The 72,089-nt window shown below is 39.5% G+C and overlaps 4 protein-coding genes across 6 annotated transcripts in view; 1 reads left to right on the top strand and 3 right to left on the bottom strand.

The window, feature by feature from the left end:
• Positions 1–6,365, bottom strand: part of ark2n (arkadia (rnf111) N-terminal like PKA signaling regulator 2n) — a 14,275-nt gene extending 7,910 nt beyond the window's left edge. For 2 of the 3 annotated variants that reach the window (XM_061733716.1, XM_061733718.1), the window contains exons 1-2: positions 6,148–6,365; positions 3,348–4,183 (exon numbers count right to left, since the gene is read on the bottom strand). In XM_061733716.1, the coding sequence (XP_061589700.1) occupies positions 3,348–4,182 (835 nt within the window). In that variant the 5' untranslated portion in view covers position 4,183; positions 6,148–6,365. Of the gene's footprint in view, positions 1,016–3,347; positions 4,184–6,147 lie in introns of all 3 variants that reach the window. The other variant, XM_061733717.1, reaches the window with a different exon arrangement.
• Positions 6,366–20,625: 14,260 nt separating this feature from the next.
• Positions 20,626–29,081, top strand: atp5fa1 (ATP synthase F1 subunit alpha). The gene is made up of 11 exons (XM_061733714.1): positions 20,626–20,747; positions 22,070–22,145; positions 22,280–22,449; positions 23,346–23,519; positions 24,552–24,718; positions 26,143–26,443; positions 27,513–27,737; positions 27,816–27,923; positions 28,002–28,146; positions 28,642–28,792; positions 28,875–29,081. Exons 1-11 carry the CDS (start codon positions 20,688–20,690, stop codon positions 28,951–28,953), a joined length of 1,656 nt encoding a protein of 551 aa, XP_061589698.1. The 5' UTR covers positions 20,626–20,687; the 3' UTR covers positions 28,954–29,081.
• A 15,970-nt stretch (positions 29,082–45,051) lies between these two features.
• Positions 45,052–51,643, bottom strand: hwa (huluwa). Its single transcript, XM_061733293.1, has 3 exons — positions 51,056–51,643; positions 46,335–46,533; positions 45,052–45,221 (listed from the first exon to the last, which is right to left on the bottom strand). The coding sequence occupies exons 1-3, from the start codon at positions 51,641–51,643 to the stop codon at positions 45,052–45,054; spliced, it is 957 nt and encodes a 318-aa protein (XP_061589277.1).
• A 4,573-nt stretch (positions 51,644–56,216) lies between these two features.
• zgc:122979 (uncharacterized protein LOC641576 homolog) lies at positions 56,217–62,529 on the bottom strand. Its single transcript, XM_061733292.1, has 4 exons — positions 62,298–62,529; positions 61,134–61,392; positions 59,630–60,165; positions 56,217–57,162 (listed from the first exon to the last, which is right to left on the bottom strand). The coding sequence occupies exons 1-4, from the start codon at positions 62,403–62,405 to the stop codon at positions 56,929–56,931; spliced, it is 1,137 nt and encodes a 378-aa protein (XP_061589276.1). The 5' UTR covers positions 62,406–62,529; the 3' UTR covers positions 56,217–56,928.
• Positions 62,530–72,089: the final 9,560 nt, after the last annotated feature.

The following is a 72,089-nucleotide window of genomic DNA, read 5'->3' as shown; positions in this document are numbered from 1 at the left end:
TGTAAACCATTCTGGAAAAAGCATAATGAGTGCCGACTCTGATTCCTAGAAAAAATAGCATTAAAATGCTTTATCTTTCATTCCAGCATCAGTTCGGAACACCAAGGCACAAGCCACTTACAGTAGCACCCCGCCTCGTACTGTAATGACTGCCACGGTGCTCTAATGCACACTTTATATGGACAACGTGTATGTGTATGTGTGTACAGCAGGTAAAAACTTCTTCCTTAAACTTTCTTCCTTTAAATCCAGCAAAGACGTCATATGATAAGCATTACAGTAAGAGCCGTGACTCGTCGTATTGGGACATTTGCCCTGTGTCCATGCCACACATCCTGCAGGGGATCAAACAGGAGAGTTAAATAACTCTGAATGTCAAATCTCACAGTGATTCAGTGTCAGATGACATGCCGAGACCCCGGCCTCCTCAGAGTCAAGTTCAAACAACCAGCTTCAGCCAAGCTGCAGTTAATAATGCTTCTTTATAGACCTCACATTTACCTATAATAACCTATATTGCCATGCTTTCTGATTCAAGTTCTAGGATTCTTCTATGAAACTGCAAGAAGCAGAATCAGCATCTAAACATTTAAGAGACCGGGATCAGGTACACTTATATTTCCATTCTGAGCAACAACTTCAGGGAGGATGTTGTTGTTGTTGTTTATTGGGGTGGGGGTGAGACTGTTGTTCTCCCGTGCCAGCATGTAGGCTGCCATAGTCTCTGAAGACTCGGAGGATGGCAAATATGAACCTGGCGGGGAATGCCTCGCCCCTTGCTGCCCGTCTGGGGCGTCACTTGAACGTTTGGAAGAATCGTTGTCTGAGTCGAGGTGTGCAAGCTTTTCCATCCAGACGCGGAAGCGCTCCTCAGTCTGACGCTGCATCACGGCAAAGCGTGTCATGGCCTCCTCCAGAACACTGCCGATCCCGTTCCTGTCCCACGAACTGGTGTCCAACAGCCCATGAATCTGGGCTCCCACTCTGGATCTCTCCGATGCACGTCTGAAGCCAGCTTTAAAGACATTGAGGCCAAGCCATAAGAAAATACAGTAGCACTTTCATGCTTCTGAGGTGGACGTTGCATTAAAGAGAAAAATGACAGTTTGTTTTTGTTACGTGCAGATCGACTCTCTCATGCTGATGGGCTACATCATGCAGTTGTAGGACTCAAATCTGTGTGCAGGATGTAAAAATGGTTGAAAGTATTCCATCTACAAAATACCCCTAAAGGAAGAGAATTTGATGTCTGGATGACTGATTTCTACGGCTTCAATTAGGAAAACTGTTCCAATTAGTGAGTCTTTGAAGTACACACACCCATTTACAAGATATGAAGTGCAACTCTATGGAACAAGAGAAACAGCTTTGCTACGTTTGTAGGTAAAACTTAAATTATATTTGTAAAAAACTGAGCAGTTTAAGTATCAGCCATGATGCTCTTAACCGAAACCCTAGGTAAGGGATTTCCAGTGTGGAAACCTTAACAATAATTAATTAAACAATAAACTTAACCCACAACAATTAAAATGAAATAAAATATCTAAAAAAATAAATAAATTAAAAATTGAAAGAAATCTTAAAGTTAACACAAAACCCTCCCTTCCAACAGGAGTGTGAGACCCTAAAGTTCTACCCTGGCAGTATACTCGTCAAAGGTTTTTCTACATCAAATGAGGAAACGAACACAGTTCCAATGCGTATGCTAGGGCTGGGCGATATATCGAGATTTTAATATATATCGATATATTTTCAAACGCGATATGGTACGATCAATATCGTTTATATCGATTTAAAAAAAAAAATAAAACATTTTTTTTTTTTTTTTACATTTTTTTTTTTTATGATTTTGATATAGCTTATTTTGTGACAAATTGACTTGAATGTTTTATTGGAGATTTGCACAAATGTTTTGTTATTTGCACAACTGTCAACCTCAGTGGAAAAGTCTGCCTGTTACTGTCTACATTGTATTAATTGCACAGTGTATTTTAATTTAATTGTTATGCAGGAAAGGGATATTTGTTTTATTTTATTCAAGAAGCATTTTTATTCTATATATGCAGGCAGTTTATTTTTATTTCATTTGTTTTATACATTTTGATATTGTGCAGACCTCTGTTAATAAAGGTACCTGTGTGACATTTGGCACGAGGCTTTGTATTAAAACTGACTGTTTTTTTAAGGGTTTGCCTCAGAAAAAAATGAAGCTAACAGAGATGCTATGCTATAATGCTTTGGGGGAAACCCCAATTATGGCACAGAAAAAATATCGAGATATATATCGAGTATCGCCATTTAGCTAGAAAATATCGAGATATGACTTTTGGTCCATATCGCCCAGCCCTAGCGTATGCTAACAGTATGTTATTACTCTGATGTTTGTTCACACTGGACACTTCTGTACCTCAGTTTACCTCAAAAGCCTCCTCAGTCAGAAATGTGCATGCATTAACATTTTCCAGCAACTGACACAAGAGCTACCAGACTTTTCAAAGTTACTACCGAGTCCATCAAGGGGAAAAACAAAAAGCAAAACTATCTAAACTTGTCATCTGAGTAGACAGAGAGAAGACGTGGACTCAAATCAAATGCTGCAGGCACATTTGATTAGGACAAACAAAAGAAAGAAATGGATGTACTAAATTCCTAGTAGTTTTTTTCCCCCTCCCCATCATACACACACTCCATAATAAAAGAAATAGTATAAATATTTGCATTTGAACACTGCAATTTAATAGAATGATGTATAGAAACTCAGACTGACACAGCAGGACTGTAGACTGCACATCAGTCTAGAGCAGAGGATGAAGATACACGCTGACTCAAACTGCAGAGCAAACAGTATGTGTTAGATGGCCATCAGTCCATGAGTAGAACAATGTTGACTAGACTTTGAAAACATGCAAATAATGAGACAAAGTTCCAACAAGACATGTCAAGTAAAACGGCAGGTGACTAGACGGACCCTCTACACAGTTTATGCATTTCATGACAGGGTGAATGACTATAGATGATAAATGAGGAAATAAGAAGGAAAAAGAAAACGAGAAAGTGGTTGATGAAGCAAAGACGAAGCAGGCCTCGTAAAGATCTCACATGATAAAAATCTTGTAAATTGGATTTTTAGATTACTAATATATTTAATTACATTAACAATTTGAAGTCATGCAGAAAGCCTATCAATGTTCAGATTCTCTTATGTTGCTTTTCTGTTGTCTCACTGTGTATTCTATTGATTGTATACTATAAAAAAGTATTTTTTATGATAAATCAATGTGACTGTTACTGTTTTACTCAGGTGTACTTTTGTGTTATAATCATGTGATGGGATAATCAGATGATACCTGGAATATCTGTCTTGATTGTCTTGCTGCCCCCAGAAGTGTCATCATCCTCATCATCAGAAGAGCTGGTGCTGGAGTCACACGTGAGCTCACTATCACTGGTACTGCTGTCCTGCAGCAGGTTATATTTCTTCCGTGCTGCTGCCTCTCTTTTCTGCCTCAGCAGGCGCATACGCTCCTTGTGTTTCTGGCTCCGGTGACCTTTCACTTTTGCCAACTTGCCATTGGTTTGCTTTTCCTGCCCTGCGGCGGCTACCGCTGTTGGCTGGCAGCGATTCTTCTTTGCAGCCATTGCATTGGGAGGCATTTCACTCTCTGAACGTGACCGCCGAGACTTCCTTCCACCTGAAGCTGTGGCAGAAGTTTGTTGTCTTGATTCTTGACCAGGATCTTTAGCAGCTTCCATGCTGCCCTCTTCCTCTCCTTCTATAGGAGCAGCAGCACATTCCTCTCCCGAGGAAAGGGTGTCTGAGTCAGCTAGGTTGCCGCTGGATGAAGGGGAGAGCATGCATGGATTCGAGGAGTCACTCTCATAAATATGACATGACTTTGGCTTGTCGCTCCCTGCCAATGCTTGCTGGGACTCTGGGGAGTCTCTGTGGAGCTCTTTCATCAAGCATGGCATGGAGAGGAGACTCTGCTCCCCCTCAGTATTGATAGGGCTATCTCCTTCCTTTTCTCTCGGAGGGGAACTGGTACTGGTGGACTCCGTTTTCAGATGCTCATCTCCCTCTCCTTGAACAGAAGCTGTGGCTGATTGAGGTTCATCAAGGCACTCTGTGGGACATTCAGCATCCAGAAATTCCTCTGCCTTCTCTGAATCAGCCATCTTCATGCTGGTTAAGCCCAGAGCCCAAAGGTCCAGAAAACATGCAGGAAGAAATTACAATTAAAATCAAGGTCTGCTGCAAGATGTCAGATGTATGAGAGCAAAATCAACAATTACAACATTGTTTATATATATATATATATATATATATATATATATATATATATATATATATATATAAAAACGCTTTGCATTGACACTTTATATTTTTACTTATACCACTACAGTCACTCTGCTGTAAATTTTTTTGACATTCGTATATTTATATATTTCTTTGTACATAAGGGGACTTGCCCTGTTCATTTTTATTCTACTTTATTTCTTGTTCTATTTGAGTTTTTCAACGTCTTGCTGCTCAGTTGTCCTGCAATTGCCCCTCGGGGATGAATAAAGTTTTCTGAATCTGAATATAACAGTATATATATATATATATATATATATATATATATATATATATATATATATATATATATATGATATGTAGATATATAAGATATGTATAGATGTCAGATGCAAAATCAACAATTACAATGTATATATATATATATATATATATATATATATATATATATATATATATATATATATATATATATATATATATATACACATTGTAATTGTTGATTTTTTTTACTCCCAGATCTCCTTTTTTCAAGTATTTCAAATGTATACACACATAATGAGTTGGCTTACATTATAAAATATTTACATTTCATGTATAATTAATAAAATAGGGTATGTATTAAAATATAAAAAAAGTCACAATGGCGATATTAAAGACGGTGTGCATCTTAACACACAATCCTAAGAAAAAATAAGTTAAAGTATTCCACATTTTCACATAGATTAGATCCACTTCCACCCTGATAATCGAGGTTCGGCTACCGCGGTTGAATTGGTTTGATATTGGATATTGGACATTAAAATTTAACTTGTTTAACACCCATAAAACTTGTGATACATAACACCGATTGTTTCCAAACCACTTGTGATGTGTTCATGGTCATCCAGACTATATATCACAAGACTGTAATTATTATAAAATCATATTATGGGCTGATTTAATGAAATTTAATGAATTCAACACCCATAAAACGTGTGATACATAACACCAATTGTTTATTATGGGTGTTGAATTCATTAAACCACATTAAATCAGCCCTTAGTATGATTTTTTTTAATAATTAATGTTTTGTGATATATAGTCTGGATGACCATGAACACATCACAAGCAATATGACCAAAATCAGTGGTATGTATCACAAGTTAAATGGATGTTAAACAAGTTAAATTTGAATGTCGAATATCCAATATCAAACCAATTCAACCGCGGTAGCTGAATTATGTCGATTATCAGGGTGGAAGTGGATCTAATTTATGAGAAAATATGGAATACTTTAACTTATTTTTTCTTAGGATTGTGTGTTAAGATGCACACCGTCTTTAATATTGCTATTGTGACTTTTTTTATATTTTAATACATACCCTACTTTATTAATTATACATGAAATGTAAATATTTTATAATGTAAGCCAACTCATTATGTGTGTATACATTTGAAATACTTGAAAAAAACCTCATTAAATCAGCCCATAATATGATTTTATAATAATTACTCTCTTGTGATATATAGTCTAGATGACCATGAACACATCACAAGCAATATGACCAAAATCAGTGGTATGTATCACAAGTTAAATGGATGTCTTTGAATATCCAATATCAAACCAATTCAACCGCTGAGGTTCGGCTGCAGCAGAGACGTGTGCGCACTAGTAAATGTGTTTCTGTGTCTGGGGGCATCTCTGCTCACACGATCTCAGCGTCTCCTTGAAGGTAATCTTAGACGTAATCACACCCATTATTGGCCAGAAAAGGTAAACGGCGGGGGTTGCAGCAGGACAGCTGCAGCGAGAAAGCCCTATAAATGGCAGCATGTCAACAGTTAGCGGCTAAGCCGCACAGACTCACCGCAGCCTCAATGTTCCTGTCCCACCGTCGCACTTTCCCACATCTTCCGTAGTTTCTAAAATCTCTAAAATCTCTAAAATCTGCTTTATACGACACAATATAACTGTAAAACCTCCTTTGACTGCTTTAAAAACTGGAATAATGTCAGTGCGTGTCTGGGCGCAGCCAGCTCGCTGTTAGCTCGTAGCTCTCTGTTTGTTTTAAAATGTCTCCATCGACTGTCATTCACAAAGCTACCTGCGTCACTTCCGGCCGCGTCTTTTGACTAACGCCCCCACCAGGCGGATGTTAGTACTGCAGACCATATTAGGCAAGGCAAGTTTATTTGTATATAGCACAATTCTCTGGAACGTACGGAGGCGTATTGCATTCACTTGAGAAAAAACAATCTGCTCTGTTTTGCTCTGAATAACAAGATAATTTTTTCAGAATTCTGAGAAAAGTTTTAATGAAAAACATTTTTTTTTTCTGAAATAAAGGAGCATGAGGCAGGATTGAGGCAGGATTTATGAAAATAAAAAAATGCGTATACGTTTTAAGTTTTCTAGTAATAATGTCAGATGAAGCATTCCAAACCAAAACAAATGAGCCCTCTAGTGCAATGGTTCTCAAATGGGGGTACGTGTACCCCTGGGGGTACATGAAGGCACTACAGGGGGTACGTGAGATTTTAAAATATACATATATTTAAAAAGTAGCATCCATGCAAAGATCCTTTAAAAATAAATATTTCATAAATAATTGAGGAAAATATAAATCTAAATTCATAAAATGAATTTAATCTTCAGGAGTAGGCTATTCAACTTATTATCCTAAAACCCCAGAGTATCCCCCACACCAGGATGGTTCCACCTAACCTGCCACCTGGCTTCACCTGTCAATCACTTGGACCAACGATGGAGTCGTGGTTGAAGCGTAGCAGCAATATTTTTATGTTTAATACATCAGTTACTGATGGCACAGTGCTCTGTTTTAGGTCTTTTTTTTACAACCAAAAGTGCTTTGCGCTGGTCAGGGGGTACTTGGCTGAAAAAATATTTCACAGGGGGTACATCACTGAAAAAAGCTTGAGGACCACTGCTCTACCGTATCTCTCTGTTGCCTTGAACAGGCTGTGTGCTGCAAAATGTGCTGCAATACCGGGCCGGAATTTCCCGCGCTGTCCTGCGGATGTGACGTCAAATGACGCTGCATGCGCGTTCTCCCTGTTCTCCCGTGCCGGCTTCGCTGTTGGCTGCAGTACCCCCAACGGTCGTCATAGCGCTAATGAGTCTCATTTCTTATTCTTGCCTCAAGCTCCTTTAACGAGATAATTATCTCAGAATTCCGGTAATAATAACCCTGCTAAGAACAGGGTTAATACAGGTATGGTATCTAACCCCGTTCTTGAAATCTTATAGCACTGTTGGAGGGTTATTTTTATTAAAAATGTTCTCGGAATTCTGAGATAATTATCTCGTTAATTCAGAAAAACAGCAGATTTTTTTTTCTCAAGTGAATGCAATATGCTTCCTTAGGAAAGCTGAAACAGTCAAAATAAATAAATAATTAAAAGCCAAGCTGAGGACAATTTTTTGATTCTTCCATCAACATTTTTTATATATGAAGAAGAACAAAAAAAACAACAAAAAAAACAAAAAGAAAGGCTTAAATCAGTGTGTATGTCTTAGAAGTATATTACCCTGCTCATGATGTACAGCAATGCAAAGTTAGCACAGTCTGTTTGAACTCCTCACCTCTGGATGGCGCTACAGAGCTCTGTACGCCAAAACCTTCAGACACAGAGACAGTTTGTTCCCCCAAGCTGCTGCTCTGATGAACTCTCATCACTCAGAGTAATCAATCACTGTGCAATAATAATAATAATAATAATAATAATAATAATAAGAAGAAGAAGAAGAAGAAGAAGAAGAAGAAGAAGAAGAAGAAGAAGAAGAAGAAGAAGAAAATAGAGTCAAATTCCCTGTCTGGCATGTTCAAACTTGGACAATAAACCTGATTCTGATTCTGATTTAATATACAATTAAATAATTAACTGTGTCATTAAATAATTAAATTTTGAATATTTCATTGGACATATTTCATTATTTCATTACATATTTCATTATTTCATGGTTCCTGCATTGGTTGTAGCACATCATGAATTTATTTAAACTGTCAGTTCGACTCTGCAACACGCCATAACATCTGATTGGTTAAACTGCTCAGCAAGTAAGAAAGAGCAGAAATAACACCAAGAACTTCCATTAAGGTCTCTATTTTACCCATCACGATGTCCACAGAAGAAACCTCTGCTTCTCGGCCAGTTGTACAATATCTCTGACCAACTCACGAGAAGATCTTCCATGCTGTTCGCAGCCGCCTTTTAATTATTTAATGATACATTTAATTATATATTAAATACATTATATATTTACCTATTTCCAATTTAATTTATCTCATTATACATTTATTCAATGATTTAATTAATTAATTAATTAATTATTTAATTTTGACTGTTTCAGTGTTCTATACAATTAACGCAAGGTAATTCAAAGTGCTTTACATCATCATTAAAAGCGGCAAGACACAATTAAACAGTAAGTAACAAATAAAATGAAATAATATAATAACAGGTAAAATAATAAAAAGCACAAGTTGTTAAAAAGTAAGGGCAGTAGAGTACAGCAGGTAAGTATTTAATTTAAGAGTACGCTTCAGTAAACAGTAATGTTTTTAGGCCTGATTTAAAGGATCTACAGTTGGAGCAGACCTCAGGTCTACAGGAAGTTTGTTCCACCGGTGAGGAGCAGAATAACTGAACGCTGCCTCACCTTGCTTGGTTCTGGTTCTTGGGACACACAACAAACCAGATCCAGATGAACCTCAGGGGTCTGGGAGCTTCATAGGGAACTAACAGATCCAGCATGTATTTTGGTCCAAGACCATTCAGTGCTTTGTAGACCAGCAGTAAGATTTTAAACTCTATCCTTTGACTCACTGGAAGCCAGTGTAGTGATTTCATGACCGGTGTAATATGGTCCAGTTTCCTGGTGTTTGTAAGGATATTAATATTAAGTAAAGTCTTCTTCTTCTCTTTTTGGCTTTTCCCTTCAGGGGTCGCCACAGTGAATCAGTTGCCTCCATCTGAGCCTGTCTTCTGCATCCTCTTCTCTTACCCCAACTACCTTCATGTCCTTTTTCACTAAATCTACAAACCTCCTCTTTGGTCTTCCTCTGGGCCTCCTGCCTGGCAGTTCAAAACTCAGCATCCTTCTACCAATACATTCACTATCTCTCCTCTGGACATGTCTGAACATCTCAGTCTGGCCTCCCTGACTTTATCTCCAAAGCTTCTAACACAGGGGTCTCAACCCTGGTCCTGGAGAGCACCTATCCAGCATGTTTTAGGTGTCTCCCTGCATGAACACACCTGATTCCAATCAATGGTCGTCATTAACTTGTCATCAAGGTCCGGACAGTTCTGTGGTCCAGGGAGAATGTAAACAAAACAGGGGGCGGAGGAAAAGGAACCATGTGGGACTGCGAGAAGAAAGTTCACCTGTAAATATAAATACATATCCCACTGGTGATTTAAATTCCGAAACTGTTGTCCCGTGATGATTTTTCAACGGCCCTATTATTTCCTTTACAAACAAGGAGCGACCAACAAACATATTATTTAACTATTGTTCTTTGGTTTAAATATATATATATATATATATATATATATATATATATATATATATATATATATATATATATATATATATATATAAATATATATATTTCTCTTTTCTTTTTTTTGAGCATGTTCGAAATAAAGTTTTTCATTCACTCATTCATTCATTCAAACGGAGGGAAGAAAACCAAAAAAAAGGACAAATGACGTTTTGGACTTTCTTCAACACTAAAGACAGGAAAAGAGGCTGAGGGAGCTGGATGAAAAGGAGGAGGAGAGGGAAAAGAAGAGGGATGACCAGTTATCTAAGTTAATTGACATTTGTGGGAAGATGGAGGACAAAATGTTGTTTTCTTCATCATTTTTTCATTCATAATTTGAGGTTCAATTTCATTTGTTTTCATTTTAATCTAGTCTGCTTTTAAATCTCATCTTTCGCTGACGTTTTGGTGCGAGATGCATTCTGGGATACACTGTAGCACACTGCTGTGTGAACGGTCTGCTGGAGCAGCGTACTGAATCGTTCATTTAGTAGGCAGTATTCAGTGCATACTTTGCAGTATGTAGCGTGTAGTGCGGTAGTGTCCGAATTCGGAAACGGCCACTGTCTCTAGAGTCTAGAGTCTAGAGACCATTTATTGTAACTTAAGTAGGAACATAGCTATCTGTTGATTAGTATTCTCACCTGTTGTCAACGGCTACTATTGACTCTAGTTACTTTAAGATAATTAGATCCATGCATGCATCCTTTATCTTTCAGTATTTACAATATTTACAAAAGGTGCCTTGAATCTCCTATATTACTCATACAATAACTATTTTCACTATATTTTGAACTACAAAAGCTATATTTTAACAATTTAGGTCAGTTAACCTTACCTGCTCTTCAATCACATACATTTTAGAGTACTCAAATCGCAGAGATTTGATTCTTAAGCAACAGGATTTTGCTTACCGTTTCTGAGGCGACTTGTCAGTGCTGAGGGGTTCGGGAAACTGACGCTGGAGTCAACAGGATTCTTCTTCGTGTGAACTGGAGTCCAATCAGCAATGTCTGGCACTCAAGGACATGTTGAGTAAACATGTAATGTTCTTCTCACATCACGTCTGGGTCACCAAATTGTTAAGTATTTGAAACCTGCGTGCTCGTTGATATGAGAAAGAAGACACTTAGAAATAAAGACAAAAAACTTTTTTCAATTCAAGTTTTTCTTATTGGAGATTCAAAGTAAATTTACACATGGACCTTGAAACTGAAAAAAGCTGTTCCAGTTTTTGGATAGATAGCTGATGCACAGATAAATGGATTGATCGGACCCAGAACCCCACTAGGTTTTAAGGACAGGGGAGGCTTAGACCTCAAGAGATGAACAGGATATGAGTGAACGTATCACAAACAGATACAGTATGTATTGCAAAGGAAAGAAAGAGAAAAAAAATAAAGAATAGAAAAATAAACATGGTGTGACAGACTTCACAAAAAATATTCTATAACAAGACCTGTAATTGTGACAACGTATTGGTTGAAAACTTCTAAATGAATATCAAATCTTGATGTACATTTTTGTTTGTGATTAATTTAAGAGACTTAAAAAAATAATCAATTTCAATCAAAAACAGCTTGAATAATGTGGTTGAATTTCAAAATGTACTTTTATGAATATGGAATTTACTTAATAAAATATAGAGTTTGACAATAGTGCAATGGTTTTTCTCTTTGAATTCAAAATAAGTAATTACATTTTTCCCTTCCATGTAAATTTTATATATTGTTTTGCAGAGTATGTAGTTCTCAAGTTCTTTCCAATTGTAGGCGACTACTATATGAGCAACCATAGAACAGGTGAGTTACACTTTCAGGTTCAGTTTTGCAAAACATACACTTGTTATCAATATCACAAAATCTTGAAATGTATGCGTTAGATGGATATATGTTATGTAGTATTTTTAAGTGTAGTTTAATTGTAATGTAATGTAATTACTGATTTTATTTGTGATACAAAATCTAAAAGGAACAAGCCAAGCCTTATGCCAATTAATATTTACAAAAAGAGCATTCCAGAAAAACTTTCCTCGTGGTGTTATTTTTCTTGCATTATAAAAACATTCTCCAATATGTCTATTATGTTTTACTCGAGATGTCAATACCATTTATATAAAGGGTGTTAACAGCTGTATGTTGCACATTCTGTCTTTTGTGGCTTTTTATTCCATTTCTGCTGCTGCTCTCTGCCTGGCTCATGACGTGAACGTCTAGCTGTGACTGCAGGGAGCTTGTAGGTGCAGCTGTTGGCTGCAGTGAAAACGTTGACTGGACTTTCAGTAATGTGGATGTTCTCCATATCAACGAGTGGAACGGACTGGTTAACTCCACCTTACACAGTGAAGTCAGCGGAAACCACGTGATCTGTGATCATATTTAAAGGAGCATGAGGCAGGATTGAGGCAGGATTTGTGATAAAAAATCGTATACGTTTTAAGTTTTCTAGTAATAATGTCAGATGAAGCGTTCCAAACCAAAAAGAATGAGCCCTCTAGTCTAGTGTATCTCTCCGTTGCCTTGAACAGGCTGTGTGCTGCAAAATGTGCTGCAATTCGGAGTCCGAATTTCCCGCGCTGTCCTGCGGATGTGACGTCACATGACGCTGCATGTGCGTTCTCCCGGTTCTCCCGTGCCGGCTTCGCTGGTGGCTGCAGTACCCCCGACGGCCGTCGTGACAGGTTACAGGTGACAGGTTATATTATTATTTATTTAAACACAAATTTCTGCGTCTTTGTATTGAATTTGTCTGCACTTTTATGTTTAAAAAAATAGAAATACCGGTATATATATATAAAAGAAACAAAAACTAAATTATTTATGGGGGCTTAACGCCCTAAATAAGCCTAACGACGTCATTGATCGGACCACTGATAAAAGATGGATGACATTCATTATTTTATTAGAACATACAGGAAATATCAACATGTAAAAAATATAGACACATAAAGACAAAGGTAAATACAATTGCACAGGAGCATTGCATTAGGGTGTTGGTGATGCTTGTACAAAATGTAAAATAATCTCTATAAGATTGTAGTTAAATTAAATGAACAACTGTACCTGTATGGAGGACCACAACTGACATAGTTACATATAAAAGCAGAAATATATATATTTTGTTTTTCCTTTTCCTTCTATATGGAGCTATAACAGTCTTAATAGTCACAAATGCACAGGACAATTCACACGTGCGTAGGACAAGATACACAAATGTATTTCTGATGCACACACAAATATAACCTGATTTACTAACGGTTGGTGGTCTGTGAACTTTGCTGCATTTGTGTACTAATTTTGAGACTCCCCTGATTAGCCTTAATCCACAAATGTCTTTTTTTAAACACGGAATGATCTGCAACTAATGAGATATCTTCCTTGTTTCAGCCAATCATAAGAAAATACATCACGTGGACGTCGTGGAGGAAGATTTACTCATCAATCACCGATTACCAATTACCAATTACACGCCAATCACATGAAGCCATTCAAACCACTCTATGATGTGAATTTCAGTCAGATCAAAATGGCTTCCAGCTAGGACAGCAGAACGATAAGTGAACCATGTAATTTAATATGTTTGGCTACTTAATCCCCTTGTTTACTATGACAAGTGTTTAGTTATTGATCTCAGTCGCTTTAATTGTGTAACTACAAACCACAATTGTAGTGGCAGCTGTCCATGCTGAAGCTCTGTCAGGTGGGACTCATGGGAGGCCATTTTAGTTTGGAGGTTTCCTTCACTAACTGTGGTTTTGTGTGTTTTATATGTGTAGTTTTGCCGTTTTTAAAATGTTTAATGTTGTTTGGTCTTCCAGTTTCAATAGTTTTCACAGGTGATTTCTGTTGCACCATGAGTGAGAAGAGTGTAGCAGCTAAAGATATCTCTCTGTGTTGTTGTTGCTTCAATTGTCAATAAAAAAACTTGTGGAATGTAAATAAAGTTTTGAGTTGATAGGTGGGGCCTTTCAACTCAAAGCAGTCAGGTGACTCGGTCTGAATGAAGCGGTGGAGTGCTTCACACGTCATCAGTGATGTCACATGAAGCAAGCTCCACCCCACTGCTTCACTATAACAACCCTGTCTTGGTTCGTCCTTCGAGGCATCGAGACAGCTCCAGGACATTAACTGCACAAAGAACCGAGCTGCTACCTGGACTCAGGGAAACAGTCTCTCTCCATTGACAAGAAATTCAGCTTTACAGATAATGTAACACCAGCAGAGCTTAATGTAAATAACTTAATAAACTTAATTTTAAATCAGTTTACAAGCCCCGCCTATCAACTCAAAACTTTATTTAAATTCTACAAGACAAACTTTATTGACAATTGAAGCAACAACAACAACAACACAGAGAGATATCTTTTGCTGCTACACTCTTCTCATTCATGGTGCACCAGAAATCACCTGTGAAAACTATCGCAAATGGAAAACCAAACAACATAACACATATAAAACACACAAAACCAGTTAGTGAAGGAAACCTCCAAACTAAAATGGCATCCCATGAGTCCCACCTGACACCTGACATTGTATAAGTAGTTACACAATTAAAGCGATTGGGATTAATAACTAAACACTTCTCATAGTAAACAAGGGGATTAAGTAGCCAAACATATTAAATTAGATGGTTCACTTATCGTTCTGCTGTCCTAGCTGGAAGCCATTTTGATCTGACGGAAATTCACATCATAGAGTGGTTTGAATGGTTTCATGTGATTAGCTGATGAGTACATTTCCCCCCCCATTTTCCCCCACGTGATGTATTTTCTTATGATTGGCTGAAACAAGGAAGATATCTGATTGGTTGCAGATCATTCCGTGTTAAAAAAAGACATTTGTGGATTGAGGCTAATCAGGGGAGTCTCAAAATTGGTACACAAATGCAGCGAAGTCCACAGACCACCAGCGATAAGCAACTCAGGTTATATTTGTGTGTTCATCAGAAATACATTTGTGTATCTTGTCCTACACATGTGTGAATTGTCCTGTGCATTGATGACTATTGAGACTGCTCTAGCTCCATAACACACTGGTATAAACATAGCCTAAAAAAACCCTCACATTTGTTGAAGTATATGTAATGCTGCTCTCACTACCTTTTTCTTTACACAATCACCCCTCACCAAAGACTGGATATTCTCTAATGGGTGAATTTCTAAAATGATAAAGAAGCTAGTTAGTTTTAGGCCCTGTCCCAATACTCCCCCTACCCCTACTTTTCAGCCCTACCCCTAAATTTTGCACGTTCCCGTGAGGTTAGTGGTGTCCCAATTCCTCTTTTCACCTAGGGGTAGTGGAGAAAACGAGGGTAGGGGCTATGAATCTGGCCCTACGGATCGAGGGTTTTCGGATGCTCACTAGCTGAACTAGGGCCAGAAAAACTTCCCAGAATGCTTTTCGTCGTCATTTGTTGACTGAATCAAAAACAAAAACATGGCGGACATTTCTTATTTTTTAGTGAATAAAATCAATATTTTGAGTTAGTTTCTGCATAAAAATGCGTTTTGATTACATTTCTAGCAAGAAATATATATTTTACTTTCATAATATTCACTCAGTGAATGTACATAATCACTCGTTTGCCCGTTGTTGCAAAGTCTTTTTCAAACCTCGCCAGAATAAAGGCTGATTTATGGTTCTGCGTTACACCAACGCAGAGCCTACAGCGTAGGTTACACGGCGACGCGCGCCGTATGCCGTACCCTACGCCCTAGGCGCTCTGCGTCGATTTAACGCGGACCCATAAATCAGCTCCCGAGCCGGCAAGCAGGCAGAAATCCCGAAGTTTTCGGAGCAAATTTCTTAACAGGCGTAGCTACAACTGTTAGATTTCATCTATTAAACCAACATTTATCTTCCTAAATGATTTATTTCAGCCAGCGGTAATTCTCCACAGAGCTGCAGGTTTCTCCCCGGGACGACGGCGCAGGTTGACCTGGCGATCACGTCTGTACGTGAGCTGCTGCTGTGCCCCGGACCGGCTCTTATCATCGCCGAAAACATCAGATCAAATTTCTTAACTTCTTATTTGGATAAACTGAGCCCAGGTTGGGGATCGTAACGGTTACCCACGACCTCTCACCACTTTTTTCCGTGGCACCAACACGGAAATGGTATAATTCTGTGAGCACCACGGATATTGTACCATGTGAAGTCAATAGGATCCGTTGTCGTGATATATACACGGATTATTACATTATTATTATGTATATATTATTCTTTATTATAGTGGCTAAGTTATGAGTTTTTGACGCGCAAGTTACTGTCAGTTTGTAAAAGCATGTTTTTAACGCTGTTTTAACAGTGTTTTATTTGGTGTTTTGATGATTTTTAACAGTATTTTGACGGCGAGTATTTAACCGCGTTTTCTAGTATTTAACGTAAATTCGAGTATTTAACCATGTTGTTTGCTGTCGCCATGACGACGGTTTCAGTGTGGACAGAGAGCGTCCGATGTCACGCAGCTCGACGTGATAGTCGGACGCTCGCATGCAGTTATGACACGGTGTAAACGACTCCCTGGGATCTTAAGCCTGAATTACGGTTCTGCGCTAAATCGACGCGTACCCTACGCCGTAGGCTCTGCGTTGGTGTAACACGGAACCATAAATAAGCCTTTGGTTACCTGAAGAGGGATCCGGACTATTTATTACAACAACTATTTATTGGTTATTTCTATTTTACATTTTTTGTATAAAGCGTGTGTGTGTTTTGGCTGCTGCACGACTGAATTTCTCCTCTGGGAGATCAATAAAGTCTGCTATTCTATTCTATTAAAACAAGAAAAAACGTGTTTTTCATAATAGGTCCCCTTTAAATAAACAGTCCCTCTCTCCGGGCCCGTCACCGGTCTCCCCCACTGCCCGTGCGGCGGGGCGCTCCTTTGGTTCTGGAGGGCCGCTTTCGTAGGGGTGGGTGCACCTGCCCGCGTCGGCGGTCGGGGTGGCCCCGTCTCTCCGGGCAGCCTGGCCTCTCACCGGGTGGGGGTCGTTGGCCTGGGGGGTGTGGGCCTCCTGGACCATGTCCGGCACCCATGCCTGGTGGTCGGGCTCGCCTGGGTCTGCCGCCGTGGGTTCCCTGGCTGCCTCTTCCTGTGGTCGTGGAGGCCCCGCCCGCGGGTCCTCTCGGCTGCCACTGGGAGGGGGGGGGCCTCGCTGGCGGTGGGTTTCCTCCTGCCCTCTTCTCGCCCTCTGTGGGGTTGCTGGTGGCCTGGGTTCCGGGTTCTTTCTTGTCGGCCTCTGGTCTCTCGGGTGGTGGGGTTGCGCCCTCTCTCCTCCACTATAGTTACAGTTCAGGTGGAGCATCGATTGGATTGTTACACACACACACACACACACCTGCTCACCCACCTAGATACTCACTCCGCAGTTTTGGGGGTTAGGTCACGGTAGCCTAGCTTAGCTTTGATTGGGTCCCGTGGATCTGGGATAGTTGCTGCTTGTGTCTCTGCCTGTTCTGTTTGTTTTTTCTCGCAGATTTCCAGGGCTCGTGTGCTCGTTGTGCATTTCCATTTGTTTTTTGCGTCTTGGACTAGCAGCGGATGTTGTATTATTTGTATAATCTAATGGCCCTTTTCCACTAGTATCTACTCAGCTCGCTTCTACCCGCCACGCCCCCGTCTTGTGCTTTTCCACTACGGGCCAAGGTGGGTGGAGCCGTGCCAAGCAGATTTTTCTGTAACCATTCTACCGAGGTTCTAACCGGGCTGAGCCGAGACTATATCTGACGTCACCACCCTCCACACCACTGATTGGTTGGGGGGCGGGGCAGTGGGAGTCAGCGCGAGAGCGACTCGCAGCGATTTTATTATACAGCGCAAACGTCTGTTTGGTGATCCAACTCTGATGTTCATAAACCTGGTGGCTGAGGAGAGAATTAAAAAAGGGATGTAGACGGGCGATAAGGAACGATCAGATCCACAGGCGCTCTGTTTTACTCTCAGCCGCTCGCGGCTCCAGCTGATTTCTGATCTGCGCCGACACGAACAAAGGGGTTGCGCAATCGAGTACGTCACAGCAGCTTCACCCCAACCCGCCAACTTCTCACCTGGCTTTGGAAAAACAAACTGGCACAAAGCGGGTGGAGGCGAGACGAGGCGTGACGAGCCGAGTCGGGCTGAGTAGATAATAATAATAATAATAATAAACTTTTATTAAGGACACAAGGTCCATAGCACAACAGACAACAGACAAAGGGTACAAAAATAAAGGTAAAATCCAGAGTAATCACATATCACATATCACATGACATTTACATATACGGTAGGCTTATACGCCAATGATTCCAGATTCTGGAGAAGAACCTGACTGAGCTCTGTGCAGGGTTAGTCAGTGTGAGAATTATATTGTTCCCAGAGTCCGACAACCTGCACATACATCTGTGCATAAGGTTACGCAGTACAGCAGATACTAGTGGAAAGCGCCATAATGCCCCTTTTGCACTAGTCCTTACTCGGCCCGACTCGGCTCGTCACGCCTCTACCCGTTTTGTCCCCGTTTGTTTTTCCACAGCCAGGTGAGAAGTGGTCAGGTTGGGGTGAAGCTGCTGTGACGTACTCGATTGCGCAACCGCTTTGTTCATGTCGGCGCTGATCAGAAATCAGATGGAGCCGCGAGCGGCTGAGAGTAAAACAGCCCGTCTACATTCCTTTTTTAATTCTCTCCTCAGCCACCAGGTTTATGAACATCTGCACCTCAGAGTTGGATCACCAAACAGACGTTTTGCGCTTTATAATAAAATCGCAGCGAGCCGCGCTCGCGCTGACTCCCGCTTCCTGATTCAAACGTCTGACGGCCCCGCCCCCCAACCAATCAGTGGCGCGGAGGGTGGTGACATCAGAAATAGTCCCGGTGTCGGTGCTTTTTTTCCCACCTGCTTTTTTTTACCGGCTCCCCGTACGTGATGACGTTCCGTCTTGTGATTGGCTTTTGACCGTACGTGATGACTGTATATAGTAGGCTAGATTATTGTTCTCAGCTCACTGATGAATCTCCAATTGTCTAATGAAAATAGTCCCTAATAAATATTTTAACTCTTATTGTTCTCAGCTCACTGATGAATCTCCAATTGTCTAATGAAAATAGTCCCTAATAAATATTTTAACTCTAATATTTTTTTTAGCCTATGTCAGTAAGATCACTGATAATTCTGATAATTCCTTGTATATGTTTCTTCTCCCTTTTACCTCCACTATGATCTGCTGCTTCTGACTTTACAGAAGTGTATGTCTCTATATGTTCTCATTGTTGAATCTGTAAATGTCTAAGCAAAATAGTCATAATACATTATATAAATATAATCAAAAAAATGTAACGTCAACTAAGCGCTCACTGATTAATCCCCAATTGCCAAAAAAGACGTTTTGAATGTGAAGACATTGTGAAAAACTACCTTCCTAGCTTAACATGGCAAAAAAATACCATTGCGGGGAAAAAATGCACACTTCCGGGGAAAATATTTCAGGCCGACACTTCCGGGGAAAATATTGCAGCCCGATACAATCTGGTACCCACACCGGCTCAGCCCGGATAGAACCTCGCCAGAATGGTTACAGAAATACAGGGCTTTCACGTGACGTCACCAAACGCGGAAGTCGCCATTACGGAGATATACCCCCCACCCCCCCAGACCAAAACAAAGCCAGAGCGTATGAGAGACTGCACATTTCTGCTCCTTCATAAACCGTAATCACAATCCGCATGGAAAATGGTCAATTATTGCCGTGTGTACGGTTGTACAAATCGGTCTGACCGAGAAAAACACCTGGAGTTTTACAGACTTCCAAAAGTTATCACAAATCAGGGAGATACTTGCCGAAACTTATCAGAAGAAAGGAGACGTCTGTGGCTTGCTGCACTGAAACAGAACTTCACGGGCAAGAATCTTGACAACATTCATGTTTGTTCTTCACATTTCTTGTCAGGTAAGTGAAAAATAAATATAATAATATAATAATCTACTGTATATTTAGCGTTATTGCTCGCTGTTGATACATCAGCTCTCTCACCCATCCGCACACCATCTGGTTATATGCTTCCAAACCTTTGTAGGCTTTTAGATCCTCAGCTGTGTATGGGCTTGGGGAAAAAATGAGGTAATTCACGATGTCAGGATATTTAATCGTTGGCAGAATAGTCGGGTCATCCGTGGTCCACGTTGTTTGCTCCAGCTCGTACGGATCATGGCCACCTAAAAGGTTTAATTTCTCTTTATACCTCGCCCTTTCTGGAGGACCAAGTCCTTCCCGGTATCTGGTATCTTCCCCACGTTTTGCCGAGGTTTTCCGTGGTTTTGACATGGTCAAATTTTACATGTTAGCCGCTTTGTTGTTGTTGTTCAACCTCCAGCCCTCCACAGCCTCCACTCTGCCTACAAATAATCCCGCCGCTATGGCTGCCGGGTCGCGGTACCGCCCATTTCGTGACGTCGGTGAAAACCCTGTATAGTATCGGCTTGGAGCGGCTCTACCCGTCTCACCCCCTAGTGCAAAAGCGCAAGACGGGGCCGTGGCGGGTAGAACCGAGCTGAGGCGGGACTAGTGGAAAAGGGCTATAAGATATACTACTATGTGACTCAACTGTCATTTTTCGAGATGAATTTATTACAATTGTGAATTGTCAGGATGAGGTACATGTGAACCATAAAAACCATAATGAAAAGAGAATTTAAACAAAAAGAAAAATCGTTCAAACATTTAAACAATTTCATAAAATCCTAACAAAAGAAAGAAAGAAATTAGAGACTTTTATTTTGAAGTACTTCCGGTTGCCTGACCTTCCTGCCGGGTCTTGCGGCCGCCATCTTTCTCTCTGGTCTGTGGGAGCAGAAGTCACCGACATGTTGTCAGTTCGCGTCGCAGCGGCGGTTGCCCGCAACCTTCCTCGTAGGGTTGGATTTGTAAGTAACATTTAACACGTTTTCGTGTCGACTTTGGCACATTTAGGAGAAAATGACGGGTTGTATTGACGTGAAATGGCCGTGGTGCTGCATGATTCCTTGCAGCGTAGGACAGCGGGTCCTTCACACCGGTTGTCATGGTAACAGAACGTTGTCATCACTGGTAACAGACACACGTCATGAGTGGACAGTTTGAATGGATCATACATTACTGAGGGAAATTAAAATATTAAACTGATCTGTGATCAGCTTATTGCCCTGTTTGGGAACTGTCAGTGGCTAATTTGCAGTAATGGCGAGTAGGGATGGGCGGTATGGACAAAAAAATTTATCACGATAATTTCTGGCATTTATCCCAATAACGATAAAAAAAAATACCAATACAAAAACTGTCATCAACGGGAATATTTCTTTCTTTCTTTCTTTCTTTCTTTCTTTCTTTCTTTCTTTCAGGCTCATTTCTTTCTTTCAGGCTCATTTCTTTCTTTCTTTCTTTCTTTCTTTCTTTCTTTCTTTCTTTCTTTCTTTCTTTCTTTCTTTCTTTCTTTCTTTCTTTCTTTCAGGCTCATTTCTTTCTTCTTTCTTTCTTTCAGGCTCATTTCTTTCTTCTTTCTTTCTTTCAGGCTCATTTCTTTCTTCTTTCTTTCTTTCAGGCTCATTTCTTTCTTCTTTCTTTCTTTCAGGCTCATTTCTTTCTTCTTTCATGCTCATTTCTTTCTTCTTTCTTTCTTTCTTTCTTTCATGCTCATTTCTTTCTTCTTTCTTTCTTTCATGCTCATTTCTTTCTTCTTTCTTTCTTTCATGCTCATTTCTTTCTTCTTTCTTTCTTTCATGCTCATTTCTTTCTTTCTTACTTTCTTTCTTTCTTTCATGCTCATTTCTTTCTTTCTTACTTTCTTTCTTTCTTTCTTTCTTTCTTTCAGGCTCATTTCTTCTTTCTTTCTTTAATGCTCATTTCTTTCTTTCTTTCTTGCTTTCTTTCTTTCTTTCTTTCTTTCTTTCAGGCTCATTTCACCTCAATTTATCGTTTTCCAATTTATTCGTATTTCCAAAATTTGACCTGATTTACTAATTCAGGGTGCTTTGATTTAAATGTGCCTTTTCCCTCAACGCTATTATAATGTGTTGTATGAAATAACATTTATATATTTCTGTCTACACAATAAGGACTTAGGAATTTCTGCCTGTTAATGTACTTTATTCCCTTTTAGATGATAACATACAAAAATCTGTTGATTTTTCTGAGAAACTGGCGACATATTTTTGAAAATGTATTTACAAAATATAAGTAATTCTTTCCTTTTTTTAAATACGCTTTACAGGTATCAAAGAACGTTGCTGCAGCATGTGTAGGAGCCAAGAATCTACACACCAGCCGCCCATGGCTCCAGAAGACAGGTCAGCGTTGCACTAACCTTATCTTGACCTAAAGGAATTCATTAATTGTCTGAATTGTTCCTTGCACACAGATTCACATTTAACCAGATGTGTATATTTAGTGATGCTCAGTGAATACTTTTTGCACATCAAAGGCACAGCGGAGGTGTCGTCCATTCTGGAGGAGAAGATCCTGGGAGCTGACACCAGTGCTGATTTGGAGGAGACTGGTCGTGTGCTGTCCATTGGCGATGGTATTGCCAGAGTGTATGGTCTTAGGAATGTGCAGGCTGAGGAAATGGTGGAGTTCTCCTCTGGTCTGAAGGTGATGGTTTAAACCTTAGATACAGACTGTTCACAACTTACCACATTAGGGCTGTTCGATTTTGCCCAAAAATAAAATCTCGATTTCTTTCTCTCAAAATCCGATTTTCGATTACGATTATTTTGTGAATTGACAAAAGGCAAAGAAATGATTTCAAATATGCTGTTTTTTTATTGAACATTTGCCCCATTGGGCTTTAAGTGCAAACTTTGCTCTTATTAAACCAAAAATGAATGAATAAAGTGCAAAACTCTGTAAAATAAGTTGAAAAAAAGTTTTAAAAAATATAATAAAATATAAAGTTTTATCTCTGAAAAAAAAAAATCAGCAAATCAGCACTTGCAAACATACAGTAAGTTATATTTCCAATTAAATAAAACAAGACATTTTCTAATTAAACTAAACTGGGTCTTTGCATGCTAAATAATAATGCAACCCATGAAGGAGGTAGAGGTGTGTAATGTCAGTCATTACATTTGCTATTCACATTTGCAAGTTTTTTGCAAGGAACACGAGCCGGTCTACCGCATCTGGCTTGAGGGATGCCCGGTGGCATGTTAGTATATCACCATGGTTACAACGCCCCCTCCTACACTAAAGAGCCTCTCCCATGGGGCACTTGTCGCAGGTATTGAGAGTTATTTCCATCAATCATTAATATGTGTGCAGACAAGGTAAAAAAAAAAAAAAAAGTGAAAAATCGATTTTACGAGTTTCACGTTTTAACATCGTTCTAATTACATAATTGCGATTACGATTTAAAATCGATTAATCGAACAGCCCTATACCACATCATTTCAAGTAGATGGTAGTTTGCAAATGCCAGTGATCTTTGAGTAGAGTTCACAAGCAGCATATTAGTATCATTTCTAGTAAGTATTATTTCTCTCATCCAGGGTATGTCACTGAACTTGGAGCCTGACAACGTTGGTGTTGTCGTGTTTGGTAATGACAAGCTGATCAAAGAGGGCGACATTGTCAAAAGAACAGGTGCTATTGTGGATGTGCCTGTTGGTGAAGAGCTCCTGGGCAGAGTTGTTGATGCTCTGGGAAACGCCATTGATGGAAAGGTAACTCATGCTCATTCGTTGCTCACAGGAATCATAGTATTGTTATCAACTGGAGATTTAAATAATACCTGTTTCCTTGTCGGTTGTTCTGCAGATTCATGTTTTTGGTAATCTCTTAGTTAAACTTTGAAAACTCCCAAATTAAGTTCTTTTTCCTTTGATAAACTCACTGATAAGTCAACTAATTGTTAGAGGGAGCTTTACCGGCTGATGTGATCTTCTGCTATTATTAGGCCTGTGTTGAAAAAATCGGTTCTCCGATTTTAAATCGATTCTCATATTAATTCCTAAAAATCGATTCATATGTCTAAAGATCGATTTAAAAAAAAAAAAAAAAAAGGACCAAAAGTAGTAATGTAATGATGAATTTTTTTTTTTTTCATCATTACATTACTACTTTTGGTACTTTTTTGTTTATGCCCAAAAAAGGAATATTTTGTTGGACACGAGAATAACTGGTGCCATGTTTTTGCCTTTAAATATGTTTAAAGGTATGAAAACATTAAAGTTTTCAGTTATAAATTGCATACATTGTCTATATTTCTTTGCTTTATTATACTGTCTTGGGGTTACATTTGCATAAATGTTAAAAACCAAATTCTCATAAATGGGGAAAAAATAAAAGCGATTTTTCTTTCGTCCTCTGTTTCCTCCCTGGATCTGTTTGATAATTCTGCCCCACGATGTTTCTGAAAGCAGTTCTAACAGCAATCTGGGAGCTGATTGGTCCTTACAGCATCATTAGCTGCCAATACTTGCTGTTGAATCTCAATATAATACTAGTATTAATATGTTGCATAACTAGACAGTCATATAATTCATGCAACAGCTGAAAAAAACAGTTTTATTAACAGTAACCCAAATCAATATCGGATCGAATCGTGATAATCGATTCTGAATCTTAAGAATCGGAATCGAATCGATTCTTGATATTTGAATCGATCCCCAGCCCTAGCTATTATAGCTTAAATTAATTAAGTGATAGGTAATGGAGCAGATTTAATATGGTTTCTTCATCTGTTCTCTTCAAAGGGTCCTCTTGGCGCCAAGATCCGCAGGCGCGTGGGTCTGAAGGCCCCGGGTATCATCCCCCGCATCTCTGTGAGGGAGCCCATGCAGACTGGCATCAAAGCTGTGGACAGTTTGGTACCCATCGGTCGTGGTCAGCGTGAGCTGATTATTGGAGACAGGCAGACTGGGTAAGAGGATTCTGTTCAAAGGGAATCCATCCATTCATCACCTATCCCTGCTTATTCCAGTCCAGGGTGAAAGGGTTTTGCTGGAGCCTGTCCCAGCTCTCTATGGGGGAAAAGCAGGGGTACACCCTGGACAGGTGTGCAAAGGGAATATTTTAGAAAAATGCAGCATGTGACATGTTTTTGAGGTGCCGTTCAGCTATTCATTGAGTACTTATTGAGTAAAAATAACTAAAGGGTATTTTGTTCTAAAACAATTTTTGCCATTATTAGGGGTGTAACGATACACTAATCTCACGATACGGTACGATACACGATATTGAGGTCACGATAACGATACGATATTATAGCAGTATTTTTTTAACAACCTTGAATGAGGAACATATGACTGGAAAAAATTGTCTTTTATTTGAAAGACACAAAATACAAAACAATGCTGTGTGTTTCCCCTATTGTTACAGTTTGTAATGCTTTATAACTGTTTAAGTTTTAAAGAGAAAGCCAGGCCAACCATTTTCCACAAACTGAACTAAAAGTAAATGTCAGGTTTGCATTATGCATCTTCAGTTTCATACAAGTACAAATATTTTGCCACAAACTGAATAGTTTCTCTCATGTATGATTTGACTTTTTTCTTTTCCAGAAATTTAACAACTAAAATTAAATAAATAAATAAAAGTAAATAAATACATACAATTTTACATCATAAAAAAGATTGATTCATGCTCACCTTATAAGTGTAAGAGGAGATTTATTTTTGTTAAGAAGGTTAGTTTGTTAATTCAGGGTTCATTATTTTATAAATATATTCTTTATATTCTGATGTAAATCAGGGACTATAATGACACTAGTCAGTTTATCTGTAGTTGTTAATATGTTTTAGATTGGGCGGAGTGATACAGCACTAGGTGCTGTGTTGATGTTCTAAAATCCTACACTGTTGAGGGACATTAAAGTACACTGGAACTCACGCAGAAGTTGTCCCGTGTTTATCCTACTCACGACCCGAAAAAGGTTTAATTTAATAAGGTAAGGCTTAACTCTACACCAGACTTACATAAGTAAAGATTCAGACCTCAAAACGGGACCGAGATTTTGGTCCGCGGGTCGAGGCGCGGTCGCGGTCGGATGCGCGTTACTACTCAACACAATAGATTAATATTAATACCCCAATATCGCGATACACTTTGTCACCTCCACGACACGTTTCGTGACGTTTTTGTATCGCAAAATTTCGTGGCACGATATATTGTTACACCCCTAGTCATTATTCTTATTCACCTTCAAATTGTTTTCGATTTGTTGAAATCCAGAGTAAAGATGAACAAAACCAATCATCGAAGAGTGTCATGTGCCTTTTTTCAGATGTCAGAAGAAGGCTTTAATCTAAAATCAAAACTGTTACTGACTTTAAATTTGTGTTGCAGTAAAACTGCAATTGCCATCGACACAATCATCAACCAGAAACGCTTCAATGAAGGAACCGATGAAAAGAAGAAGCTGTACTGCATCTACGTCGCTATCGGCCAGAAGAGATCCACAGTGGCTCAGCTGGTGAAGAGGCTGACTGATGCCGATGCCATGAAGTACACCATCGTGGTGTCTGCTACTGCCTCTGATGCTGCTCCGCTGCAATATCTGGCTCCATACTCTGGCTGCTCCATGGGGGAGTATTTCAGAGACAATGGCAAGCACGCCCTGATCATCTACGATGACCTCTCCAAGCAGGTGAGGTTTACATAAGACGAGTGATGCACCGATTGTTCGGTAACCGAAATTGTTCGGCCGAAAATGGCAAAAAAACACTTTCGGTGTTCGGTGGAATAAGTGGGGAAAAAACCCGAACAATTAATAACGGCGTTGTAATATAACTAAGGAAATAGACTGGCCGCTCTGTAACTGTTGCGCACCACAAACATAAATCGTTGGCCAACCAAAAACTAACCACATAACGCTCCCGTAATGGTTGCGCACCACATAAATCGTTGGCCAACCAAAAACTAACCACATAAGAATTTTACCTAACATTCACCAGCAGGTGGAACCAAAACAACATAAATCAATCTATTACAGGTGCGTTTAGATGACGAAATCAAACGTGGAAGAGCGTGGAGTGAAGTGGTGCGGTGCAAACATGTCAGCAGTGTGGAAGTATTTTAGAGTGGCAAAGAATAATACAAGAATGGCTGTTTGCAATGAATGTTCTGCTCAAATATCTAGAGGGGGCACATCTGCAAAGTCTTTAAGCACTACAAGTTTGATTTATCATTTGAAATGATAAAAAACCCTGAGCGCTTTAATGCATTTTTATTGTTTTAAGGCCTATGTTACAATGTTCAGTCAGTTAAGCCTAACGTAAGCTCAAAGATGGCCAAAAAATGTATTTTGCTAATTTATTTATTTTAAGTTATTGCTCTTTGCTGGTATAATGTCTGCTGGAATATTTAAGAAATGCTGGGAAATTAAAAAAGGTTCAGTTTTTTATGTTCAACAAATGTTTTCTACCTTGTAATTTTGTAAAATATTTTTTTTCTTTTAAAAGCATGCCTAAATCAAATTTATTTGATTTATGCAATGGTGAAAAAATTGGCAAAATAAATGAAAAACTGCGAAGAACCATGTTCTGGTTTGTTCGGTATTCGGCCAAGTGTTTATTATTATTTTCGGTTTCGGTTTTGGCCACAAATTTTCATTTCGGTGCATCACTACATAAGACGGTGGAGGGGCTGTGAACATGGAGAAAGCCAGGCGATTACATTTAGATAAGCATGCAGCCTTAACTGTTGCCCTTCTGCAGGCTGTTGCCTACCGTCAGATGTCCCTGCTGCTTCGTCGTCCCCCGGGCCGCGAGGCTTACCCAGGAGACGTCTTCTACTTGCATTCCCGTCTGCTGGAGAGAGCTGCTAAGATGAATGACAACTTTGGTGGCGGCTCGCTCACCGCCCTTCCCGTCATTGAGACACAGGCTGGCGACGTGTCAGCCTACATTCCAACTAATGTCATCTCCATCACCGACGGACAGGTGAGAGGGTGACTTGTCACGCCTCATCCAGACATGACCAGTCTTAAACATGTCCTTAACTGTTGTCTTCTCACGCAGATCTTCTTGGAGACTGAGCTTTTCTACAAGGGTATTCGTCCAGCCATCAACGTTGGTTTGTCTGTGTCACGTGTTGGATCTGCTGCCCAGACCAGGGCTATGAAGCAGGTCAGTCCTCCTTATCTATTGGCTTTTGTCACACTAACAATGTTGCATGTTAACTCATTGATTCCTGCTTGTTGTCAGGTGGCTGGTACCATGAAACTTGAGCTGGCTCAGTACCGTGAGGTTGCTGCCTTTGCTCAGTTTGGTTCTGATTTGGATGCCGCCACTCAACAGCTGCTGAATCGTGGCGTTCGTTTGACCGAGCTCCTTAAACAGGGCCAGTACTGTAAGTATTATTTCATTTTCATTTCATTTCATAAAAAAAATAAAACAATTCATATGAAGATGGTCTGTCCATCTGTTCAACAATCACTACTTATATAATACCAAAAAAAAGAAATAATGAAAGAACAAAACAAAAAAATAAGAAAACATACACACTAACTCACCAACAATATAAAAACAAAAACAACAAAATATATTTTACCCGTTAAATTCATATTGTCTAATTGTGTGGTCTTTATACAATTTCTTGAACTGTTGAATATTTTTACAATCCTTTAAATCAGTTGTTAATGAGTTCCATAATTTTACACCACATACTGAAATACACATTTGTTTTAAAGTGGTGCGTGCAAACGGATGTTTAAAATCAAATTTCCTCCTATGGTTCTTATCTTCTGAACTAAACACAAAAAAACATTATCAGCTTATTTCAGCATCTCTTTCAAATAATTGATCAATTATCGCCTCTTATTCCCCGTATTCTTTTACTTTTCAGGTCCGATGGCCATCGAAGAGCAGGTAACGGTCATTTATGCCGGTGTGAGGGGTCACTTGGACAAAATGGAGCCAAGCAAGATCACTAGGTTTGAGAAAGCATTCCTGCAGCACATATTGAGCCAACACCAGGACCTGCTGGCAAGTATTAGGTAAGTTAAAATATTTAAGGCAGGATTGTTTTTTTTTTTTATCTTTGGAGATGTTTTATAACCATTGTTCATTTGTTTACAGGGCTGATGGAAAAATCTCTGAGGCATCCGATGCTAAACTCAAGCAGATTGTGTTGACTTTCCTCTCCAGTTTTGAGTAAGATAATGCTATTTGGGCTGGTTGTTTGTTTGCATTGTGCAACATTAGTTATACGTTCTATGGACTTCAAAAATATTGATCTTTAATGTACAGATATCTCTTAATGGACAATTAAAATATTCCATCTAACTGACAGTTGTCTCTCTTTATTTGCAGTATTTCTGGTTCTCATTTATAAAAAAATTAATAAATTATCTGATTCCAAAAAGAAACTGCAGATAATGTGTACACCAAGTTTAGTAATTTCCCTCAAATTATTTAAAATTCACTTCCCTGCTCATATGTTTATTTGTATGAACAAGCAAAACACGCAAAGGTGATCTCACACAAAATAGAAATGAAAAAAATCCATGAATGAAGATCTTCCAAAACATCAATACAGTACATAGTGAAATGCATCTCTTGTAAGTTTTATTATTAAAAGTGGCAAATTAGTCTTAATTTTTCGTTAATGTGACTATGGTGCTCTGAGTTCTGCTTCAATCTGTTTTTTAAAAATATGTCACTTTAAAGACACGCTAACATTACATTTCATTTGCATCAAATAATACCTTTTCTGGATGATGCTATTGACAGACCGTTTAAATCAGGTTCATCTGAACATCTAAGGCCACATCCAAACTAGAACATTTTGACCCTCAAGAACAGTTTTTGGTTAAATGCAAACATTGTTTCAGGTTGTAAAAGGCAGCTTTTGTGGTGTGATGCAGATGGATGGAAACGAGGATTGTTTTTCAAAACCATATACTATCGTATCAACACGTACTAATTTAGCTAAAATGTAGTAATTCAATTTATAGCATAGGAGCCATTTTGTATTTTGGTTTTGTGGCAGTTGTGAGGCTGAACTTCCAATGTTTCCAAAGATGGGATCAGAGACCACTTTGACTTGTTGCTCTATGAAGTTGACTCCTGTGTTTGCACGAGGTGTATTTCATAGAAATAAAATGGTTTCTTTGTCCTCTTCTAAGAATGCTCTTACATCAGCAAATACACCGACATGTTCTGCCATGACTATGACCTGCTATTATCGTGATATGTATTTAATATAACATTTAATAAAGGCTATAAAAGTATAAAGGAAGTAACTGAAAATTAATTTTGCTGATGTGCTTCCATCTTTAATGAGCAGGGCAGGGGGTAGTTAATAAGTGGGTGTTTTTTTGACACAACTACATTGACATAACCCATAATAACGCTGTAAACAACATGGATGCAGCAAATGGTGCTGACCTTGTCCTTGGTTCCACCTTTGACAACTGGACTCTTAGTTTTTATTTAATAACACTTCAAGTGTTTACATATATCATAGGAAAACCATTATGATCTATTAAAAAGGCAATCTGCATAATGAACTGAAGCAAAATTATAGTTGAGCCACAATTTCCTCACAATAATGAGAATTGTAATAGCCTAAATAAAAAAAGTTTACTTAAGATTTATCTGAGAAATGTGCTTTTAAAGCTCCCGAATCATAGGTGTAGTTTTTGACACATTGGTTTTTCATATGTTTCTCATCTGAGGCTCCATTTACATAAATTTAGAGTTAATAAGGACCAGATTCATTACATTTCTTTTGTTCTGAGAGCAAAGTCTAGTAGGGTGCACTTTCTTTTTTCCATGTACTTTTAGACACAAAATTATTAGCAGAACAGATGTAAATGTGTTTTTCACCAGAGAATCAAATTTGAGCCCAAATGTTTTGCTGATTAACTCATCAGTAAGTTAGTTTAAAACAAAAGAGAAAGTAAACAGCAAAATGTTTAACATATTGCTTGAAGTAGGACTTGACTAAAAATAGGTTTTTGTCATATTGGTGGTAAGTGCCCTGACTGTAAAACATAAGAAATACAATCTCAAACCAGTTGTTTTCATTTTCAAAACAAATCGTGTTGCTCCACAACATCTAGTTTTATTTTGAGTATCTTCCTTAAACAACTCAAGAAAGTTACCGGCATTTTTTGCCTCATCTGCTTCATTTTCCCGGTATCCGCGCAGATGAATCTCTTGCTTTGCACATGTGCGCACAACGTCAAGTATAACTTTTATATGCTCCCGATTTCTTTCTATCATCTCACCTTGTCGGCCCTCTGTGTTGAGGAGTTGACGAATGATTGTGCCACGGGTGGACTTGTTGCATTCTCTGTAGTTGTTGTATTTCTCCACAGCCATCTGATGAGCACTGCTGCTTTCATGTCTATAACAAGCTGTGTTCATGTGTTTCCAGTCCTTATATCCATCAGGACTGAATTTCTCTTCCCCGCCTCTCTCACCAAAATGCTGACACGTTTTACAGTACACTGCATCCTTGACAATGCTGTACTCCAAAAATGTGTAATTATCATACCAGTGTGAGGAGAAGCTCCTGGCTTTGTGTGCAAAACTGACACCGGTCACTGCTTGAGTTTGGGCTGTTGCTAGTTCATCTTCAGCGGATAGGTCTACAGGTGTCGAGCCGCCACCGGTATCTGACTGACCAGCCTCTTCTGTTCCGCCAACCCAACATTCATCCTGAGCTGGTTGCAGAACTGGAGACACTTGTTAGACCCTCCAGAAAAACGTGGGCAAAAATCCTTGATTCTGCGGGCTAAAATCCTTGATTCTGCGGGCTAAAATCCTTGATTATGCGATTAAATGTGCAGGTTTTTTATGTGCTTTTATGCGGTGAAATTGCGGAATATGCGGGAAGTCGTGGAATATGCGGAAAGTTGCAAAATATGCAAAATATGCAGGAAGTTGCGGATTCGGCGCTGAGTTCTTCCCTCTTAAATTCAGCGGGTTGTCTCGTCTGATCTGAGGTCGTAAGAGAAAAAAAAAGGAGAGCGAGGGTGGAGAGGAGAGGGGCGGTGGCGGCCCGGGGGCCGGCCGCCTCTCTCCCTCCAGCCGCGGCTCAGTGCTCGGGTGATTGCCGGGAGCACCGGCGCGGCGAGGGGGACGAGACAGAGCTCCGTCACCCCACGCGTCCGCCGCCAAGATCCCCCAAGTGGATGGGAGCTCCGCCTCCGCCGGCCCTCGCAGGCGCAGTGGTGCGCGGTCAGCGCGGATCCTGAGTCCACCGGCAGCCGCGCCCCCCGCTTGCCCGGTGGGCTCGACGGAGACGGCACTCCTTTTTCCTCTCACCCCCGCGGGTGAGAGCTGCTGTTTGGGGGGTGGCGGTTTCTGCGAGGGGTGCGGAGGTCCCCGGGCGGGTCCCGCACGTCGCGACCGGGCGTCCCGACATGTCACTCACAACACTCCCCCCTTTTTCCAAACTCACTCACTCACTCACTCACTCATCTTCTCCCGCTTTATCCGTTACCGGGTCGCGGGGGCAGCAGCCTCAGCAGGGATGCCCAGACTACCCTCACCCCAGACACTTCCTCCAGCTCTTCCGGGGGAGTCCGAGGCGTTCCCAGGCCAGCCGAGAGACATAGTCTCTCCAGCGTGTCCTGGGTCTTCCCCGGGGTCTCCTCCCGGTGGGACATGCCTGGAACACCTCCCTAGGGAGGCGTCCAGGAGGCATCCGGTACAGATGCCCAAGCCACCTCAGCTGACTCCTCTCAATGTGGAGGAGTAGCGGCTCGACTCCGAGCTCCTCCCGGGTGACCGAACTCCTCACCCTATCTCTAAGGGAGCGTCCAGCCACCCTGCGGAGGAAACTCATCTCGGCCGCTTGTATCCGCGATCTTGTCCTTTCGGTCACTACCCAAAGTTCATGACCATAGGTGAGGGTAGGGGCGTAGATTGACCGGTAAATCGAGAGCTTCGCCTTTCGACTCAGCTCCCTCTTTACCACGACGGTCCAGTACATCGACCGCATTACTGCGGACGCTGCACCGATCCGCCTGTCAATCTCACGCTCCATTGTTCCCTCACTCGTGAACAAGATCCCGAGATACTTAAACTCCTCCACCTGAGGCAGGACTTCTCCACCCACCCGGAGAAGGCATGCCACCCTTTTCCGGTCGAGAACCATGGCCTCGGTCTTGGAGGTGCTGATTCTCATCCCTGCCGCGTCGCACTCGGCCGCAAACCGCCCCAGCACATGCTGGAGGTCCCGGTCTGATGAAGCCAACAGGACAACATCATCTGCAAAAAGCAGAGATGAAATCCTGAGGTTCCCAAACCGGATCCCCTCCGGCCCCTGGCTGCGCCTAGAAATCCTGTCCATAAAAATTATGAACAGGACCGGTGACAAAGGGCAGCCCTGCCGGAGTCCAACATGCACCGGGAACAAGTCTGACTTACTGCCGGCAATGCGAACCAGACTCCTGCTTCGATCATACAGAGACCGGACAGCCCTTAGTAGAGGGCCCCGGACTCCATACTCACTCAGCACCCCCCACAGAATGGCACGAGGGACACGGTCAAATGCCTTCTCCAGATCCACAAAGCACATGTAGACTGGTTGGGCAAATTCCCATGAACCCTCGAGCACCCTGCCGAGGGTATAGAGCTGGTCCAGTGTTCCACGACCGGGACGAAAACCGCATTGTTCCTCCTGAATCCGAGGTTCGACTATCGGCCGTAATCTCCTCTCCAGTACCCTGGCGTAGACTTTCCCCGGGAGGCTGAGAAGTGTGATCCCCCTGTAGTTGGAACACACTCTCCGGTCCCCCTTTTTAAACAGAGGGACCACCACCCCGGTTTGCCACCCCAGTGGTACTGTCCCCTTCCTCCATGCAATGTCGCACAGGCGTGTCAGCCAAGACAGCCCTACGACATCCAGAGACTTGAGGTACTCGGGGCGAATCTCATCCACCCCCGGTGCCCGGCCACCGAGGAGCTTACGAACCACCTCGGTGACCTCGGCTTGGGTGATGGATGAGCACGCCTCCGAGCCCCAACCCTCTGCTTCCTCAGTGGAAGGCATGTCAGTCGGGTTAAGGAGATCCTCAAAGTATTCCTTCCACCGTCCGACAATGTCCCCAGTCGAGGTCAACAGCTCCCCACCAGCACCATAAATGGTGCCGGCAGAGTACTGCTTCCCCCTTCTGAGGCGCCGAACGGTCCTCCAGAATTTCCTCGAGGCCGACCGAAAGTCCTCCTCCATGGCCTCCCCGAACTCCTCCCAGACCCGAGTTTTTGCCTCCAAGACTGCCCGAGCCGCGGCCCGCTTGGCCTGCCGGTACCTATCTACTGCGTCAGGAGTCCCACCGGCCAACATAGCCCGGTAGGACTCCTTCTTCAGTCTGACGGCATCCTGTACTTCCGGTGTCCACCACCGGGTTCTAGGATTGCCGCCACGACAGGCACCGGAGACCTTGCGTCCACAGCTTCGAGCCGCCGCGTTGACAATGGAGGCAGAGAACATGGTCCACTCGGACTCGATGTCCCCCGCCTCCCCCGGGATCCGAGAGAAGCTCTCCCGGAGGTGGGAGTTGAAGATGTCCCTGACAGAGGGCTCAGCCAGACGTTCCCAACAGACCCTCACAATCCGTTTGGGTCTGCCCGGTCTGTCCAACCTCCTCCTCCGCCAGCGCATCCAACTCACCACCAGGTGGTGATCAGTTGACAGCTCAGCCCCTCTCTTCACCCGAGTGTCCAAGACATGCGGCCGAAGGTCAGATGAAACGACAACAAAGTCGATCATTGACCTCCGGCCTAGGGTGTCCTGGTGCCACGTGCACTGATGGACACCCTTATGCCTGAACATGGTGTTCGTGATGGACAAACTGTGACTCGCACAGAAGTCCAACAACAAAACACCACTCGGGTTCAGATCGGGGAGGCCGTTCCTCCCAATCACGCCTCTCCAGGTATCACTGTCATTGCCCACGTGAGCGTTGAAGTCCCCCAGTAGAACAATGGAGTCCCCAGTTGGAGCACTATCAAGTACTCCTCCCAGGGACTCCAAGAAGGCCGGGTACTCCCCACTGCTGTTCGGCCCGTAGGCACAAACAACAGTGAGAGACCTATCCCCGACCCGAAGGCGCAGGGAAGCGACCCTCTCGTTCACCGGGGTGAACTCCAACACATGGCGGCTGAGCTGGGGGGCTATAACCAAGCCCACACCAGCCCGCCGCCTCTCACCCTGGGCAACTCCAGAGTAGTGGAGGGTCCAGCCCCCTTCAAGGAGCTGGGTTCCAGAGCCCAAGCTATGTGTGGAGGTGAGCCCGACTATCTCTAGCCGGTATCTCTCAACCTCACGCACAAGCTCCGGCTCCTTCCCCCCCAGCGAGGTGACATTCCATGTCCCCACTGTGAGGGTTGATGTCCAGGGATTGGGTCGTCGAGGCACCCCGCCAAGACTGCTACCCAGCCCACAAATGCACCGGCCTGCCATGATCCTTCCTGCGGGTGGTGGGCCTACTGGAAGGCGGACCCGTGTCGCCGTTTCGGGCTGACCCCGGCCGGGTCCCACGGGCAAAGACCCGGCCACCAGGCGCTCGCCATCGAGCCCCAACCCCAGGCCTGGCTCCAGGGCGGGGCCCCGGTGACGCCGATCCGGGTGACGTAGCGGTCCTTGTTTTATTCGTCTTCATAACAAGCTTGTGAACCGCTCTTAGTCTGGCCCGTCACCCAGGACCTGTTTGCCATGGGAGACCCTACCAGGGGCGAAAGTGCCCCCGACAACATAGCTCCTAGGATCACTCGGGCACACAAACCCCTCCACCACAGTAAGGTGGCGGTTCATGTTTTTCCAAACTTTATGCGAAAATGTGCGGCGATGATGCGGTGAAATCAAGCGAGCCCCGCATAATTTGCATATTCAGCGCGGACATATGCAATATTAACCCCAGTAAAAGTGATTTTTCTGCACCAGACATTGAAATCCACGGAAGGTCTGTAAATCCACGGACAGCCGTGAAATCCGCGAAAATTTCCGCGATCACGGAATCGCGGATTCCTGGAGGGTCTAACTTGTGATGAGGATATAGAGGCAGCCGAGGACTCTGTCGCTTCTGTTCGAAGTCCATCCATCCATTATCTATACCCGCTTTATCCCTTGCGGGGTCACGGGGGTCTGCTGGAGCCTATCCCAGCTCATTTCAGGTGAGAGGCAGGAGTTACACCCTGGACAGGTCACCAGTCCATCACAGGGCCACATATAAACACACAAACCATGCTCACAACCACACTATCGCTCACACCTACGGGCAATTTAGAATCACCATTTAACCTAATATGCATGTTTTTGGACTGTGGGAGGAAGCCGGAGTACCCGGAGAAAACCCACGCAAGCACGGGGAGAACATGCAAACTCCACACAGAAAGACCCTGCCGGGCCTGGGAGTTGAACCGGGGACCTGTTTGAAGTCTTTTAACATATTTGATAAGCGATGTCTGCTGTGCCATGTTTATCTGTAGCTATCACTTTTAAATCTGCCCGCCATCCACCTGATAACATTACGTGCTGACGTATGGAGAGATGACAAAATCGCCTGTTGTGACTTGTGATTGGTCGAGACTTCATACATACAGTGGGGAGAACAAGTATTTGATACACTGCCGATTTTGCAGGTTTTCCCACTTGAAAAGCATGTAGAAGTCTGTAATTTTTATCATAGGTACTATTCAACTGTGAGTGATGGAATCTAAAAAAAAAATCCAGAATATCACATTGTATGATTTTTAAGTAATTAATTAGCATTTTATTGCATGACATAAGTATTTGATCACCTGTCAACCAGTTAGACTTCCGGCTCTCACAGACCTGTTAGTTCTTCTTTAAGAAGCCCTCCTGTTCTCCACTCATTAACTGTATTAACTGCACCTGTTTGAACTCGTTACCTGTATAAAAGACACCTGTCCACTCACTCAATCAAACAAACTCCAATCTCTCCACAATGGCCAAGACCAGAGAGCTGTGTAAGGACATCAGGGATAAAATTGTAGACCTGCACAAGGCTGGGATGGGCTACAGGACAATAGGCAAGCAGCTTGGTGAGAAGGCAACAACTGTTGGCGCAATTATTAGAAAATGGAAGAAGTTCAAGACGACGGTCAATCTCCCTCGGTCTGGGGCTCCATGCAAAATCTCACCTGGTGGGGCATCAATGATCATGAGGAAGGTGAGGGATCAGCCCAGAACTACACGGCAGGACCTGGTCAATGACCTGAAGAGAGCTGGGACCACAGTCTCAAAGAAAACCATTAGTAACACACTACGCCGTCATGGATTAAAATCCTGCAGCGCATGCAAGGTCCCCCTGCTCAAGCCAGTGCATGTCAAGGCCCGTCTGAAGTTTGCCAATGACCATCTGGATGATCCAGAGGAGGAATGGGAGAAGGTCATGTGGTCTGATGAGACTAAAATAGAGCTTTTTGGTCTAAACTCCATTCGCCGTGTTTGGAGGAAGAAGGAGGATGAGTACAACCCCAAGAACACCATCCCAACCATGAAGCATGGAGGTGGAAACATCATTCTTTGGGGATGCTTTTCTGCAAAGGGGACAGGACGACTGCACCATATTGAGGGGAGGATGGATGGGGCCATGTATCGCGAGATCTTGGCCAACAACCTCCTTCCCTCAGTAAGAGCATTGAAGATGGGTCGTGGCTGGGTCTTCCAGCATGACAACGACCCGAAACACACAGCCAGGGCAACTAAGGAGTGGCTCCGTAAGAAGCATTTCAAGGTCCTGGAGTGGCCTAGCCAGTCTCCAGACCTGAACCCAATAGAAAAACTTTGGAGGGAGCTGAAAGTCCGTATTGCCCAGCGACAGCCCCGAAACCTGAAGGATCTGGAGAAGATCTGTATGGAGGAGTGGGCCAAAATCCCTGCTGCAGTGTGTGCAAACCTGGTCAAGAACTACAGGAAACGTCTGGTCTCTGTAATTGCAAACAAAGGTTTCTGTACCAAATATTAAGTTCTGTTTTTCTGATGTATCAAATACTTATGTCATGCAATAAAATGCAAATTAATTACTTAAAAATCATACAATGTGATTTTCTGGATTTTTTTTTTAGATTCCATCACTCACAGTTGAAGAGTACCTATGATAAAAATTACAGACTTCTACATGCTTTTCAAGTGGGAAAACCTGCAAAATCGGCAGTGTATCAAATACTTGTTCTCCCCACTGTACTAACCTATTAAATATTATCTTTGTTGTTGTTTTTTATAAAGGTTAATTTTAATAATTAGAATCATTTTAAAGAATACCCGGATTGAGATAATTTTCTCTAAAAGCACAACTTTCGAACAACCAATCTTCCAACAAATCATCAGGTCCAAAAATGATCTTCAACTTCTCCCAGAAAGGTTCATATCTTCTTCCAAAAATTCTTGCCAACAGGAAATATTTGTTATAGCTCTTTAGGTGTACAAGAATACATCTGGCAACAATTTCACTTACTGATTCTGTGTCATGCAGGGCTACCATGAGATTCTCTGTTCTACAGTTAAGTAAAATGGAGATATATGAAGCAATTTGCACTGGTAGTTTATCCCATAAATGTTTGGGATAGTCAAAACATTGTCTGTTTATTTTACCCCAGACTTTCTCAAATAACTGATCAGAAAAGTCAATGAGGTTGCCTGTTAAAATCTGACAATCTGACGGGAGTGAATCGATCAGGAAAATCAGGGTTTTTATGACTTTTTTGACCGATGTTTTGAAATTTTCCTGGACCTGGACCTGGACCTGTTGAGGTTCTTCCACTTTTTGTTTTTTCGTGACATCCTCTTTTCGTTCTTCCACACAATAGAGGTCATCAACTGGCCATTTCGGTTGAGACACAACTGCTTCATCAATTATGTTCACTGGCTGCACCTTGTTGCTTTTCTTCAAAAACCTCCACATCTTCCCAAAGACTCCTCTTTTGTGGGATTTTTGTTTGCAATTCTCCATATCTTTTTTTTATGATGTCCTCTACAACAGTTGTAAACAAAAAGTTGTAAATTAATCAGAAGTTGGTATCTTTGTTCAGTAAAATATCCAAACAAACCGCGCTGTAAATCGATGCAGAATGCGTCAAAATCACGAAATCTGCCTTTATATAGTGAAGGCAATCGTGACGTCCGGCGTGACGTCATGGAACACCTGCTCTGTGCGGGACTTTACACGTGACCACACGTTCCCTACACGTGAGCGATCACGTGGTTCGCTGTCAGCTTCGAAAATTCCAAAACAAAGCCGCGCTGTCACGTAAGGCTGATTTATGGTTCCGCGTTACACCAACGCAGAGACTACGGCGTACGGTACGCGTCGCCGCGTAACCTACGCCGTAGGCTCTGCCGTCGATTTAACGCAGAAACTTAAATCAGGCTTTATGCCGCGTTCCATTTGTCCTCGGAAGTGGGGATTTCCCAGTTCCCAGTCGGAATTTTCAACTGGAACGCCCCTCGAAGTGGGATTTCCCACTGGGAAAGTGGGAGAGTCTTCACCAACCCCGAGTTCACATTCCAAGATGTCTGCCCCGGTTGTAAACAGTAGAAGAGAGCTCTGTGATAATTCGTAGCACTTCATTCTAGTTTTGGTCACACTAAATCAGTCGTATACAAGTATTGTTCGGCATATATATGCTGCTATAGTGTAATTTACATTTTTCATGTGGTATATGCGAACTACAAACTTGTTTACCTACTTTGTAACTGGAACGCTGATAACTCGGCTGTGACGTAATTCCTAGTTCCGAGTTCCAACTTCCGAGGTAAATGGAACACAGCATTTGTCTATGGGGACAGACAGCAGTGGGGTTGCTTTTGAACGGTAAATATGAAAAATAAACCGTAGGCTACACCAAGGGCGTAGGTTTGGTCTCAACATTGGTAGGAACGATATAACAGCATAACCTGCATGTACTTTTTGCTGGGGACGGGACATTAATAAGACCAAACAGATTGGGTGAACGGGGGTCAGGGCTACATTTGTCATGAATATGAAACTAATTAATTGATAGGCTAAATGATCAATGCAAAATAAATCTGTATTGACTTATACTAACTTTCATGTGTATTGGTTCACCTGATACACGGTTCGATTCAAACCTTTGTTTTCAAAAACTACTAAAGAAACATTTTGAAAACTTCCAGAATATTCCAGGATTTTATTAGCAATTTAAATTGCAATATTTGAACATAACTTAAAGTATATTAACATACACAATAAATACAAACTTATTAATAATCTCTTAACTATCCAGAATGCAAAAAATAAACATTTGTCTTAAGACCACTCAACATTGTCTGTCTAAATAAATAAATTCAAAAACAAACATAAATAAAGTCATCAGCCAATCAAATGTGCGTTTTAGGAAAAAAAAAAATGGGCCGGCAATTCAGCAAGTGAAAAGGGGTAAATTTAAGTCTGAACATAATGAAAATAATTAACTTAATAATGGTTGGGTCAATTCTATCCTTACAACATTTGGGAAGACAATCTAAATTACCTACATATCTGAACTAATTATATAATGCAAATAAGGTTGCTTAAAAGTTGGTACAATTTAGGCCCCCTGAAAAGTTGGTAGTGTTATGTCCCTACCGTCCCTATGCAAACCTACGCCCTTGGGCTACACAGGTACATTTACAACTAATATTGAATCCCTGTGAATACATCAATGCCAGTTACGTGTATTGAATGGCTGGATGACTAAAAGCGTAATTAGACAAGCTTTTCTGTGTTTTTTGGGGGGCGGGGAGGGAAAACTTTGCTTCACTGCAAAAATTCTAAATCTTAACAAGAATATTTGTCTTATTTCTAGTTATAATGTCTCATTTTTAGTCAAAACAAAATCTCATTACACTTAAAACAAGACTCATCACTGAAATCAAAACAACAATTTTCACCTTTTTTAAGTAGATTTTCACTTAAAATAAGTAGAAAATCTGCCAGTGGAACAAGATTTTTTTGCTTGTAATGTAATGAGAAAAGAAAATCTTGTTCCACTGGCAGATTTTTCTACTTATTTCAAGTGAATATTTTATTATTATATTATTTTTCTTTCTTAAACCTTTAATATTTGTCTTATTTCTAGTTAAAATGTCTAATTTTTAGTAAAAAAAATCTCATTAAAGTTAAAACAAGAGTCATTACCAGAAAAATAACTTGTTATTTGACAATTTTCACCTGTTTCAAGTACATTTTCACTTGAAATAAGTAGAAAAATCTGCCAGTGAGACAAGATGTATCTTCTCATTACAAGCAAAAAGATCTTGTTCCACTGGCAGATTTTAATACTTATTTCAAGTGAAAATTTACTTGAAACAGGTGAAATTGTCAAATAAGTTATTTTTCTTTCTTAAACCTTTAATAAGTAATCAGTGTAGTGTTTGACCCACTCTGACTTCTCCAAAGGGGAACAATTTGAAAAAAGAGGCATATCTGGTGTAAAAGTTGGCTTTATTACAATATGCTTTAGCAATATCCTCTGTGCACATCAACTAATCCTGTGGGAAACAGAAAGAAGAGTGAGAAAAAGTAATCTAGCATCCGAACATTCACTATGTTAATGTCTGATCTACTGCCGCAGTGTTTAAACCACTGTGCAATGTTTTGGTCTATTAAATGTATGAATTAAAAAATGGAAGAAAATCATATCTAACATGAAAAGTGCCTCCGATATAATAACTACACATAATGACTTAAAATTGGTCGATATATCATCGCCTTACCTCAGGCGTTTCTCGACGTGCGGCCACTGAAATCAATAGGATCCAACGGGATCAATGCCACGCTGCAAAAACTCAAAATTTTACCAGCAATATTTGTCTTATTTCTAGTTAAAATGTCTCATTTTTAGTAAAAAATGTCATTACAGTTAAAACAAGAGTCATTACCAGAAAAATAACTTATTTGACAATTTTCACCTGTTTCAAATACATTTTCCCTTGAAATAAGGAGAAAAATCTGCCAGTGAGACAAGATTTATCTTCTCATTACAAGCAAAAAGATCTTGTTCCATTGGCAGATTTTCTTCTTATTTTAAGTGAAAATCTACTTGAAACAGGTAAAAATTGTTGTTTTTTTTAACTAAAAATGAGACATTTTAACTAGAAATAAGACAAATATTCTTGTTAAGATTTTGAGTTTTTGCAGTGTGGCCTTAACAATTTAGTCGGAACCCCTAGAAAAGATATTACCGTATACAAGATATATGCTATTTTGACCATAGTGATGTGTAAAACTATAGTGTGCCCTGTAATTAATAACCCAAGTGTGACCTAGGACCTGTCACTATTTGATCCAAAGTGGACAACGGAGCAGGACTTCACTATTAAAATCAAAATATGGAAAAGAGAGAATGGAATTTGTCAAAATGCATCTTACCAAGCCACACAGCTTCTGGGAGAATTTTTTTTGGAAGGCGGGGCGGGGGGATCATTGGACTCCGAGAGTCTTTCCCTTGCAGTCAGACCTGATCATTCTAAATATTTAATTGTCCTCTTATGAATTTCTTAGACTATCATCAAAGGCTGATTACAGAGATTACAGGTCATCCATCTACCACATTCATGACATCATGACGCCCCCTAGTGCTCATTTTGGAGTCTAAACCTGATAAAATCCCTTCTGTGACTTTATAATTAAAGCAGACAGTAAAACACTGTAAGATTGCATAATTTCTTGTCTGGACGTTACTGTCTTTTAATTTAACCACTTCAACACACTGAAACAGTAAAACTGTTTATTTCCACCTGTAGTAGTCCACAGTAGTAGTAAACAGTAAAATAGAGTGGGTTGGGGAGAACGTGTGCTTTTGCCTAATGTATGTTACGCCTGTATAATAGCTACTGTGTAGTGAAAAGCCCAAGTATAGCCCTTTTTAATTCTACATGTTATTTTTGTAATAAACTTTTTGTGATTTATCTGCCTCCTGTCCTGGTTATTCTGGACATTACCTGACTGCATAGTGAACTAAATTGGGAGGTCTTAAGTACCTTAGTTGTGGAAGCTAGTTCAATCACTACATTTACTAAATAGACTTAAAATCTCAGTGGTCCTCAGTAGCCCAGGACTGTTGCATGTTTTTGTGAGGGTAGCTCACATTAGCTACCAAGGGAACACGGGGAGAACATGCAAACTCAAAATCACCCACGACATCGCAAGATCGAGCACGGGAACTGCATGAAAAAAGCAGACTCAAGCGGGAATTTTATAGAAATAATAACAATAACAACAATAGAAACAGCACAAATCACAATAAATGACTCATATTTATAAAGTTATATAAATATATATTTACATGGTAAAATAAAACAGCAATAACAATCATAGCTGTAACGTTAAGATGTAGAAAGGCACGTAATTACTCATTTATATTTACAATACTAATATTTTACAATAAGATGTAAAAAGGCATGGAATGACTAATATTTAGACATTAAAAAAAGAAAAACACCCATAACAATATTCCCAAAAGGATGAAGGTTTTAAGAAAAAGCTGCTAAACCCAAACACAAAAACTTAAAACAGCGAAAAAGTTACCGCCTACTAAACTAAACACAACTAGTTAACTTTTAAGAAGCAGGAGGGTCCTTGTTTTCTGTGTTTTTGCTTTTTATGTAGCCCATTTTCTCCAATACAGCCCTCCATTCATCATACGATTGTGTCTCTGATTCTCCACAGTACCGAAATACTGCCTGTGTGATGGCGTTTTTCGGCTTTTTTTGCACTTGCTGCAAATAACCACATCTGTCTTTTTTGTGTATATCCTTCTTCCTTGGGCTGTGTGCTCTTCTCCCCGTTTCCTACGTCTGCTTTCATCGTGTGCTTGTGTCTGGGTGGATGGTGATGATAATGGTATGTATGTATAATGTATGTAGTATGTATTGTGAGCATCCAGGTGCATCATTAGCGCGTCATTGCCCCGGGGCATGATGGGAGGCCCCAGAGCATCATGGGAGGTGACTCAACTGCGCATGCTCTATGGGCACCTTAATGCGGAAGTAAACCCGGAAGTTCGGAACTTTTTTTGGCTTATGCGCTAGGTGAGCAATTTACATTGAAATGAACGGCGGCCATTTTCCTGTCTCCTATCGAGTTATTTAATACATCCATGGGACCGACAGGGAGAAGGGGAATGACAAGACCAGATATACACAGGGGATAACGAGACACAGGTGCAGACAATCAGGGCAGATGGGACACAGGAGGGACAGAACTGAAACTTAAAAACTGGGGGGGAAGTGTCAAACCCTGACATTATTTTTTGTTAGATTGATCTACAAAGCCAAATCATGCTCATCTGATTTACTCCTATATCCGATTTTTAATCATTATTGTTCGCCAAAATTTGTTCATAAAAAGTTGATGATCCTTTGTTTTCTTTTTGTACTGCATTGTATCGTTTATCCGTACATTACTTTACATTCACAGGATTTAGCATCCGTCCCAAAACCACCTTTACGAGTAACATTACCGTTAGTAGCATGTACGTTATAGACCTATGGACCAGAACTTCCTATAAAAATGTATTTGCACTTACTTCTGAAACGTCTGGAAAATGTGTGGGGGCAGGATTTGCTGTAGTTGGAACAATCTTCAGGCTGGTTTTTCGGAACAATCTTCAGGCTGGTTTTTCTGAACAGCGTAAACTTGAAAAAACTTCCCCAGCAGCTCCGCAGCGGGCGGAGCCTGTACTCGCTCCTGATTGGTCAATTTCTGGATGTCGGCGGGACATCCAGAAATTGACTGAGCCCTGATTGGTCGGAGCTGTTAATTCTTGGTTAATTCTTGGATAGATGCAGGAACGTGATTGGCCGTCACAACCAGGAATAACCCAGAAGAATAACCTAGATTTACAAGTGGCCAGAAGCGCCACCGTGCGCCTCTTCAGGTTGTTTGGACACCGTCACGATTAAAGCCTCCATCAATTTAATCAAAAACCATTTCATTAAATTCTTTAGTCTTTATTGGTTTAAGTGCATCAAAATAAAGTGTGAAACAATTTTTTGTGAATGTTTGTGAAACTCAACCAGCAGAACAGTCATTATCAATAAAACAGTGACTAGGCTTGAATTCACCATGAGTGAAGCGTGCAGATCAAACATTTTAAAATCATTTAAATCAAGGTGAAGAGTCAACACAGAATGAACAGAAACGAGGTCAGTGGCAAGGTGTTGTCTACAACATAAAACATTACATTTAGTGAGCAGTCAGTGATATTTGGTGAGACAAAACTGAATACAAGTAAGCCATTGTAAAGAAATGTTAAAAGTGAACATTAAAAATTATACCCAGTACTGTTTTGTGTGGACCGCAGGGACAACGGGATGCTTATGTTTGGGTATGTTATTCTGTTTGACGTAGCAGGGGTCATAATAATCCCACTCCAAAACTGAAGTTAGCACACTGTTGGACAGACCGTCACTGTCCGCCGACAGAATTCGCAGAGAGACACCTGGAAGACATTAACGTCATTTATAAAATAAATACATGTGCACTTTAAGACAGAAAAGACTGTCTTATGCTTTGCTCTCCTTTTTAAAACATATCCACCATATGAATATGGAAATAATATGTATTGGTCCTTAAAATATTTATACTTTATTTAAATTATTGCAATAGTTTACAGGGGAAGATTTATGTCACATGAAAAATGATGAACATTTTTGCTTATTCCTTGTTAGGATTTCATGAAATTGTTAAGAATTCAAAGAAGTTTCCAACACTGGTGGGTTTTCTCTTTATATGCAAAGTAACCTCGTATTCAGCAGGACACGGAGTCACCCCCTGGTGCTACGGGTAGACTATTTCAGATGTAGGGGTTAAATACAAATCACATACCATTTGTTGAGAGGAGACGGTGGGGAGAAGCAGATGTTTTGGTATTGGGGGGGGTCTTATCTGGGTTGACACCCCGGGTGAGAGAATAACAAAGAAGATGTAAAGGTGAGACACGTTCGGAGGGTCTTCCCCGTAGCTGGCTCCACCAATGACATTCAGGTGCAAAGGACACCCCCCCTTTTAGTATAAAATCAACTGGACTGATGACCACCGGGTGCATTTCTGTCCTACCCACGTGGTCTGAGACAAATGTACCTCCGGCCGGAAAACCTTGTACTTGACATAATTAAAAGTTGTATTAACCTGTGATTCTATTCCACTAGTTTTTCTTTTGGTTCACCAGACAAACGAACACGAATCTTTCATCCTACAGAATTAAAAAAGGTCAAAATTCAAATGAAGTTTGAGAGAGAAATTTAGAAGCAGCTGAAAACACACATGATAAAGCATCACAAGCACTACAGACACATCTGACTGATTCATCCTTTACTTGCTTCAGTCTTCATCTGAAGTTTATTTGTGGTATGGTTCCCTATGAGGTATAAATCAGTCGTGTCACTATTCTGGCCAGAATTAGCATTTCTTCTGAGAAAATGTCAAAAACTTGGACAATAAAAGTCATAAAAGGATTGTTGTGCTCTTAAGTCAGTAAGATGATTTTTGAGGCCATAATAGTTAGTAATGTTGGTGATATTGATTGCAGTCTGGCTGCAGGATGCTGAAGTACCTGCACTAGCTCCAAAGTCGCTATCCAGCCCAGGACCCCCAGCAGATGTGTTCGGGCAGGAGGCATCTGAAGGTTGGTTTACGGACACACAGTCCATGACCACTTTGTCGAAGGGATGCACAGCAACACCTGGGTCCACTTCAGTCAGCATCTCATAAGCATGGCTCCGACGAATACGGGCTGCAGATTCAGTGTCCTGCTGTGACCCAAACACAGGCATACACATTAGTCATAAAGTACCATTATGCTTGTAAATCTGTCTGGTAATTCTTTTTAATTAAGAGAATTTTTTGTATCATAGGATTAAATCAAACTTTATTGATGCCACAGCAGGGAAAGTAAAGAAACAAAAACAAAAAAACATCTCTCTGTTGAGAAATTAAACCTCAAGTTTTCTGGCTCTGTGTCTGAAGGCTTTTCAGTGGAAAATTAGATTTGTCTTATTTGCCTAGGATGAACAAATAGTGTTGTGGTATATACGACAAGTGTGTGACCACCTTTAAGGTAAAACAAAGAATCAAATATATGCTGTATTCCAAGAACGTTTGTAGAGAAATGTACAACTTTGTATTTTAATTAAAATCTATTATTTTAGCATCATGTTGTCACGCCGCATTGCACTCTTGGATTTGCTAATCTGCACCCATCACTTGTATATTGTACATATTTCAAGAGATGCGTCACTCTCAAACTGGTCAGCTTTATGCGTACACTCACTCTGCAAACAAAATAAGAAAACACTTTGGGCCTGATTTACTAAAGGTTTGCGTGTGTAAAAAAAACGTGTGCAAACTTGACATCACCCGCAAACCAATGTGCCAGCTGATCTGCTAACAGCGTGCAAAGAGGACTGCGTCTCTCAAATGCGCAAAATAGCACACGCTATTCATTTAGTACTTTTGCCCTGATGAATAATCAATATGGGGCGTACCCGCCAGAAATCGCTAAATACTGGGAGGAGAAGATACAAATTGGTCCATTTACCACGCGCAATGAGATTTACCAAGCCTGAAAGTTTTTGCGTGGATTGTGATTGCGTCTGTACTTAATACCTTCAAAAGGAAGGTGCTAATCTCCACATGCAAAAGGAGAAATATTTTATTTGAATGTTAAATCGAGTATTATTCAGCAAAAGGTTGCCACAGGAGGCACAATCATTTTTTTATTTGTGATAATAAATAAATCACGTGTTTTCATGGAGAAAAAAATGTTTCTTATTGTGCGCCTGTTCTCCAGTTGTCATACCCCGGTGTTGTGCCGTATTCAGCACCCCTGCCGTGAAAAGCACCCCCTCGTCTGACAAAAATGACATTCTCATTCCCTATCATGTTCTGTTTAGCGTCCAGTTTTTTGTTAATGATTCATGTTTAAATGCGCTCATGGATTCCACAATAGTCATACTTTCCCACAATCACAGTCACAGATAACAAAAATCGGGTAAATGGTTATTGATGTCATTAATTAATAGCCTGCTTACTGTGTTGTCTTCCATAATATTTGTAAATATATATAATATAAACTCCTTAGTATGTGTTTGTGTGAGTGTGTATATATAAATATATTGAAGTGTCAATGTCTTGTTTTTTTTCTTGGTCTACTTATCATTGAATATACGAGGGGGGGCTTTTCACGGCAGGGGTGCTGAATACGGCACAACAATTTGCCTCTTCCACTAATATCTCTAACTCCAACTCGTCAAATTTCATTTTGCGCTTGCGACTATATCCTCCTTTCCATCCAGACTCTCCATGGCGCAAAGTTTGTGCCGCAAACGGTAAGACGCGCAACACCTCATTTGAATACTGAGGTTTGCACCTGTTATCAATTGCGCACGCAATCTTAGTTGATCACCCTCAAAACACACAACAACAGCACGCGCAAACTTTTTCAGTGCACACGCAATTTAGTACTCTTTATTTCGGATCTTAGTAAATCGGGCCCTTTGTGTATTTCAGTGGAGTTAACAGGTAGGTGGAACCAGTGGTTCTGAACATCTCATATGGATCTAAACCGTTCAAAAGCTCCAAATAACACTATCTTGCTACAGTTGATAAGTTTCCAGGGTAAACTGATGCATTATTCACCTGTTTTCTTGAGTGATTTATTATTATTTCATCTTCCTTTGTCATTTACTGCTCACTTTTGCAGCTACTAACATGGCCGCCACATACCACAATGCAGGTGTTCAAGCAAATTATGTTTAATGCCCCAAAATAGTTGTCTCAAAACAAAAAAAAACAAACGTTTGCTTTTGTTGTTGATGATTATGATCAAGTGTATATGTATTTTATTTAAGTAAGATCACATAAAAAAAAACAACAAAACAAGCTGTCAGAGATGAAGGACAATAAAGTACTGTTTACATCAATGGGTCAAATTTAATTTTGGGGGAATAATGTAAAATACGGAAGTCTCGGTTCAGCACAATTAATGGAGTTGCAGACAAAGAATATGTATTTTTAGTTATTTATTTTTTTAAATTAACTGATCTTTTCTGGTTTTCTTCTATCTTACTATTACTATTAAATATACTGGTTTGTTAGATAGCAACTGTACTGTACTCACACATTGCATTATGGGTTACCCTATGCGAGTTAAAATGGTCAGATGAACACTTAAAATTTTATAAAAGTAGCACACCATCTGGGTAAGTACACACTAGTTATGTAGTATACAGTTTCATAAATTCCTGTTGAGCAATTTGACTTCACAATTCTCTCTTCTGGATTGCAATATCTCCTTCCCTGATTCACCAGTCATCATCATCTGAAGATTGTATACAGAAAGTGTCAATTCACATGCTTTTTAAACATGTAAAGCACTTTGTGCTACATATATGTATGAAACCCGCTTTATAAATAAAGTTTGATTGATTGATTGGTTGAAAATACACCCCCTATTTAGTGCACTACCTGGAAGGGCTTCAAGTCAGCAAGGAGTAACTTTAATTTTGGGGGAATAATGTAAAATAAGGTCTCGGTTCAGCACAATTATGCGAGTTGCAGACAGAGAATCTTACTTTTAGTTATTTCTTTTTTAATCAACTGACCTTTTCTAGTTTTCTTCCTCGTTACTATTAAATATACTTGGTTGTTAGATGTGACTGCATGAGATATGGGATCAGTTATTGCTGTATCCCTGTTGCACCTGAAGATGTTTTAGAATCATAAGTTTGACATCAAATTGTTATGGTGAACAAAAAAAAAGGTTGAAGAATCCATTACAATTTAAATATTCCTCCAATAAGTTGATAACTGCACAACTGAATAAACAAGTGATACTGGTCTTGTGACCACTCACCAGAGGTGGGTAGTAACGAGTTACATTTACTCCGTTACATTTACTTGAGTACGTTTTGTGAAGCAGAAACTGTTCCTCTTACTCCGCTACATTAGGCTACGTTGAGCTGTTACTTTTCTTTTATCCCTTTTATCCGCGTACGCTTCAATCTCATGACATCACTGAGTGATTCTTTGGGAAAAATCTTTGTTTTTGCATGTTTTGTCACATTTACACAGACTCAAACACACAAACACAGAGTTTCTATGAGTTCATGTTTGTTCTAGTTCTGCCTGGCTAAAAAAGAAAAGTACAAAGGCTTGAAATTTTGTGCTACTTGTGATTAATTTATTTTTTTATTCTGTTATTATTTTATTATTTATTAAAGTACTTGAATTTACTTTAAGATTATTTTAATTTAAGCTATTTTTTATTAATTTTAATTTATTTCATTATTTTATTGATTTAATTTACCTGATGATGATTATTTTGTACTTTTGTCTGTTTGAATGGTTATGTTAAAAAAATAAATCAGACGTTACTCAACAGTTACTCAGTACTTGAGTCAGGGGCGTCAATTGGGTATGGCAAGGTATGGCAGCCGCCACACCTTTGCTTCAAGGGTTAAATGTAAATGTTTGTTTTTTTAAATACATTTATGGAATAACTACAAATGCAAATAAGAACAACATGATCGATTTCACTAGTTATTATACACTGCAAAAACTCAAAATCTTAACAAGAATATTTGTCTTATTTCTAGTTAAAATGTCTCATTTTTAGTCTCATTTTTATTTTTAATCTCATAACATTTAAGACAAGACTCAAAAACAACCATTTTCACCTGTTTCAAGTAGATTTTCACTTAAAATAAGTAGAAAAATCTGCCAATGGAACAAGATTGTTTTGCTTGTAATGAGAAGATAAATCTTGTTCCACTGGCAGATTTTTCTACTTATTTCAAGTGAAAATTTACTCGAAACAGGTGAAAATTGTCAAGTAACAAGTTATTTTTCTGGTAATGACTCTTGTTTTAAGTGTAATGAGATTTTTTGACAAAAAATGAGACATTTTAACTAGAAATAAGACAAATATTCCTGGTAAGATTTTGAGTTTTTGCAGTGAGCGAGACTGCATTTGAAAAAGTTCCAATTTTCTTGACCACACAGATAAGCTACATAGCAGACTTCTGTGATGAGTATTTGTTGGACGTGTTGATTGATACTCTAGTTAAGTTCTGTGACTCGTCACCTTGCCATACCTTAACTTCCACTGAATTGACGCCACTGACTTGAGTAGTTTTTTCACCAAGTCGTTTTTTACTTTTACTCAAGTAATTGGATGGCTACTTTTTTACTTCTACTTGAGTCATATTATTCTGAAGTAACAGTACTTTTACTTGAGTACAATTTTTGGCTCCTCTACGCACCTCTGCCACTCACCATGGGAGAGTTTGGAGGAACCAGATGTATTCTGGTCTCAGCCTCGGAATCACTGGACTGCAGTAAAAGAGGCGCACTTGTGCACCAGCCCGCCGGACCGGTGCTGCAGGTCCGAGCGCGAGGGGGGGGCTGCAGTCTGGGGGTGAAGCCGGCACTGGAGGAGGCGGCCCGGATGGTGCTCGGCGCCCTCAGAGACCCCGAGCCGGTGGCACCATCGGGCCTCAGGTGCCTGATCCTGTGATTCACCTCGGCCCTGTCCCTGGAGGAGGCTCTGGAGGAGGTGACCGGGTGGGTGAGCACCGGCTCCGACATGGACATGTACGCCCTCCCCCCGTCCTGCCGCGGGGAAAAGGCCGATTCTGGCCCGATCCTGGACAGCGTGGACCGCAGGCGCATCTCTTCCGTGTCTCCTCGCTCCTGTCTTCTCTTCCTCTTTGACAGGATCAGTATCTTGTACATCAGGAAAAGGCAGTTGAGCAGAAGAAGCGCGACCACGCAGGGAATGAGCAGAAGGACAACTAAAGTCAAGTTTGTCACAGGGTAAGCTTCAGTTAGATTTACCGGGGTCTTCTGACTTGCTTGCGACATTTCATTCCTGTAGGCATAACTGCTGGATCTTACAGAAGGGCTGATGACAGTTGATGTTTCAAGACGTCTCTCTGCGCACCGGTGGCTTTATGTCTCAATCAGCGTGGATTGTTTGATGACTGAATGTCTCCGGGGCCTCTAACATGCAGGGGCGTCAATTGGGTATGCCAAGGTATGGCAGCCGCCACACCTCGGCTTCAAGGGAAAATGTAAATGTTTTTGTATTGATTATTCTATTATTTAATACATATAAAATAACTACAAATGCAAATCAGAACAACATGATCGATTTCACAAGTTATTACACTGCAAAAACTCCAAATCTTAACAAGAATATTTGTCTTATTTCTAGTTAAAATCTCATTACATTTAAGACAAGACTCAAAAACTCAAAAAACTACAATTTTCACCTGTTTAAAGTAGATTTTCACTTAAAATAAGTTTTCTTGTAATGAGAAGTTAATCTTGTCCCACTGGCAGATTTTTCTACTTATTTCAATTGAAAATTTACTTGAAACAGGTGAAAATGGTCAAATAGGTTCTTTTTCTGGCGATGACTCTTGTTTTAAGTGTAATGAGACTAAAAATGACTAAAAATGAGACGTTTTAACTAGAAATAAGACAAATATTCCTGGTAAGATTTTGAGTTTTTGCAGTGAGCGAGACTGCATTTGAAAAAGTTCCAGTTTTCTTGACCACACAGATAAGCTACATAGCAGACTTCTGTGATGAGTATTTGCTGGGCGTGTTGATTGATACTTAAGTTTTGTGACTCGTAACCTTGCCATACCTTAGCTTTGACTGAATTGACGCCACTGCTAACATGTCTTTCATCACATTTTGCGCGTCATTGTCACGAATACTGTCAGTATTACCTGAACACATTTGTGGATCTCAATCACCAGTGCTCAAGGCTCAGAGTTGTGATTTTCAGAGCAACAGGTGTGTCTGGTTTACTTGTTTGGGTTTTGGAGCCACCTCTCACCACTGGATGGCAGCATTGGGGCTCTGGACTGCACTACAGTTGCTCTGCAGAGACGCTCCCGTTCTGAATTACAGCCAGGACTGTCTCAGAAAATTAGAATATTGTGATAAAGTCCCCAGGAGCTCTACAAACTGTAACTGTCAAATACTTTACCGCAGACCAACATTCGGACAATCAGCTTTCTCAGTAAAGAGCGGTCATCTCTGGAATGGACTCCCGAATGAAATTAAATTATCAGATAGCAGAATCTTTGCATCCATGGTTAAGAACTGGCTGAAAACACAACAGGATTGTACCCACTTTTGAAATGTTGTTACTGTGTGTGTTGTGATGCGTGTTGAGAGGGAGTGAATGAGTGAGGGAGTATGTGTATGATGTGTGGAGATTGTGGGATTATGTGACTGTTTATTTTGTGATTGTTTTTAAATAGATGTAATTTTATATTTTGTATTATAGGTCCTAGATATTGTTGTATTGTATTTTATTGTTAGAAAAGCCCAACTAGGGACAGGAGTTGCAAATTAGCAATAGCTATAAACTCTATGTTCATCAGTTGCTGTCATTGTACTGATACTATGTTTAAACTGCATTGTCCGTATCAACTAAACCAATAAAATAAAAAAAATAAAATACTTTCTGTAATGCAAAAATGTCATACATTCTGGATTCATTACAAATCAACTGAAATATTGCAAACATTTTATTATTATTATTATTATTATTATTATTATTATTGCTGATCATGGCTTACAGCTTAAGAAAACTCAAATATCCTATCTAAAAAAAATGCCTTTTTTTTCTGTAATTGCATTACAGAAAATAAAGAACTTCATCACAAAATTCTAATTTTCTGAGACAGTCCTCCACTTTCTAATCTTGACTCTCTTAAATAAAAGCTCAAGTTAAATTGGTCTTATATGGTGTACCATGACTGAAATGTTTCATATTTCATATCCATATTAAGTTCCATAAAATTCTAATCAGACTGTCTGCTCCAGGTGAGGTCTCCCCCCTCTCACTCCTACAGGTTAATAGGGATGGAGTGATTATTGTTAGTGTATTATTATTATTTCCACTGATGATAACCACACCTTGAATGAGATCAGCTCGATTTTTCAGAGCTAAAACAAGTGACAGAAATCAACATTATGCTAACAGTTTAACTTAGTGTGCTAGCCAGGTTTTTATTTATCAAAATGGGGAGCACCTGGTTCATTAATTACATGGGACTCTCTGCTGTTAGCTGCAGGCTGGAGATAACTAATTGTTACTACCAACAGTGATGAAGACTTACTTTCTTGACAAACTTGCGTATATCCAGTTGTCTGGCTGTGTCAGAGACGTTTTATAAACTGTATAATCTGTATAGAGTATTTTTGGCTGTGTGCAGCAGTAGCTAGTGTATATTAAATATTAAAATAATAAAAGGCTTGCAATATTTCAGTTGATTTGTAATGAATCCAGAATGTATGACCCTTTTATTTTTTTAATTGCATTTCAAAAAATAAAGAACTTTATCACAATATTCTAATTTTCTGAGACAGTCCTGTATTTGTAGAGACATAAAACTGCTACAACTTGGTTCATTTCACTTACAGTCTACTTGACAGAATTTATGGTATTCTAACCTTTTGTTACAATTTCCAGCACGTGCTGCATGTTATGTAACCAATACAAGATGGCTGAGTGTGGGAGTCTCAGCTTTAATTCATGAGGATTTGCAACTGAATTGGAGAAAGGACTTTTGAATCACAGCGCTTATGTAATACAAACCTTGTTCCCAAAACAGTTAGAACACTGTGTAAAATGTTAATAGCTACAGAATACAAAGCTTTACAAATCTGTTTTCCCATTTTATCCCTTGTGCACAGACTGTGGCGTCAATTCAGTGGAAGCTAAGGTATGGCAAGGTTACAAGTCACAGAACTTAACTAGAGTATCAATCAACACGTCCAGCAAATACTCATCACAGAAGTCTGCTATGTAGCTTATGTGTGGTCAAGAAAATTGGAACTTTTTCAAATGCAGTCTCGCTCACTGCAAAAACTCAAAATCTTACCAGGAATATTTGTCTTATTTCTAGTTAAAATGTCTCATTTTTAGTCAAAAAATCTCATTACACTTAAAACAAGAGTCATCACCAGGAAAATAACTTGTTATTTGACAATTTTCACCTGTTTCAAGTAAATTTTCACTTGAAATAAGTAGAAAAATCTGCCAGTGAGACAAGATTTATCTTCTAATGCAAGCAAAACAATCTTGTTCCACTGGCAGATTTTTCTACTTATTTTAAGTGAAAATCTACTTGAAACAGGTGAAAATGGTTGTTGATTTTTTTGACTAAAAATTAGACATTTTAACTAGAAATAAGACAAATATTCTTGTTAAGATTTTGCAGAGTTTTTGCAGTGTATAATAACTAGTGAAATCGATCATGTTGTTCTGATTTGCATTTGTATATATTCTATATGTATTAAGTAATAGAATAATCAATACAAATAGACAGAGTAATTCCATAAATGTATTTAAAAAACAAACATTTACATTTTCCCTTGAAGCCAAGGTGTGGCGGCTGCCATACCTTGCCATACCCAATTGACGCCCCTGTGCACACATTTCCTCAAATCATCAGAATCTCTTGATATTTTGCAGTGGTCTTTACAATATTTTTTTAAGGAACATTATTTTAAAATTGTTTTACAATTTATAAAGGCATTTGTTTTCACACACAAACTTCTGCACATATTTGTATTGGAGAGACTCTCCTGGAAGCTTTTTGTTTACACCCAGCCATGCCACCTACTTTTTGCCAGTTTCCCAAAATAGTTATAGTTTTAGTTATCAGATGTTTCTTTTTAGTGCCACAGACTTAACATTTTAGTCCCCAATTTGTTTGACGTGTTGCTGCCATTAAATTTGAAATGAGCTAATATATGTCACGAAACAATAAAATATCTCACTTTCAACTTTTCATACATTTTTTTGTGCACTTTTATCAACAAAAACATAGACTTCTGAGGTTTGTGAATTATGGCTTCCTCTTTTTGGGGCTGTACACACAACCCCGTGTTTCCATGTGGTGGACGCTCTGGAGGAGGAGACTGGGTCGGGTCAGATATGTCAGACAAGCTTAAAAGACTTTCAAAGTCTCCAGGGGGAAATGAGACTTCATAATCTTTTAATGTATTTGGTTAATTTATGATTTCTTTTATTTTTTCAACTGAAATATTGCAAGCCTTTTATTATTTTAATATTGCTGATTATGGCTTACAGTTTAAGATTAAGATTCCCAGAATATTCAAATTTTTTGAGATAGGATATTTGAGTTTTCTTAAGCTGTAAGCCATGATCAGCAATATTAATAATAATTATAATAATAATAAAGGGTTGCAATATTTCAGTTGATTTGTAATGAATCCAGAATGTATGACATTTTTGCATTACAGAAAATATTTTTATTTTTTTATTTTATTGGTTTAGTTGATAGGGACAATGCAGTTTAAACATAGTTTCAGTACAATGACAGCAACTGATGTTCTGCACATAGAGTTTATAGCTATTGCTAATTTGCAACTCCTGTCCCAAGTTGGGCTTTTCTAACAATTAAAATACAATACAACAATATCTAGGACCTATAATACAAAATATAAATATGAAAAAGAACAGTAGAAGCAAGACGTTCAATTATTGTTTCACTTTTTCTTTATTAGTCATGCTTTAATTCAATGGAACATTTGACTGGTGAATCTCTTTTAGAGACAATATTTTTTAATTTTGTACACAAAGTAGCTCTTTGCACACAAGTACGTTTGCTATTGTTATAAATCAATGCAAAACATCAGTCATATGAGCACCATATAACTATGATAATAAAAAATAAGAAGAAAAAGAATAAGTTGTTTTTTTTCTTCTTCTATCACCTTCAACCCCTCAGTTTAAAGAAGTCTATACAGACTCAAATAGCACACTGATATCCTGCCAAATGTTCGCAAGTATAACAGTACAGATACACTTTTCAATCAAGAGAAGGCTCTTGCATCAAAGTTAACCCTCAGACACCTTTAACTAATTCTGCTCTCGCTTCTCATGTGGCATCATATTGTGTAACATGCCGAAAATCTGCAGAAAAGTTCTCCTCACAAGTCCTGTCTGAACTACCAACTCAGCACTGCTTGCCATCTCCAAACACAATAAGAGGTTGTGATTGGTTGTGATGTTAGCACCTTGGGCGAGGCTGTGTTTGTGAATTGATTACAACAAAGACACGGCGTGAGCCTTTGTGAACTAGAAGCGGAGTAGGTTAGCACTGGCCGAGGCTGTGCTTGATGATCTCGCGAGATTGTGGCGGGATCCTGTCCGGGAAAAGCACCTGGAACTCCACCATCAAGTCGCCCCGCTGGGATGGGCTCTTGGGCAGCGGCAGACCCTCGCCCCTCAGCCGCCGGACAGCACCGGGTTTGATAACATCGCTGCATGGAAGAGGCATCATTCGGTTGTCAAGTGTTGGGACGTTGACTGTGCAGCCGCAGAGAGCCTGGAGACAAAAAGAGGAATACACACTTAGGACTGCAGACCTTTTTCCCTATTTTTTTAACACAAAGCAAAAAAACATCACTTAAAATTAGGGGTGGGCAAAAATATCGATATGGCAATATATCGCAATACTTTTCCAGCCGATTCAATATCGATATTCAAAATTTGAATCGATTTTTTTTTTAAATTTTATTTTATTTATTTATTTATTTTTATCCCCGATCTTTTTCCCATTCTATCACCCAGTGCTCCTACCTAAGTGACAGTCCTGGGCATTGCCACTCTCTACCAACCCTGGGAGGGCCCTGCACTGAGCTCAGGTTTTATTTCACGTTTTATTTCATTTTATAATTTATTTTTTATATAACACAATTGCCTGTCCTTAAAAAATGAAAAATAATGGACAGAGGTTTATTTATTTATGGATTTATATCTATACTGACTGATCACTGTGCCTGTCCTTGGTTTTAGTACCATCTTTCTTGTGTTTATTATCATTTGCCACATAATTAAAGCAACCTCATACTAAATTTAATGTTAATTTCATATGATGTAAATAATATGAAAAACATATATAAATATGTTGTAACTTTAGCTTGTATAGTTATAATAAAACATTGTTTTGACTCAGTTTGTCCCATGAATTGTCACTATAATCTGATGAACGTGCAACTCGGATTTTAAGATCCATCACTATCATCTGATGTACATATATACAACTTGGATTTTAAGATGTGTAATGCATTTTTAAATTTTTCGGTGAACTATGTAGAATATAATAATCGGGATATCGCATAATCGGGATATCGCAATGTGTATCGTATCGTGGCTCAAGTATCGTGATGCGTATCGTATCGTGAGGTCCTTCCCAATACCCACCCCTACTTAAAATAGCATCTTTATAAATGTACAGTTATATAACTGATAGAAAATCAAGTAAGTGTTCTTCTAAAAGAACATCTCGGGTTAGGTAACAGTGTTACAGATGTTATAATTGTCGCTCTATTTTTCGACTGTGTGTGGGAGTTAAGTGTTTCAGTGACTGAAGGGAGCCAAAGAAGGATGGAGGAGCTCTTTGAAATGTCAGTCTCTGTGACTGCTATACCCGTTAATCTGTGCGTGGGCTGGTGGAAGTGAGAGGCTGAGACAGAGTGAGTCTCTGCCTGCCTTGTTGAAGGCAGATGAGTCTGCAGCAGGCGTAGCGGTGGAGAGTGAGCACTGAGACTAAATTTAGCTCCTTTCTCTCACTCTGCAGGGGCTGGTGAGGTAACCGAGGTGTTAGCAGACTGCTGCTGTTCGGTTTGCGGGGGTCTGGCATATGCCCATAAAAGAACACCGTGTTCTGTACTCTCTGCGTTTAAAGAAATCAGCCTCTAAATGTGGTGAATGTGGTCTAAAGTCAGCCTTGTGTGATAATGGGGATTTTCAGGATTTGGTTTTCTTTGGCATCTAAGAAAAAATATGTACTACTTAGGGATGGGCGGTATGGACTAAAAAATGTATCATAGAAAAAATACCAATTCAACTCCACCTTTGTAACTATAAATCTATCACCACATTCAGTCTTTGGAGCCAAAACACTGCTCTAAAACAATACTAAATACTACTAAACTACACCAATTAAATTGAATTAATAAAACCCAATTAAATGAGTCGCTCTCAGATCCGCCATGTTTGTTACACAAACACGTCATCAACGGGAATTTCTTTCTTTCTTTCTTTTTTTCTTTCTTTATTTATTTCAGGCTCATCTTTCTTTCTTTTTTTCAGACTCATTTCTTTCTTTCTTTCTTTCTTTCTTTCTTTCTTTCTTTCTTTCTTTCTTTCTTTCTTTCTTTCTTTCTTTTTGCTCATTTCTTTCTTTCTTTCTTTCTTTCTTTCTTGCTCATTTCTTTCTTTCTTTCTTTCTTTCTTTCTTTCTTTCTTTCTTTCTTTCTTTCTTTCTTTCTTTCTTTCTTTCTTTCTTTCTTTCTTGCTCATTTCTTTCTTTCTTTCTTTCTTGCTCATTTCTTTCTTTCTTTCTTGCTCATTTCTTTCTTTCTTTCTTTCTTTCTTTCTTTCTTGCTCATTTCTTTCTTTCTTTCTTTCTTTCTTTCTTTCTTTCTTTCTTTCTTTCTTTCTTTCTTTCTTTCTTTCTTTCTTTCTTTCTTTCTTTCTTTCTTTCTTTCTTTCTTTCTTTCTTTCTTTCTTTCTTTCTTTCTTTCTTTCTTTCTTCCTTCCTTCCTTCACGTACGTTGTGCGTGGATTTAACGCAGAACCATAAATCAGCTTTACACAAAAACGTCATCAACGGGAATTTATCGTTTTTACCGTGAGATACAAATTCTTACCGTGGGGAATTTTTTTGACGGTTTATCGTGAACGGTAAAATATCGCCCATGAAAAAGAAAATAAGTGGTGGATGTCTTTAGCCTTTCTCAGAGTGGGTGTATGTTCCTTATTGATTTGCTAAGACCCTAAAAACTCACCTCTTTAAGGGTGATCTGTGCAGTGTAGATTATGTTGGCCCCATCTCTCTTGTACTTCTGGTTCTCCTCATCCCTGAGAACAAAGGTGATGTCTGCAGGAGTGTTGTTGGGGGCCTCATCTCCCTCCCTGGGGAAAGTGATCTTCGTTCCAGCTTTCCAGCCTTTCTTCACCACCACATTTAGCACCTTCTCCTCAGTCCGAAGGCTACGGCCGTCAGGGTTAAGGCGACTGCGGGTGATTTTCACGTGCTTGGTGCAGCCGTGCATCACGTCCTCCAGGGTCACTGGCAGATCATGGAGCACTGCTTTGGTCTGCATCCGCCGCTGGCCCTTTCGCAGGCCGGGTTCATGGCTGGAAGAGCCGCCCACGTGACTGAAGGGGAAGCGTCTAAAGGGATTGAAAAGCTCATCTTCACCATCAAGGTCACTGTTGAAGAAGATGTCGAAGTGATCGGAGCCGTGAAAGAAAGTGGAGAAGGTGGCGTGGGGGTCACTATGGCAACTATTGCGGAAGATGTTCCCTCCATTTTTAAGCCCTGAAACAGAAAAAAATGGATGCAAATTAGTCTTGATGCAAAGTTCTTCCTGCTCTACAAAAAGTTCACCAATTTAAAAAGTTCTGAGCAAAACTTTTACTTCTCTATTAATAATTTGTCAGTCTCAGAGTTGTCATACTACACTGTAAGAAAAAAAAACGTTTTTACGGTAAAAAACTGGCAGCTGTGGTTGCCAGAATAATACTGTAAAAGATACAGCAGATTGTAAAACACATTACAGAACAACCTGTGAATTTTACAATTTTAAACTGTAATCCTTTACAAAATAAAATTATACAATTTAAGTACAAAACTGGTAAATTCAACATCCATTTTCAGCCAAATTAACATGACTATGTCTTCATTAAAGCTATTTTCTCTCGTACAATTTACGTGCAGCCATTGCTTATTTTACATCTAATCCCATTACATTTCACTGGAAAACATCAAAATAGAGGCATTATTAATCGGTAAAAGCCTCATTATAAGTAATTAAGTAAGTCTTAAGTATAAGACAGTAATTTGACTGAATTTTTCCACTTATTTTATTAAAAGATTGTGTGTTGTGTAATATATTTTGTAGTATTAATAGCGATGTTTTGTTGTGAAATAAACATCTACATACTATCATTGAATTCTTTGAGTAATGTCTTCATTAAATTAGTTATTACACGTTAGACAGACAAACTCTGACACAATGTCAACAAAGATTTTCATCTGTAACATTTAACGTCCTTCACCGTTGCTATTTCACAGTTTTTTACGGTAATTTCTACGGGCTTTTCTTACAGTGTACACATGTCCTGGTTTAATAGGGATTTAGTCATCAACATCCAACTGCAAATCAAGTTTTAGCGTTTAAGATGACGAAAATATCCGTACAGCAATTACACAGATGGCAGTTACACTTGAAACTGTTTAAGTCATCACAATGGAGTCACATCATTAATAGATTTCCTTCTGCTTACCTTCCTCTCCAAACTGATCGTATATGCTTCTCTTTTTGGGGTCGGTCAGAATCTCATATGCCTCTGCAATCTCTTTGAACTTGTCCTCTGCATCAGCATCGCTGTTCTTGTCTGGGTGGAACTTGAGAGCCATCTTCCTGTAGGCCTTCTTGATCTCATCCTCATTGGATTCTGGGGCGACACCCAGGACTTTGTAGAAATCCTTGCCCGGGGGTTTGATAGACAGGCAAGGTGTGTCCTGCTCAGACTTGGTGCTTTCCTGCAGGGACATTAACAGTCTTTTAGACCATTTTCACACACAAAATATCTATTCTTAATCTCACTGTACCCGTGTATAAGACAATAAAAAAGTATTCTATTCAATTCAAATGATTAACTTTTCCTGTATTTTCAACATTCAGAAAAATCTCAGTTGTTTCATTTTGTAAAAGACTCATGATTGATAGTTGAAATATTGATCTCTTACAAATCAAAGCATAGTTGCTGATTCACAAGACATAATCTACTCTAGTTGCAGTGAATTATGCATCCCCCCCTTATCTCTATGCTGCTGGGTAACAACATGAATTTCATAGGCTGATGCTCAACACAACGTAAGAGGAGATTTGGATGTCTGCTGGAGGAATTGGGAGGGGCAAACGGCTGAGATCTTTTGCAGTAAATTTCTGTATGTGAACGAATCCAGTGCAACAGAATCCCAACGATGCCGTGAAAGGAGGGAAACGTATGATTGAAAAACCAAAGTCTAGGACTAAAATTAAAGATCAATGTATTACTGTAAGGGGTGTAAATATATGGAATGCACTTGCTGAAAAATTGAAGATGTGCCAGTCGATTCATGCATTCATTCAAATGTTTGTTTAAGTTTAATGTGTTTGAAAAATATGATTTATTTTTTGTACTATGTTTTGTATGTTTGATATGAATAAGTTGATCATGTGAGAAGGGTAGGCGTAAATAAGCAATAGCTTCAGCCTATTCCTTTTCGGTTAGGTCTCTCTCTTTTTTTTTATGTGAACTAATGCTTTCAGTTTCTACATTAAGAATGACCTGACCGAAATAAATATATTTTCATTCATTCATTCAAAAGAAATAATGCAGCGAAAAGTGAAATCTGAGTTAAATAACAAACAGGAGACAAACTTTCCAAAAAAATGTACTTACAGCTGATGATGCTGAGCCTGAGCTGTCACCCCTGTGCATAACTCGTACTTTGCACTTGACATTGCCGTTTTTCTGCTTCACACCGAACTGGGTCCAGATGAGAACCATGATGAGAGTTTGGAGATGCTGCTACTGTCGCTGTCCACTCGCGCTGGTGCTGAAACTGCTCAGTGTTTTAGTCGAGCTGTCTGGTGCTCCGTGCTGCTCGAGTTCTCCTCGGATCTCTGTTAAATACCGTCGCCGCAGCTCCTTTACAATCCACTCACTCACCCACGCAGAGTGATCGAGCTTTCCCCGGACCGCCCCTTTCCTCACGCACGGCGGGGATACCGGTCTCCTCAGTGTGCTGGGAGAGACGCCATTGGTGCTCCGGCGATGATCGCGCGGATGTTCCAGCCTCCTTCTCCATCTCGAGACTTGCTTCCGGAGTTCTCGGAGGTAGATCCGAGCAGACAGTCACGACTTGGAACAGCGAGTCCTCTTTCTCAGACACAAAAGAAAAAAAAAAAGTCTGCCCAGACAAACTCTGGTACGGTCCTCAATGAGCTGTGAGCTATAGTTAATGTTTGCATAACTTGGATGGCTATATGCAGTACTCGAGTTGTAAAAAAAAAAAAAAAAAAATCAGGGGGGATGGTGGATTTTATCATATGAGGACAGATAATGTGTGCTGATTACAAATAATATATTACCAGAGGTGGACAGAGTACTCGACCCCAGTACTTGAGTAAGAGTACAAATACTACGGGTCAAAATTAACTCCGTTACAAGTAAAAGTAGCTCAGTCAAAATATTACTCGAGTAAGAGTAGAAAAGTACTTGCTTTTAAAGGTACTTAAGTATCCAAAAGTAAATGCTTTTACATTTACTTTAAGTAAAAGTAAGAGTAAGAGTAAGAGTAAATTTCTTATTTTCCACATCAGTAAATTACTATATTTTTTCTAAATTAATTTAAGGATCTTTTAACTCTTGTTTCTGAGAATTAACTCTTTGAACCAGCTGCACTGATGTGCTGCTTTTAGAACCACAATGTTATATAAAACCTGCAGAAACACCAAAAACAATCAAATGAATGGGATCATAAGAGGACAGCAGATGATGCAGTTTATTAACAATCATGAACTGAAACCAAATGAACCTGCACCATCCAACTAAGTCTGGATCCCCCTCAAAGACCACTGCTTTACAAAAAAAGCAGGTGTAGCCATTGTTGCGGCTCTGTCTTGACTTGTTGCGGCTCTGTCTTGACAAACGCAGGCTACTTTGGCGGTATCGTTTTGAGGAGGCTTGACGTATTTCCGCTTTACGTACATCCCAGTGGAGAGCGTGCACTGTGATAGGTCTCCTCCTTTGACAAAAACAGCTTGTGTCAATAGGATTTTAGGGAAGAAGAAAAAAGAGCAGACCTGAAAGTAACGAGTACTTTTCAGCCTTCCTAGAAATTTACTCGAGTAAAAGTAAAAATATTTGTCTTGGAAATGTATTCAAGTAAGAGTAATAAGTACCAAAGAAATCTAATACTCAAGTAAAGTACAAATCCTCTGGATATGTACTTAAGTACAGTACTCAAGTAAATTTACTCCGTTACTGTCCACCACTGGTCACTACTTGGTACAGCGAGTCCTCTTTCTCAGACACAAAAGAAAAAAAAAAAGTCTGCCCAGACCAGGGGCGAAAATCCCGGGGGGGACAGGGGGGACAAGTCCCCCCCATTAGTAAAGCTGTCCCCCCCTAGAATAATTTGAGACAGAATTAATAATTTTGGAACAATGCAGTAGTATTTAGTAGTGATGCACCAAAATGAAAATTTGTGGCCGAAACCGAAATCGAAAATAATAATAAACAGTAAAATCTCATTACACTTAAAACAAGAGTCATCACCAGAAAAATAACTTGTTATTTGACAATTTTCACCTGTTTCAAGTACATTTTCACTTGAAATAATTAGAAAAATCTGCCAGTGCGACAAGATTTATCTTATAAGCAAAACAATCTTGTTCCACTGGCAGATTTTTCTACTTATTTTAAGTGAAAATCTACTTGAAACAAGTGAAATTGTTTTTTTTTTTTTTCCAGTGATTAGTCTTGTTTTAAGTGTAATGAGATTTTTTTTAACTAAAAATGAGACATTTTAACTAGAAATAAGACAAATATTCTTGTTAAGATTTTGGGTTTTTGCAGTGTATTATGTCAGATGTGCTGTATTATTGCCACCTTCCACCTAATACCATTGTTTTGTATTACTCTAAGAAAGGTCTTCTGCCTGTTTGCGAGATAGAGTTGAAAATGTCAAAATGCTGTATTAAAGGAAGGCTAAAACTTTTATTCCTTGTCCCCCCCTGGATTTATTCTCTAAAATTTTACTATTTATTGTCCCCCCCAACTATGAAACGGGATTTTCGCCCCTGGCCCAGACAAACCCTGGTACAGTCCTCAATGAGCTGTGAACTATAGTTAATGTTTGCATAACTTGGATGGCTATATCCAGGACTCGAGTTGTAAAAAAAAAAAAAATCAGGGGGGATGGTGGGTTTTATCATATGGGGACAGATAATTTGTGCTGATTACAGATAATATAATATATTACAAATAATAGCACTGACCAAAACACCTGCAGAAATACTGCAGGAATGACATAGCAGCAGTTAAATGCAGCCTTCTGTAAGCTTTAAATATCCACTGGGCTTACATCAAATACATCAAAACACAACAATAAAAAACTGTTTCCTGAACTTATCAATATGACCTTGTCCTTCACAGGATAAGTAACATGGATCACTGCAAAAACTCAAAATCTTAACAAGAATATTTATCTTATTTCTAGTTAAAATGTCTCATTTTAGTAAGAAAATCTCATTACACTTAAAACAAGACTCATCACTGGAAAAAACTATAATTTTCACCTGTTTCAAGTAGATTTTCACTTGAAATAAGTAGAAAAATCTGCCAGTGGAACAAGATTTCTTTGCTTGTAATGAGAAGATAAATCTTGTCCCACTGGCAGATTTTCCTACTTATTTCAAGTGAAAATTTACCTGAAACAGGTGAAAATTGTCACATTTTTCTGGTGTTATTTTTCTGGTGATGACTCTAAATGTTGAAATAGCAGTAAAACCACATTCATTGATGAAATGAAATGACATAAGGGATGGAAAGGGTGGATGGCAGTTTTACAGGGGGGATAATTTGGACCATTTTTATTTCAGGGGGGATGCCATCCCCCCTCATCCCTCCTCAACTCCAGTACTGGCTATATGATTTAAATGTAGTCTAAATGGACAACAATAGCATTACATACTGAAATCTACTTAAAAGAGATCCAATAGGTGCTTCAGAGGTTAGTTCTGTGCTGAAAACAGTTAATAATTAGCAATGAGTTAAGAAACATCTGAGCATGAGACCAATTTATCACATCCCTGACTCATTTTAGAGGAAGCATTTACCTCCAGCTTTGTTAATGTTCCTAGAAATGTGATTGTTCTAATTACTCTTATTAAAATTATCACAATTAAATTGTAGTTTCTAAGAAAGTACAGGGTTTGTGTATGCTGTAGTTCCATCTCCACTGTAATGTGTTTAAACGATTTGTTGCAATTATGCAATTGTTGTAATAAACATTATGGTGTCCTACATAAATGCATAAATGTAAGCTGAGACAAGCTATAAAAAAAGCTGAATATATATATATATATATATATATATATATATATATATATATATATATATATATATATATATATATATATATATATATTTATATTTCAGCTTTTTATCTAGTTTGTCTCATATATATGTGTGTGTGTGTGTGTGTGTGTGTGTGTGTGTGTATATGTATATATATATATATATATATATATATATATATATATATATATATATATATATATATATATATATATATATATATATATATATATATATATATATATATATATATATATATATATATATATATTACACACAGAGCACTAAATATTTCTGACAAAAAGACTGGTGAAATGCATACATCAAGTCCAGACAATGGCAGGGTTTATGACGTTGCATTTATGTTTTAATACAATATATTTGAAATAAGACAATCAAAATGTGATCAAAGTGTAGACTTTCAGCTTTAATTTAAGATATGGGGGGGGACCACAGACTGTAACCACACTGAGTCCCCTCACCCTCCTGACACTCACATTACTCTCCCCACCCCATCATTTTTCATTGTCTCTGTTGGACTTGGACTCGATTTAATGTATAAAAAGACTGCAACTGCACACTATTCCATTATGCTATATTAGTATAACACAGTATTTATTATATTGTACGTACTCTTTTTATAGTACATTTATTCAGTTTACAGTACACTTGTTCAGTTTCAGTTTCTTTTTTTGCTGTATTTTTTATTTTTCATAGCTATAATTTATCTTTATCGTTTATTTAGTCTGAGTTCATGTTGTCTAACTTTGAGCTGTTGTAGCACCCAAATTTCCCCTCTGGGGATCAATAAAGGACTATCTTATCTTATCTTATCTTATCTTATCTTATCTTATCTTATCTACCCCTCCAGACACTGAAGTGGTCATTGTCCAGACACTGGCTGGACATGCTGCCTTCTCATTCCTCTAATCACCACATTCTCATAAAACCTGAACCCTAAATAACTGCACACCTTAATTGATCAGAGCCTCCTGTTCTGTAGAAGAAGAGGCAACTGTACCTCCTCTTGTGCAAAGCATGTATTATACATAGCAACTAAGTGTAGCAAAAGAGCAAGTAATCACTTTGATATTCTGTAGAGAAGTGTAAATCGCCATACAGCGCAGGTACATCCACATTGTGGTTAAGTATAGGTGATCTGAAAAATTGTATAAAGTTATTGTCCTGCATCTGATCAAACCCCTCCATGTCTCATAACTTCTATAAGGATTATACACCATAAAACTAAATATAAACACCACAAATTACAATTTAAAAATGTTCCAGTGACCAACATTTGGAGTCCATTATAATGAAATTTGAAAGTCGGACTAGCATACATTAGATTGTGGAGATGAAAATGCATCCACCAACGCAGGTCTGAACAGCAACTGGAGTCAAAGAAAATGAGCCAATACACACGGGCCACATGAACAAGTGTGGGAGGGAAAAGCAGTTTCAAGTTATGCAACTGAATGTGATGGAAAAAAAAGACAACTTTGTGGTTTTGAGTAAACGTTAACACATTCGGAGGATTTTCTACAACCCACCACACATTGAGATAGATGTACTGTAGACCGAGTTAACAATAGTAACTGCTTTCTGACACCAATGATGTCCATTTCATGTTTCCTAACAACCACAGAGAAACTGCTGATCAACACAGATTTTGATTTAATTGTTTTAATTGTAATACTAGAGAATATTATATGAAGATAATATATATATATATATTTTTTTAAATTTTATTAACATACAGTGCAAACAACAACAGAAGACGACATCAGTTTGTGTGTGTGTGTGTGTGTGTGTGTGTGTGTAGATAAGGTGATGAAAGTAGATACAAACATTGACAATATTAATTCGAAAGTAAATAAGTTAAACAAATAAATAATGATCATATAGAGTGGTGTAGCACTATACAATGTAGAATAATAATATAGTAATATCCTAATATAATATAAATATTATAAAATATTAACATATAACCAAATTATATCACCATACTCTTATATATAACGCTATAATAATACTATAGTTAAACATCCCATGAAATTTCATAACTTAATATAATAATAAACTATGAAACAATACATCATGATAATGCCAAGAATAATTATTAGAATTAAAATTTAATAAGAAAAGATAATATAATTAAAATAGTTTTTTAGAAAAGAAAAAGGTGTAAGACAAGTCGCTCATAGAGGCTCAAATAGCTGCTTATTTACAAAACTGTCACCACATGAAGGTCACATTTTGATGAAAAGCAGCAAGTCATCTATTTCAAAGCCAATTTTAGTGTCGTTGAAGTAGAGTCTATTTCAGTTTGAGGCAGCTTTACACATACTACAAGATTATGACAGTCTCCGCTGCAGCCATGGCTGTGGAAAGCAGTGTCACGGGATCGGACATACATGGCGATGTTTCCTCCTCTGCGAAGCTTCCTCCAATGAGGTGTGGAGTTTCCTGGGGATTTTCCTTTCATCTCACAGGAAATGGGAGACAAATTTGGTTAGAAATGTTCATGCCAGGAGCATCATGCACTAGATAGCAGCTCTTGGATACTATTCACAGATCGAACAGGAGGGGGAGTGAATCAGAGCAGCAGGCATTCATACTCTCCGCCCACAGTATCATTTTGGCTGTGCGTTTGGCCTGTTTTTCACACAGTCACAAGATCTTGTTCTTTCTCGGAGGAACACTTACAACGTGGTCTGTCAGTCTCAGAGAAGATTATACTAATTAAAGCATCAAGCTGCAGTATTGCCGTTATTTTCAGGCAGTGAGAAGGTTGGCAGCCTGGTGTTCTTGTGATGTTTGCTCTTCCTTCACATTCAATAGTAACTGGAAAAAACAACAGCAATATCTATTGCTTGTGCCCTCCAGATACTCATCAGAGACAAGATCAATCTGTTTATTTATTTTAGGGTCTTGTGTGATCTGTTACTTCATGTACTGCGTGGGCAAAAAGGGGTCACGCCAAACACTCCAATAATTACCATATTTTCTGGACTATAAGCAGCACCTGCATATAAGCCGCATCAACTCTATTTAAAAAAAAAAGATATGCAAGCCGCAGATATTTATGTTGTTAGATTAGATATTTACTACATGTACAGAAGGATTTTGAACTGTAAATGATGTACATGTTTGTACCTAAATAGATCCTTTCCTAACAGTGTCTTTTAACACGGCAGCAACTTTGCTGATTAAAATGGGACAGAACCAAGAGAAAATAACCAGTATTTATTTATCTGTTTGAAATCTGCTTCTAACTACTTCTATCTGCTAAAGAAGAAGTAGCGTATTCTTCTTTGCATTTATTTTGTCTTAGTTTTGATTCTAATTCCGGTTAGAGCGCCCCGAGTGGTGGAAGAAAAATCCACAGAATAGCTGCACCTTTGTATAAGCTGCATGTTTCTAAACCTATGAAAAAAGTAGCGGCTTATAGTCCAGAAAATACGGTATTTTCACCACTTTTAGCATATTTAAACTCTGAATTTGTTTTGATAACCTTGACACAAAAATGCAGTGTGAAAACCTTTTATTTCATCCCAGAGTTGAACTAATGTTTCACCGAGACACTATAACAATGGAGAGAGCCAGTTGGGTGTGTCTTCTCCAGCATATTCTCAGTGGGGTTAAGCTCTGGTGTCTCCGAGTGTGAAAATGATGTCTCATGCTCCTGAACCACGTACATTACATAATCATACATTTCCAAACACGTGGCTTGCTTGTGTAGAGAGCAGGAAGACATTTGATTGATTGTTTATTCTACTAAGAAGGTACGTCAGAAACAACCGGGAAGGGAAAACGTCTATCTGTTAGGGCTGGGCGATTTTGGACAAAAATAAAATCCCGATTTTTTTTTTTTCTCTGAAAACCCGATTTTCGATTTCGATTTCAATTTTTTTGGTAAAACTACAAAAGACAATGGAATAAATTGTTTCAAATATTTTATCTTTATTTAAAAAAAAAATAGCAAACAAATTTCCCTATTGGGAATGAAGTGCAATTGAAAGATACTGTAATTACTGTCCTTGAGTTTAGTAAAGTGACAACATTTACAATTTTCTTGACCAAACAAAGATAACTAGACGCATGCAGCCAGCTGCAAAAAAGGAAAATCGATTTTCCGATTTTCCGATTTTCCGATTTTCCTTTTTTTAACATCGTCTTGAATAATAAATCCGATTTAGATTTAAAATCGATTAATCGCACAGCCCTACTATCTGTAGAAAATTCATTCTTTAAATTCAGACAGTCAGCTCATATTTTTTTTTGGTAAAAAACTTTACTGGACTGAGAACTTACAAACTGAAGCAACTCCATGTCATAATACCACCCTCACATACTTCTACAGAAAGCGCTACAGGCATGAATTTCTACAGTCGTACAAGATTATTACATCTCACACTGTATGATTTGCAGCTGCTTAATCCTGGGTACAACATCATGAACAGAAAGTGTGCGAGAGCCCTTGAATCGTAGGTTATGATAGATGAAGAATATACATTTGTGGTAGCTTCTATGTGTGCTGAATAATACTTAATAAATAAATACTAAAATAAGTAGCATGGGAGGTGAATTTCTTCCCGGTTATGGTTAAGGAGATGTCACATGTGTTAATACGTCATCTCATGTCGCATTTTATTTGTCTGGTCAGCAGGATTTCTGAAACTGTCAGAAAATTTTGCCAAAGATTTAAATGAATGCTGATCATGTTTCTTAAAGGCCTTTTTCAGATCACATTTCTTCCTCAAAGATAATGGTTCACCACTACCCAATAATGTGCTTGATAGCTCTTAAAGGAGCATGAGGCAGGATTGAGGCAGGATTTATGAAAAAAATTCGTAAACGTTTTAAATTTTCTAGTAATAATGTCAGATGAAGCGTTCCAAATCAAAACGAATGAGCCCTCTAGTGTATCTCTCCTTTGCCTTGAACAGGCTGTGTGCTGCAAAATGTGCTGCAATTCGGAGGCCGAATTTCCCGCGCTGTCCTGCGGATGTGACGTCATTGACGCTGCATGCAGGTTCTCCCCGTTCTCCCGTGCCGGCTTCACTGTTGGCTGCAGTACCACCGACGGCCGTCGTGGTGAGGGGTGGCGCTAGAGAGTCTAATTTCTTAAAAGGAGCCTCATGCTCCTTTAACCTAATTGTAGAACCTTCAGTAATCTCCCTCGCTGCTCTGTCTTTTGCGATGTGTGACGCAGACCAACTTGTATAGATAATAAGGCATCAGTCAGCTAATAATCTGAATGCACAATTCAATATTCATACCATATGTGAAAGCAGTGGAATGACATTGACACGGCCTCCAAAGATAAGTGAGGAAAGTCATTCTTTACTGATGTAATTTTTGTAATTTATAACTGTAATTTATGTCAACAACTGCAACTTCAATGTGTTTTGGTGAATAAATAAAATAATACTTGGTCTATGGCCAAATACATCTGAAATTCACTGAATGCAAACAAAAAAAATAGGAACTTATTTCAAATATTTTGTCCTTTTGCTGCTATCTTTGTGTTTAACAGCTTTTAACTCCACTCATAGATTACTTACATTCTCCCCCACAGTGAAATGCGACATGCTGCTCTCAACTCACAGCCAGTAAAGCGACATTGGTCATTCCTAATGTTTGTACTGCATGTAGCTGACAGTACCGCAAGGTTTCATCCCTCACAGGTCCACCCCTTCCTGTGATATTTTGTGGGAGCAGCGAGCTGGTGCCTGCAGGAGGCTCGGGAAAATGATTCACACAGTTGAGAGAAAACAGCACTGAAACAGGGAGGTGACACCAACCTCATCTCACTTCGTCCCACTCCCAGCACTTGTCCTGCCCTTCAAAGGGCAGCAGATGAATCAACGTTGTGTAAAAGGCCACGGAAGATGTACTTACTGAGGCCACTTTCACATACATGCTACAGGAGCTCAGAGAAATATAAAACAGGAACATTTTTTCAGTTTTCCTCCATTGTGACTTTAAAGTTGCAAAATAATTCTTCAATTTGAACATTAAGCAGGACAGAAAGAAGCAAGACAAATGAGTCATCCAAGAATAATTGACGGTTTAACACCGGGCAAGGAATGAGATGTTCTCTCC

The sequence above is a fragment of the Cololabis saira genome, chromosome 11 (genome assembly GCF_033807715.1).
Source record: "Cololabis saira isolate AMF1-May2022 chromosome 11, fColSai1.1, whole genome shotgun sequence".
Lineage (NCBI taxonomy): Eukaryota > Metazoa > Chordata > Actinopteri > Beloniformes > Belonidae > Cololabis > Cololabis saira.
Note: the sequence above shows the minus strand (reverse complement) of the source record. Positions and strands in the feature narration are given on the sequence as shown.

Bases quoted from the DNA above. Each gene is read 5' to 3' on its own strand.
- atp5fa1 (XM_061733714.1), top strand. From the start codon at position 20,688: ATGTTGTCAGTTCGCGTCGCAGCGGCGGTTGCCCGCAACCTTCCTCGT. The intron at 22,146-22,279 runs GTCAGCGTTGCA...TGCACATCAAAG, and splicing joins CCCATGGCTCCAGAAGACAG to GCACAGCGGAGGTGTCGTCC. The intron at 26,444-27,512 runs GTGAGGTTTACA...GCCCTTCTGCAG, and splicing joins ACGATGACCTCTCCAAGCAG to GCTGTTGCCTACCGTCAGAT.
- hwa (XM_061733293.1), bottom strand. From the start codon at position 51,643: ATGTCGCAAGCAAGTCAGAAGACCCCGGTAAATCTAACTGAAGCTTAC. The intron at 46,534-51,055 runs GTGAGTGGCAGA...TTTGGGTCACAG, and splicing joins TTCCTCCAAACTCTCCCATG to CAGGACACTGAATCTGCAGC. The intron at 45,222-46,334 runs GTACTTCAGCAT...AATGTCTTCCAG, and splicing joins CGACTTTGGAGCTAGTGCAG to GTGTCTCTCTGCGAATTCTG.
- zgc:122979 (XM_061733292.1), bottom strand. From the start codon at position 62,405: ATGGTTCTCATCTGGACCCAGTTCGGTGTGAAGCAGAAAAACGGCAAT. The intron at 61,393-62,297 runs GTAAGTACATTT...ATGTCCCTGCAG, and splicing joins CAGGCTCAGCATCATCAGCT to GAAAGCACCAAGTCTGAGCA. The intron at 57,163-59,629 runs GTGAGTTTTTAG...TTTTGTCTCCAG, and splicing joins CACAGATCACCCTTAAAGAG to GCTCTCTGCGGCTGCACAGT.